Genomic DNA, 60,948 nt, shown 5'->3' on the forward strand with positions numbered 1-60,948 from the left:
TGATCTACTCCCATCATGTCCAAGCCATATGCTTCCCCATGGAGACTATCCTTGGAATCCATAACCAATTTATATTATCCACTAAGGTATATGAGAACATATACAATAGTATGCCACATGATGATGAAAGTGACCAAGATGCAAACATAAAAACCTTGACCCATTTACCATACTTACAAATGGCCAAATACCTACTTCCCCCAAGTAGAATCTCACTTTGTAAAATTCTTGTATTTTAGTCTTTTTCAACCAAGTTTGATATGTTGTAGTACCAAATTGGACAGAATTACATATGTCCAACATACCAGCTACCATTTGCACATGCTGCTTTATATTGTACCAAATTTGGTACAAACAATGTCTAAATTGGTGCACAACAGTACCAAATTTGGTGCAAAATAGTGTTCTTAAATTGTTATTGAAACTACAACCAGGGATAGAGATACAGATGCTAAGCATTGTACTACTTAGCATATATACGAGTTGTATAACACTACCAAAATTTCTACACTACAATACCAACTTTGCTATATTATAGTACCAAAATGGACAAAGATACAGATTTCCAACATAATAGCTACTATTTTCATACATAGGAGCAGGTACATCAATTCCAGCACAGTATGAGATTCATATATAGCTGTTGTTATTAACACAGTACCAAAATTAATACCACATACTACAAAAATTGGGCAAAGTAAAATAACCAGTATAGATATTAACTTGAAGGTAAACATTGCACAGATACCAATGTACACCATAGGCAAAGTAACAAAAAATGATAGGTAGAATTGCATTAATCTATATATTGCCAAGGCTATAGAACTCTAGTTACATTGATCATTGGATGGCAAGGGGGTCAAATTTGTAGGCATATCCCTCTAGCAATATGAAATGGTCAACCACAAATGAGAAGATGTCATCCTCTATATCAAACAAGGGGCTCCTTTGGGAGTAAGATATTGCGAACAAATCTTTTATCTAGCCACACAATCACAAGTAGATAACATCCATAAGGTAGAAGGGTTTAACCAGGTCATAATACATGGGATCATATGATCTTATACAAAGGCATGACTCATAGTCTTTCTTTAATGATTTGTATCTAGAATCATCAACGAGAATTGTATTGGTAGCATTGAACTGGGGACACTTTCTTTAGAAAATTCAAAAAAATAGGCTTATTACCATAGTGTACTTTATGTTTTACACATGCTGGAGACTCTTAGCCGAAACCTTGCAATCATTCTAGGAGAACATGTTTATAAATGTGAAGGAAAAGGTTCATTTATAGTAAAATACATGCACATAGTCCATTATTAAAAGCTAAGCATGATAATACCTAAAGTAGTCCTCTCATTTTCATCAGTCAAGGAAAGCACATATTCATGATCGTGCGTAGATTAGTCTTTGTGCAGCATGACCACAACATCATGCATGTCTTTTTTCTTAGCTATAGGGTAAACTCTTCCACATCAAGTTTTAGAACACAATAGGCCCACCAAGTTACTTTCACACCCTGGGGTCTGTACCCTATCTAGGAATGGCAACTCCCTAACATTTTTTGAATATTTTTTATAACCCTTTAATAACACATTGTTAATGTCAAGTATTATAAGCTAGTTAGAACTAGCTTGCACATCCTTAAAGAGAAGTGTGTCCAAGGGTCACTCCTTTAGCCACAAAGGATGCCTTGTGTTAACCTCATCATAAGAAGAAAGTAGCAAAAGTGGAAAAGCACAAGTTGGAACCTAAAAGAGGTGGCCCAGAAGGAATAAGACACAATGGAAAAAGCAAGAGGGGAAACGTTTGAAATTCCAAGGGCGGCCTCAAAAATCAAGTCAAAAGAAAAAGTGCATTTTTAAATGCAAGGCACCTCTAAAACTATTGTAAAACAGTGTTAGGCTCCCTCCTATGCAAAATTGTAAAAGGTAGGCGGGCATAGGTAAAGAGAGAAGGAAAATAGAAGAAAATGGAAAAGAGGACCTTGCCACAATGGCCGGTCATGTAAAAAAGGAATGACAGCCCGAAAGGGATTTAGGGTTATGTATAAAAGCCAAAAAGTGAATAGAGAAGCTCATTCTTTGGTGTGTGGCAAAAGTGGACTCTTCTTCTCCTCTTCTCTCTTCTCTTTTCTTGCTTGTGTGTGCTTTTGAGAGAGGGAGTGTGAGGGAGTGAGGGAGTGAGTGTGTGAGGGTGAGGGATCTTGGAGATGAAGCTCTCCACCATCTCTTCTTCTCTTCTCTCATCTCACACCATGTGGCTCTGGAGGATGGAGCTTGGAGGTGGAGGCTTGAGGATGCTTGAGCTTGCATCACAAATCATAGAGCTACCGGTGTGCTTGAGGTAGGAGGCAACTCATTTGAGCATTGAGGTAAGCTCACTACACCCCGGCAAGATCAATGGATAGGTGAGAGATAGTCTTAGGTGCTCACTTGAAACGGTTGAACAATAAGCGGTCTGTGGGTCTTGGGTGGCGGTTGAGCGGTGAGCCCACTCTACATTTTGGTTTCGTTGCCAAAACCATGGATTCAAGCTTAAGTGCTTGCATGCCTCACTTGAGCATTGAAGTAAGGGTTTATCCCCGAACCGGAGCTTGAGATAGATAGGAGGTTTTGGGCCTTTAATCCTTGAAGCAAGTAAGTATTTTTTGTTTTTGATTCATCTCAGTACTTACTTTTGATTTTTGTTGCATTTAGAGTAGGTAGGATCGAGAAATCGAATTGGAAAGCTTTAGGGTTGTTGATGTAAAACATGCCCAAACAAGGCACAGATCAAGAAAAAAAGGGAAAAAAGAGTGCTTGAATGGATTTATGTCTCTAAGAGAGTGATTGGAGAGGTCAAGCCTCTTGGGGAAGGGTTTATAACCCAAGAGGCCAAGGGAGAGCTCATTTGCAACTGTAGCATTGTGTGTGTGTGTGTGTGTGTGTGTGTGTGTGTGTGTGTGTGAGAGAGAGAGAGAGAGAGACCCGTTGCCTGCGTTGGATCGATCACTTCACCCAAGAATTTTTTGTGCATTGTAGGTACACACAACTCTTCTCCTCTATATCTATAGCTTTGATCTAGAGGTGTATGCTACATCTAGTAACCGAAATCGTGTGATTGGATCGATTTATTGTTGTATCTATCGGAAAAATCCTACCGCGTTCATCCCATCCGAGTGACGGTGATTCTAGGCCGAACCCTAGAATTGGCCCTCGGCCCTTGTGTGTTTGGCCATTTGACCCACTACCATTCGAATGTTCACCACTCATCCCAACCCCACTCAGACAAGCTGACATTCGGCCTGCGTCCGAATCAACCATTCGGACCAACTTGACATTCGATCCACCTGACTCATCCCTCAGTCGTTCAACCATTTGGCACTCAGACAACCACATTTGGACGGTCTGAATTTGGCATTGACATTCGGACCGGTTGCATTCATCCCTTTCTCATTCGGCCCTTGTCTGTTCAAAGGGGGCGAATCAGACATTCGGCCCCTATAATTCTGACCTGCTGGGTCGAATTTTGATTTTTCCAAATTTTTAACTTGAAGACCTTGACTTATCTAGACCACTGCCATGCGAACCCTCGAAGGCCATACAAACACTTAAAACACCACACGGACTTAGAAGCGACTCTAGCCGACCAACTAATAGTCCAAGCCACTAGTAGCACTAGACTAAGTCATAGATCCCCAAATAGATCTCGATCGAGCTAAACAATGTAGCACATACCCTAGGACCAGTGAGAATGGCCAGAAATAGAACTTATAGCCTATCAGGCCAAATCCATAAACGAGGGTGTGAGAGCTGCATAGTCACTTTATCTTCGCACTCGTACTGTTTTCCAACACTTGTACACCTAAGAAAAGTTGAAAACTTGATTACGCACAGTGCACGGAAGAGAGTACACACATACACACACTGAGTGACTGTAAATTGACGATTGTTTGTAAATTAACAAGGAATGCACTCAGATGTAACCCTAGAAGGAACCCACGAGTAGTAGGAGAAGACCCTGAAATATAGTCCAATGACCAAAACCCCAAGCGTAGGACGAAGTGGAAGATGCAACAAAGAAGTCAGATGCAGCAAGGACAAGCACCATTGGAGGAGTGGATCTACCTGATCTAATCAATCTCATCAACAACCTGGTGGAGAGAGACTACTGATATGGCAGAGACAAGCACTAACCACGGATGGGACAAAGAGCTTGACCTAGGCAGTTTCCTGACAGAAATCTAGTGGCTAGTTGCCAATTATGATCTACGGATCTGGACAGACCACCACGATAGGACGTCCAAGGATATCATAGTAGACCTTGAAGAGGAGAGGAGACTAGTGCGGGAAGCTTTGCAGGTATAATGAACTACAATTAGGAGTAGCAAGCCATGAACTTGCAACAGAGCATAGAAATGAGTGGGATTCAATGAATGCTAGCCCTAGAGCAAGCAAAAATAGGACTGGCCCTAATGCAGACATAGAAAGAGTGCTAGAAGGAGATCTTATGCTAAGTGAGCTTCTCATGAAGTGACTACTAGACAACACTTTCTCCGAGCGAAGCACCGTTGCAATGCCAACCTCATTGCTTGCAGGATTAGGTGTAAACTAGGGCTCCAAGAGCCAATCTAAAATCCCTATAGTTGTGAAGCAGCTAGATAAATACCAGCTAGACAATGATCCCTACAGCTTTATAGAACAATTTGAGCACGTTTGTGAAGCCAATGGCCTCACCGATCTCGCTCAGTGATGAAAAGCTTTTGGCCTATGCTTAGGCGATAAGGAAAGGACTTGGTACACCAGCCTAGATGATGTCACAAAGTGCAATGACTTCAATAACCTCAAGAATCTCTTCATTAAGAGATTCTCAGAGGCTGGATACTCAAATAACCTGATCGTACGACTCATGAACATAAAACAAAGAGATAAGAAAGACATCACGGATTATGTGACCCATTTGAGGAGTCTCTTTAAGAGAATCCCGATGAATGAATGACCCACGAAGAGAGCAGTCTCCACAGTCTTCATCAATGGGATACGAAGTGAGGAACTCTACAAGGCCTTAGTAGGCAATTCAAGCTTGGAGGGAGACGTGCTAGCTAGGGTCTTTGAAGAGGCCATCAGAGTGGATGACTAGCTCAAGGAGAGAAGCTCCAGGAGCTTAAGTCGAGAAGAGCCTAACCATAGAAACTCTGAGAGAACCTCAACATCAAGTGAAAGTTCAGGCCCAAGTACTCAAGACAAAGGAAAAGGCACTAACCCAAGTCAGGGAGCTAGCGGAGATGAAGATGGAGCTAGCCAAAATACAAGAGATGATGAGACGACCAACACGCCCACACGTTCAATGTGTGTATTGTGGTGGGAACCACTTACTAGTTGAGTGTCAAGACCCTAGGTCTCGACCTTGCACAAATTGCAAGTCCGTTGAAAGCATTGCTTCAAGACGGTGGTTCAAAGGAGTGTTCAAGCCATGGCAAAACTTGAATACTTGCTGCGCAATATCCATAGGCGGTGCGTATTTTAGTAGGGTTACAAACTTTGAGTAGTAAGCTTCCAGGGTTAATTCTAGCTACTTGACCTTGAAGAATTCATTCATCTTCAAAGTCTGGTAGGTCGACGGAAGGTATCGTCCGCATACAACACTTTCAGCTGAACCCAAGTGATAGTGGCTTCAAAAATACCTTGATCTTTGCACCATTACTTCCACCATATCCGAGTCTGGCCACCTAGCTTAAGTTGGCTATCATAGCTTGATTCATGGAGGTAGTTCCTAAAGCAAAGAAATAGTCATCCATCGACTCAATCCATATCTCCGCTTCTGCTATAACATTTATCCCTTCTCCATCAAACTCGGGTGCCTTAATTTTCTTGAGAAGGAATTTCTTCTCTTGCATGTCAGCATTCATGGGTGCAGAAGGTGCCTGGCAATCAAGCCATATGTAATGTGCCCGCCCCTCGAATTGCGGGACACGTCTTAGCAGCCCATCGAGAGATCAATCTAGAAGAAGCTGCCCAGCACTCCCAAGGAATGACACGGTGTTTTCCAACTAGGGTCTCTTGACTCTGCCTCACAACGGAACTTATCTGGCCGTTCCCACTAGGATCGACTTGAAGTCTGGGTTCCTAGCAGTTGAGTCTTCCTAACAGCCTTCTAGTGTTGGTCGACAGCCGCTCCACTTTGCGTAGATACAACTGTACCTAAATAGACTCATACCGCACTTGGTTCAAAGAGAATGGGAAATGAGAGGGAGGCATCGCTTGACCTCTCTGCCCATAGGGCATAGTCCCATTCTGGTCCCCTAAAACGATATGAATCAGGGTTTAAACTTATTAGTTCTAAGGTCCTTGTCTAACTAACGTTTGCATCAAATAAATTCCATTGAGGAAAGCTCTCGGCTAACCGAGACCACCCTGCCTTAGGATGGACCCGACGATCACATCCACCACACTTCCCTCAGGGGTTGTTTTAGTTATCTAATTACCTACCACATTATGTTCAACACATAAAAGCAGCTTCCTTAATTAATCCATTAATCACAGGTTCCTTTTTGTAATTTAGGGCACAGACACAAAGAACGATAAAACAAGATCAAACACTTTCTTAACTTATCTTCAGATTAATGTTTGTCTCCCGCCCATACAGGAGAATTAAGTGTCACTTTTTGCCTCCGCAGAAAAATCGGTATGTTGCAAAGAGGTATTTGTATGTAGAATTGGTACATTGCATTAAAAAATCTCCAAAAAAAAGTATTGATTGTAAAAAAATGAAAATGAAAGCTCGCAAAAATAAAATCCCCCTTGTTAGAACCATGGTATTCATTCATTCCCTTGTGAGCATCTTCTATTTGACAGCCTTAGCAGCACTTTCTGTAGCCACACATACACACACACAAAGGAAACATGAGCTTTGATCAAACGACACAATCAATATAAAAAACCAACTTTATGCAAAACATTATCCACATACTCTTTAAAGTAGCTTGCCTAGTGATCCATGCCTTTCCCTCTAGAGGGATAATTTGTTCAAGATTCAAAGGGAGAGATAGACAAAGACATGGAGCTATAAAAGAGAGTAGTGAGCTCTCATTGTTCTCTTCTTCTCATTATTCCATAATGATTACTTAAGTCTAGTCACACATAATTGAAAACACACTAGGTCACTAATTGACCGTACCACTATTTGTGGTTGAGTCTAACCGACTCAGTTATTACAACACACATGTAGAGTGACAGTTGAGATGACATTTGTCTAGATAAGGTCAGTCATGTTGGTGATACTGATCATGAGCTTGATTCTCAACACTCCCACTCAAGATCAAGCTAACTACTGTACTCCAAGTAACTCCCTAAAATGCACAAACTTCTCTTTACCAAGTGATTTGGTAAAGATATCTGCTACCTGATCTTCTATCTTCACATGGAGTAGATCAATATTTCCAGCAAGTACCATCTCCCTGATAAAATGATAATTAACTTCTATGTGTTTGGATCTAGCATGGTAGATGGGGTTGCTAACCAGCATCACACTACTGAGATTGTCACAATGCAAGGTGGCCTTCCTGTCTAATTGTATACCCAAGTAATAAAGCAGTTTCACAAGCCAAACTGCTTCACATGCCACTAAGGTTGCACCCCTATATTCTGCCTCTGTACTAGATAAAGCAACAGTTGGCTACTTCTTACTGCTCCAATTGATCATACTATTGCCCAAACTGAAAGCATACCACCAGTTGACCTCCTGTCATAGACACAACTAGTCCAATCAGCATCTGTATAATCCAATCTCCCCCTCACTGACATATCCGTGTTAGTGGATGTAGTAGCACGATTGCGAAGTCGTCCTGTCCAAGGACTAACAGTAGATGAACCATCACCTCCACTCATAGACGTACTAGCTAAAGGATAATTTTCAGCATTAGGGCTGGCTAGTCCATCAGAGACCACTGCATTTGGATTACCATAACATGAGGCAAGCTCATCAAAAACTACATCCCTGCTGATCAAGGTTTCCCGAATGGACAAATCATAGCATTTGTAAGCCTTTCTCTCATGTGCATAGCCAAGAAAAACACTTTTGACAGCTTTCGAGTCTAACTTCTTCCTCTTTTCATCAAGCACATGTATGTAGGCAATGCAACCAAATACTTTTAGGTGACTAATGTTGGCTTGTGCCCATACAGTTTCTCATAAGAAGTAAAATCATGAACCCCAGCTGTAGGTGTTTGTTTTAGCACATAAACTGCAGTAACCACTGCTTCAGCCCAATAGGCATTTAGAAAATTCTTTTCATTAAGCATTGCCTTGTCAGCATCCATAAGCACCCGATTTTTTCTCTCTACCCCATTGTTCTATTGAGGTGTGTAACTACATGTGAGCTACCTTTTTATGCCATATTTAGCAAGGTGTCTGTCAAACTCTCTGGATACATATTCTCTACCTCCATCAAATCTCAGACATGAGATAAAATAGCCAAGTTCACGAGCACCTCATCCTTGTGCTTCAGAATGTACAGCCATGTGTAGGCTGAAATCATCAATGAAGGATACATAATACTTGGCACCACCAAAAGATGCATTATGGGCAAGATCCCATACATCGAAATGTATTGACTACAAAGGCCAAGAATTGTTTCTAACATGTCTCATGAACAAGAATCTCGCTTGTTTCCCAAAGTGACAAGCAGAGCATACATGTCCAAGATCAGTGTACTTGAACTTTGGCAAGCCAAGTACAACCTCTTTCTACTGCATATTTTTTAGTTTCTGTACATTAACATGACCGATGCATTTGTGCCAAATTTCTACATCCCGAATTACTCTATTATCATGAGCAAACATGGCTATCTTCAATTTTGGGATAGATGCATCCAAGGTAAACATTTTGGCATCTCTCTTGCCTTTAGCAATCAATTTACAATCATTGCCATATTCTTCAATAAAGGTACGTGTAGTACATCATGTAGGCTCTTCTTTTTGCCACCATCAGCAAGCATGAGTAATGGAACCACACCTGTATATTGAATATCATGATGTGTATCATCACCAATACTACATAAAAATCCATGAGACCCTACTACTAACTCATCAAACCATTCTCCATGAGGAGTCATATGATTGGATGCTCCTGAGTCTATGTACCATTTCTCATCTTTGCCTTGCTTAGGCATATTCTTTGATAGATGTTGCATACCAAACAGTCTATCTCCCTAGTCATCCTGGGTACCACAGGAAGATGCATAATGTCCATGTTTTCTGCCTTTTGCCTTCATATTAGCTTACTTTTTACAGAAATCCTTCACAATATGACCATATCTTCCACAATAATGACAGTCTTTATCCCTGTTAGACTGCTCATGCGACTACTAGGAGCCACCTCTGCCTTGAGGTGACCTCCCCTTGCCTCTAAAGGCTCCAGATCCTTGTTTTCCTTGCATATTTGAGCTATGCCAAGCATTTTGTTGTTGCTATCCATGTGTGTTTTGAGTGTCTCCTCGACCCCAAAAAGCTCCACGAGCTCTACCACCTCTAGCTTGCTGAGTAGAGTAAAAGACAATGTCTCTGCCACCCTGAGATGTGCTTAAACATGTATAAGCCAAGCTTTACTTCTTCATGTAGCAGCAATGCAAGTAACTCATCCCAATCAAGGGGTTCTGTCCTCATATAAATGGACGTATCAAATGCCTTATACTCCTTGCCTAACCCATTCAATGTCACTGTAATTATATCATCCTCTGAAACATGAAATCCAATAGTAGCCAGCTTTCCAGCTATGGTCTTTATTTCCATCGTGTATGCTTGAATACTCCCCCCATTCCTAGGCATGTTGTTGAACTGCTGCTTCAGTTCTATCTTCCTTGCATGCATAACATTACCATACTTCTTCTTGAGTGTATCCCAAGCATCCTTCGGGGAATAGCAACTGGTAATTTGCATAGCCATTGCATCAAAAATGCACAAAGAAAACCAATGCAGTACTTTATTAACTCTTTCTGACCACTGTCGATGGACTCTCCGTTGTTCCTATGTCGAATTTCATTGAAACAATTCGGGTTCAGCTTCAGCCCCCATACACAAATCCCAATAACCTCTGCCAAGCAAAAAGTTCTGCATCTTGAACTTCCATAAAGCGAAGTTTTTGTTGTCGAGCTTCTCACCGATAATTCGAGTGATGTTATCAATGCCTTGATCATTTTCCATATTTGCAACTAAGATATTCAATGCTATATGCAATCTGTTAGTGCTTGACTCCCTGCAGTTCAGGAATGGACTTTCTGCAATTCTATAGGTACAATTTCCTGACAACCTACTTGCTATAAATTGTATTCCAGCAATGAAAAAAAACACAGTCAATTGAGCATAAACCAAGCTCAAATCAATTCAAAACATTCTATGGTAGTGGCAAAACATCCGAGCAACAAATTATGTCCACACAAGCATCAATAGATGCATAGAACTGATGCTGAGATTCACTAGACTTTCCCACAATTTATAACGAGCAAGCAGCCTGTTATGACCAACAGCATAAACTCTGCAATAATCACGGTATTATGAGCTCAAAAATATCCTTAAACTACCATAGACATGTCCCAGTACATTGGGGATTCAATATGTGGCCAAACAAGCATCAATGTTTGTACTGTATGCAAGTAGCACTGCCAAATACTCTTCCCACAAGTTGTTTACAGTCAATCCACTACTATAACCAGTAGTATTTCAGCCTAGATCTGAGAATTTAATGCTCATTTACATCCACAAAAAATATTGTATTCATGGACCAACATACAAGCATTTACAAGTATCAAATAGGTGTCAAGATACTCTAGAACTTCATGTGTAAACTGTCATATATTCAGGACAGCAACCAGTTCATTGTTTCTAGCCTGCAAACAAGCTCCAAAACTAAGATTTTAACACTCCAATCTCATGCCCAGGTATACATAAGTCTTGTTATAACACTTGCCAAGCATCCAAGATGATTGATTGCATCATTCTCAAGCATTTCTAGATCAAACAATGCCATATTTTAGTGCTAAAAATTCCAAGCCTACTATTACCATTTAAATTTAAATGTTGAACTCTTCAAAGCCATGCCAAAAATACATGAGAGTTAAGGCATATGCATTGCCAAGCATCAGTAGACATCAGTAGAGGTTACCAATGAGCTAAAACCAAGTAGATGTATGATGTCATGTGTGATTAACAATAGACTTGCTCTGTTTTCCAGCCAATATTTGATTCAAATATCCCACAAACATGTTGAGAACCAAGATACCAATGGTATGAAGCTCTCTTCAATCCCTGACAAGTTGTTTATGGCTGTTAATGTTTGTGTTGGAGTAGGAGAAGATGACCAGCAAACTGGCGCAATCTGTGTAGGTCACGTTTTTTACCTTGCTGCTATTTATGCTTGTGTAACAGAGCTCATTCAAGCGGCAGAGAAGCCCTCTAGGAAGCCTCAATAGGTTGTGAACTAATAAACCACAAGAAACATACCTTCCAAAGTGATCTAATGGCTGCCAACACATGAACTTCTTCATGTCATAGTGCAGCTCCTGAATTCAAGCTCCAGCCCTTGCAAAGCTGATGCCAATGCCACCTCCAAGCCTTCAGGCTTCAAGCTCTGATAGCATGTTCAAGATTCAGAGGGAGAGAGAGACAAATACATGGAGCTGTAATAGAGAGTAGTGAACTCTCGTTGCTCTCTTCTTCTCACTATTCCATAACACTTACTTAAGTCTAGTCACACATAATTGAAAACACACTAGGTCACTAACTGACCGTATCAATAACTGTGATTGAGTCTGACCGACTCAGTTATTACAACACACATGTATAGTGATAGCTAAGATGACACCTATCTAAATAAGTTCGATCATGTCGGTGATATTGATCACGAGCTTGATTCTCAACATAATTGTGTTACAACCAAACTTGAGACAAGTCGCACTTGTTTGTAAAAGAACAACAAAGCATAGAGGATGGTACCAATATTGACAGGAAAGTATGAATCTATTGACAACATAAGAGAACTCCAAAGCCTCCCCACAAGAAACATAAGACCCAAAGGCATGGATGGTATCCTTAGCATCCACAATATGAGGCCTTGGCAACAAGGTGAACACTGTTCCATTCTTCACATTTGCAATGAGCTTGTTGGCAAAATTTAATTGGAGCTATCCTTCTACCACTCAATTTGAAACTTTTCATAGTCTTTCTACAAAAGCGCACAAGAAAGGATTAGACCTATAGACCCTAATATCTCAAGTTCTATACCTACAAGTCAGACAGTACCATAAGAAGTAACAACAAACACCATAAGCCAAACAGTATCAAAAGTATCAAAAGTACCATCAACCAAATAACAAAAGAGAGTACCCAAAGTACCAAAAGTACCCTAAGAGAAATTTAACAAAGTGAAAGAAGCAATAATAAGTGTCAAAAAGTACCCAACTATACCAAAGGGATTATAGGACCAATTTGTACTAAATAATTACCCTAAACCAAACATAAAATGGACAGTACAAAGAAGTACACAACAATATCAAGAGCACTCAAAGTTTCATACTTGCCAATCAATACAAATGAAGTGGAAGAAGCATCAATAAATACCATAAGCCAAGAAGTACCAAAAGAACCTAGTAGAAGGAATTCCAAAATAGTACCGAAAGCACCAAAGAATATCAAAGCGCACCAAAAACTCACAAAAATCATTGGAGAGTACCGAGGAGTACAAAAAATATCAAACAGCACAAAGAGCTCTAAAATAGTACCAAAAGCACCAAAGAATATTAAGGAGTACCTAAACTAGCAAAGAGTATTAGAGAGTACCAAGGAGTACCAAAAATATTAAACAACACAAAGAGTTCCAAAACATTAGAAATTGCCAAACAACAACAAAAAACTTAGTAAAAGTACCAAAAAATAAAAAAACAACTCTAGCCAATACCACCAAAAGTACCAAAACTATCGAAAGTAATCTAAAAGTATCAAAAAAAAACTCATAACCATAAGGACTTTTATAACTAATAGAACTACCACATCAACCAAAGCCACTAATACTTTGAGAATAAACAAGGTTGCAAAATACCACCAAAACAATCAGAAGAACCCAATTTATCAAAGCTAGCAACATTGTCAAAATAACCAAAACTACAAGCAAAACCAAAACATTCCTCCATACCAAAATTGTCTACACTGCCAAACCCTCAAAAGGACCAAAATTCTCTATGAATCAGTGCTACAACCCACCAAGAAGTACCAAATGACATGTATGAAGAAGTACCCTAAACCCTAAAAACACCACCAGGATAGGCCCATTTTCAGAACCTCCATAACAATATCCTCGGATAGAATACCTCCTCCTCTTGCTTTGCTGAACCTCTACTTGAAGCCTTTGAATGAGTTTGCTAACTCCATGGCATCGCAACAATCATTAACTTGCTCTCGATTTAGCCTCCACCTCCCTTATCTCTTCATCATTGAGAGGAGTTTCATGTCACAACTAAAGAAGGCACTCTTCCAATGAAACAATATCCTCCATGACGCTCTTTCGACACAACCTATTCACCTTCATACAATAGCAAAGTGTCCTTATTTTGCTAGATAGCATCCTTCAGCTCTATCAACCTTGCCAACTCTCCCAAGTTTCATATCATCCTTTCAAGTAATGCCTCCAAATGGGGAGTATAATCAACCACCAATGGCCCTATGTACAGATGCTCTATTTCTGCATATATGTTGCTATCACTTTGCATCATGTGAGACTTCTTGTTAGAATGGGGGAGACCTCTTTGGGATGCACTATGTAGCCTCCTCCATGATTTTCTACTCCAACCCTCCAATCCTAGTCCCACATATATTCACCGCACCTTTGCCAAAGCGGGCCCATGCTACCCTATGGTCTTTAGGGTCTTTTGTGGCTACATGGCATCTTTCATAAGCATTTCATTGTGCAAACTTGCTTGTTAATTCACCACATGAAGGGGGGCCTTAATAAACTTTGTAATACAAAGTTTTGCAATCATCAACTAAATGCGGATGCAAATGATTTAGGCAAATCTTTGAACTTTTTTGGTCCTTGTCCTTGAAGACTATCAGCCCCACTAGTCTTGGGAGGCAAATCATCATTTTTGAGATCCTTTGGAAGCTTTTCTTCAAGACTCAACCCATACTCTTCATGTAGGTCCTATGCTGTAAAGCAAAATTTTGTTTGCTGAGGATTTTCTTCCATTTTATTTTTATTTGAAATTTGGAAAAATAACTAGTTGAGTCTCCAACCAATGCGACCAACAGAAATTTTCACGGTCTTTACTTTGACAAGATTCAATGTGCATGAAGAGGTCAATAAAGTCTCTGGGAGACCTTGTAAGAGCCTGTATAAGGCTATTTCGACCTCCTTTTTATACCTATTAGTGTTGCACATTCTATTTTGTCTTTTTTGGCAATTCTACACATGTTATTAAAAATTTACAAAATAGATCAAGGATTATTGTGTCCACCATAGATAATTGTATATACATTACAAGACTTTGGTAACTAGTGAGACTGATTGTTAGAAGTAAGCAGTTTTAAGTTGTAAGCTGTTTGATACAAGTTGCAAATTACAGATTTCACAAATTTGGAGGTTGTTGTTAGCTCCTACTATATGTAGCAAGTGTTATTAAAATAAAGACTTTGATTTATACTCAGTATTGGCTCGCTTTTGTTGAGAACCAATCTAGGTATAGCCTGAAATGCCTATCTGTCTGATAATGGGGGAGAGTATGTATCTAAAGCCTTTGAGCACTTTTGTGATGAGAGGGATATTAAGCATTAGTTGACCACCCCATATACCCCACCTTACATTGGTATGGTTGAGCACATGAATCCGCAATATGCTTAGACAAGCAGGCTTACTACAACACTTTTGGACTAAGGTGATTATCACTACTGTACATTTGATTAATGGATCCCCATGCACTGTTATTTATTATTGGATTGCAAAGGAGATATAGTTTGGAAAACCTCCATCATATGCTCATTTTCTATCTTTAGATATGAGGCTTTTTACCATGTTTCCAAGGATAAACATGATAAGTTGGATCCTAAGCCTGTGAAATGCATCTTTCTTGGTTATGGAGATGCAAGTGTGATGGGCTATCACCTATGGGATCCGCAAGCACTCAGAACGTCATCCACAACCATAATATTATTTTTCATGAAGAGAAAATGCATAAACAGCCTGACTAGGTCGTTGAGGTACATGGAGTGATATTTCAAGAGAAGCCTCCTATTACTGTATAGCCCACTAAACAACCTACAACATCCCATGCTCTAGTGGCCCAAGATCATGATGTTAGAAAGGAGGTACATGCTCCACAGCCTATTTTGCGGTAGTCTACTAGCGATAAACATCATCCTAATTAGTTTGCACCCTCTATGGATTATTTTATGGTGATAGATGCTAATGAGCCTCTTACCTATGATAAGGTTGTGCACAGAGATAACAGTCGCTCTTGGAAGAGGGCCATACAATCAGAGTATAACTCGTTGCAGAAAAATCATACATGGGATTTGGTTCTTTTACCCAGTGAAAAGCGTGCTTTACCATGTAAGTGGGTATATAAGTTAAAGAGAGTACCCATGGATGCCCCAAGCTAGCCTATAAGGCTAGATTGGTTGCTAAGGATTTTAAGCAAGAGCATGGTGTTAACTTCAATGATGTCTTCTCTCCTATTATCAAGATGACTACCCTACGCTTGGTTTGGCTTTTGTTGCACAGCTCAATCTAGATCTCTATCAGATGGATATCAAGATGGCTTTCTTACATGGAGACTTGCATGATGAGATTTATATGTAGCAATCTAAGGGATTTGAGAAAAAAGGCACGGAATACCTAGTATACAAGTTGAGAAAGTGCATTTATGGCCTTGTGCAGGCACCTAGGAAATGGTATCACAAGTTCAATGCTTTCATGCATTCACAAGGATATAACTATAGTGATATGGATCCGTGTTTATACAGGAAGAAGGCTCGTGTACTCTATATGGATGATATGCTAATTACTAGGAATACTTATTATGAGTTGGATACCTTGAAAGATCAACTCGAGAGGATCTTTGAGATGAAGGACATGGGATAGGCCTCGCATATTCTTGGAATATGCATCACGCATGATCAGTCTAAGGGACTCTTGAGTACATCCAAAAGGTCCTTGATTGGTTTCATATGTAAAATATTAAGCCTATTGGATATCCTTTACCTTCTCATGTGAAGCTTAACTAGGTCAATTGTTTGTAGTTTGATTAGAAAAAGACTATGATGGTCAAGATTCCTTAGCCATCCGCAATGGGCAGTTTGATGTATGCCATGATAGCCACTCGTCTTGACATAGCATTTGCAGTGGGAGTTGTGGCACACTAATTGGCTAAACCTAGCAAGCAACAAGGACACTACAGATATGTGCATATGTTATGGTGGCCAGGATACACGAGTCGTGGGCTACATTGACTTTGATTATGTAGGACATGTAGACAGTAGGAAGTCCACCTCTAGCTATGTCTTCACCTTTGTTGGAGATGTTATCTCTTAGATATCCAAGGTGCAAAAATGCACGGCCATATCTACTACAAAGGCAGAGCATGTTGCAGCCACCACCGAGGCTTGCAACGAGACTCACTGGTTAGGTCATCTAGTTTGCAGACCTCGATATTACTGATGTGGTCCCTACACTGTATTCAAATTCTATGAGTGCCATTCACTTGGTCAAGAATCTGATATTCCATGCAAAGACAAAGCATATTGAGGTGCACTATCACTTCATCAAGGAGGTTATAGAGGACAAATCTATTGTGCTTATCAAGATCTTGATTGACGAGAATCCTACAAATCTACTCACTAAAAGTCTCTCAGTAGAACATTTTACCTTCCTTAGGAAGATGATGGGTGTAGTATGAGATGGTGTCTATTCCTCATCTTGTTGTACTTTACATACAATTGTACTTTGTCACTTTTTTCTTGTCCTCTCCTCACTAGGCATGCATTCACCTTTAAGTGGGAGGTTATTGGGGGTAAAGATGCCTATGTCTAACCATCTGTGTATTCATTACACTAACAATACCCGCACACATGTACAATACATGTGGTGGGTGCCTATCATTGTCACTTTATTCTTTATTCTTTCAACAACATTTGAATAAGAAAAGGCCACTCATGCATTGTGACTATTGGAGTTCCCACATCTCTCTCTCTCTCTCTCTCTCTCTCTCTCTCTCTCTCTCTCTCTCTCTCTCTATGTGTGTGTGCATCAGCCATAGCTCTTGCTTTGCTCTTACTTTCAGTTGTGTACTTCCACTCATGCTCTACCTTTCAGAGTTTGATGGATCAAATATTTGAATAGCATTGTCAAGGTTTCCAAGAGGCATGACACAAAGATGGCTACCTATAGAAGAAGAGATTTTCCCCTTGCCACTAAGGCACATGAAGCTATTATTAGTGCGCTTAGCCTCACACCTGGAGATAATGTAATGCAAAACCTCATTGTGGAAATTGAGGAGTTCTTGCAAAAAAATGAAGAAAGGAAAGTCTATGTTGCTAAGATGCAACTCAAAGGTATGTGGGAAGTTAGGGGTAATGCTCCCACCTCTTGGTCTTTTGTTACTCTTAGATCCAAACACAAGATGTAAACTATCATTGCTATGGAAGATGAGATGGGTAATATGATCTTTGATGATCAATGAATAGCTTGAGTATTTACTCGCCACCTCTTCTCAATTGCTAGAACTAATCCCACAAAGGTGCATGACTATGAAGCTAGGGTTGATGCCTTCTTCAAGGACTCTGTTAGACATATTCCTATGCATGAAGCACTACTGCTTGAAAAACACTTATTCAAGGAAGAGATCAAGATGGTGCTTTGAGCAATGAAAAAGGAGAAGGCCCCGCGCCATGATGGCTTTTTTTTTTTAACTCTTCCTAAGTCTCTAGGACACGTGTAGAAGACCTGGTCAACTTCCTCAACATGGTCTGTGCCTCAAGCTACCTTTGTGAGATCATGAATAGGGACCTCAACAAATTAGTGCCCAAGTCCTTTGACAAAAGCAAGTTAGCTCATTGGAGGCCGTTAACAATGCTCCCCATTGCATACAAGATTCTAGCCAAAGCTTTCACTATGAGAATTAGGATATTGCTATCCAAAGTGGTCCACCATAGACAATATGGTTTCATCGATGATGGGCACTCTATACAGGATGATGTTATGAACCTAGCTCTCATGGCGGACTAGGCTTTGATACACCAAACTCACTTTGTCTTGGTCAATATGGACCTTCACAAACCTTATGATAGAGTTAGGTAGAGATTATCACCACCACACTTATTGCCTTTGGATTTGGAGCAGTCTATTAAGATGGTCTCGGTGTTGTTTAACCTCGGTGACGGTAAACAATTTATCCTACCTCCCTTTCCCCCTCAAGAGGTCGATACAACAAGGATGCCCATTAGCCCCTTTACAACTGACATGTTCACTTGAGACATGTAAATAGCATTTGCAAAATTAAGAAAATTTGATATCATAAAGAATATGTAGAGCCACAAGATCTCTTTTGGTGCTTTTAAGAAGTTTAAGAAAGGAAAATAAATGGCTATCACGCTAGGGACTAAGCATGAATAAGCAAGTAGTGAATCCATGGAAGGACCTACAAAGGCAAAGGAGATAACTCAATAAATAAAGGTAAGCCACTTAAACCTATCTATGATTTTTTGGATCTCACATAAAACACAAAGTATGCTTTGTAACTCTTCTCAAGAAATTATCTTAATGTTTACTTGTAACTACTCTATTCTCAAGGGCATATCCGCAACCATAATCATTCAAACAAGCCCCATAGTACAAAAAGTCAAACCTATGAAGAAACAAAGATAATATAGATAAAGGCAAGTTATGAGGGATGAACTCAATAAGTTACTAAAAAGTAGGGTTCATCCATGAGATCGAACACATTGACTAGGTTTTGGACAACTACAAGAAAAATAGGAAAATAGGATAGTGTCTTAGCTACAAGAAGATAAATACTACAATAAAGAGGGACAACTATTCTTTCCTTATACAAAGAACATGCTGGAGTATATTGGTAGGCATGAAACCCTACAACTTTCTAAATGGCTTCTCTAGATACAATTAACATAAGTCCACTCAAAGAATATATACATCAAAACAACCTTTTGGGATGTGTCAAAAACAATGATCAAAGTGGTACTATAGTGAGCACAACTAGGACTTTTCTATGAGCTTCACTAAATGACAACTCATCAATGTAGAGATGAACTATTTCATAACAAAAAAAAAAAAAAAAGCTTAGGAATTGTGTGTGTCATTAAAGGAGTTTCACTTTTGATTGTTGGGTACACCATTTAGCTTTCCATTGACTACCAAGTCAAGTACTATAGTATATTTTTAACAGGCCATGTGTGAGGGAAAGAATAGCATGATGATAGCTTCTACTACTTAAGTTTGATTTCTCCTTAGGAATGAGGACTCAGGAGGGGAAAACATGGTTACATTTGCTTACCAAATGCCTTGAGTGACTAGTGGAGAATTTCTAGTTGGGATTGAGAATAAGCTTCTTGAACTAGTATATCTTATTGGGCTAACAATATGTGTAGATTTCAGGAAAAGCACTACCCAAGAGGCCCATAGAAAAAGTAATATTAAGAAGATTTTCTATTAAGACAATCATATCAATTGATGGTTGGTTAGTTATATTCACTAGGTCTATAAATATGACATAAGATTTGTTGTCAACACAAGAGCAAAGATGGAGATATGGCAACCTAGATGAGAGAGAATGAATCCCTTGAGTATGAAGAACACCAAAAATATCACGTGTTCTATCAAGTCATCACCAATGTTGAGCCCATGTGCCTAAGATTTTCCTTCATTTGCTAGATTTGATGGTACTCTACACAATCATATGTGTGCTCTTGATTCTTACGCATTGGTAGAATAGGGTATGTGCTGGTTGACATATTATTGGCTTGAGATTCTCTTCAACACAATAAGCACAACACCTGAAAATGCATTGTGAAGTTCTAGGATAATGTTGCTAGCCTTCATTATACAATAGCAAAAGAAAATGATAGAAAGATAGAAAGTGAACAAATTTCACAATAGAAAAAAACTCCAAAACTTGTACAACACAACATGGGATACAATATTTTCCCATGTATGGGTGAGCACATCTCCCATGCATGCATTTATAATATTAAGTTTTTGTGCTCAAAATACATTGCAAGCATCCTTTTTGAGTTCTTGCTTTTCCTTTCCTTGCACAACTTGCTTTTGTGCAAATAAATCAAATACACCTTATCCTGATTACTTTAGGAACTAAAATTTCAATATCTTCCTCTAATAAAGAAGGATCATCAATAATAAGAGTAACTGGAGGTATTCCCTTAAACAGTTTCAATAGACTAATATGAAAAGATTTATGAATTTATCAATGAGGAGGGATACCTAATCTAAATGCATTCTCGTTAATCTAGTAAATAATATGAAATGGGCCATAATAGCTAGGTGATAATCTAATTTTTGAATGCCTTTCAATGCTCTAGTCTCCTTCTTTTAATGTGCAACCATACTAACACATCTCAAAAGCTATGTAAGATAATTGAACTTTTCTCATTATCTCCTAAACTTTGAGTAAGGGAAATGATCATATACTTCATAAGGTCTTTAGGATTAAAACTTTTAAGAAGACTAACATAGTGGCCTAAAGAGGCATAGATTATAAACAACATGGGATAAAGAATTTCTAGGTGGATTATTAAAAATGAAATAAATATAAATAATGGATATCTAATGTAAGTAGGTAAGCTTACTAATCTAATTAAAAATTGTTACAAAACTAGTAACTTTTACATTAAAAATTCTATAAGTATAAATATGTAGGTGTGCACAATTTAATAAACTAAATGTATGTATGATGAAAAGTACATATAACATAATGGTAGTTAGCTTGATAATTAAAAGTGTAATCAAGCAAATGTCTATCCAACCTTAGATCATATATTAAGGATGACTTTTTTCTTCTTTGTTTTTCATGTCCCCCCTATAGTTGAAATCTTTCTCTTCTTACAATGTTTATCATTACCCTAAGGTTTGTCTTATTGTTTGAGTAAAGAATAAAGTACTAAAATTAATTTGATGATGCAATTGATATTGTACGTGTTCGCAAGCACACTCCCAGACTCGCTATCTTAGTAAGATCTTTTAATAGTCCTAACAAACCACTTACAACTCTTTACATCTTAAAGAAGAATTTTGAATATAAAGAGTATACCGTGTGAATATAAATCGTTCGCTAAAGATAAACCTTGAATTCCTCACGCTGATTTGGGGAGGTTTAATATGCTCCTTTCATTGGAGATGAGGATCCAAAAAGCATTGATATATCTCCATACATGTTTTTTGTAGGATTAGTGAAAAGCAAGTCGCTTGAATTTTTGGAACCTAGAATTGGAGTGTATTCATATGTAGTTCATTACTTATAAGCTTCAATATAAAGCCCTTTGCATTTGGGAAGGGATGTTGCGTGGGGAACGAGTCTTGATTGTTTTACATGATGGTGTGAAGCCCCTCCAAAAAAGAAAACGTTGAGCCTCATTGGTTTCTCGACAAAAAGAAAAGACTCTTAAAGCTTGAAGATTTTGGCCTAAAAGAAAATTGGTGCATGCTCGTTATTTTTTAAAATAATAATATTATTCTAAAGAGCTTTAGAATTAAAGCTTTATAAGCTTAGTTGAACAGGAGGACGACGACAGCAACCAGAGAAGAAAAAGACGGTGTTTGAACTGAACGGCAGGACACAGCACCATCGTCGATTTAACGGCGACAAGATAACTGTCTATCAAGCTCAGCTTAGGGGTGGTTTTTAGATCGCCTTCTTGTCCTGATTTACTCGGTATAACTTCATTTGTCTCTTGTGTGCTCTGTAGCAAAACCACTTGATCTCCATAAACCACTCAAGAGATGACTTTACTTCCCCTCCTGGTTTCTTAGGTATAGAAGAGGGATAAGAGGACTCAATAGGCATCCTTTCTACCCCAAAGGTTAAAAGGTAAAACCAAATTAATGTGGAAGGAGACCCTTTGAACCATGAACTTTTGTGTAAAGCTTGGATCCAATGAATAATAGAACAAGCCTTGATAATAATGTTGTTGAATCTTTCAAGATGGATAGATATCTTCTTTTTGGTGTTGATACACATACCAATCACCTTGCTCTGATATCAATGTTGAAAACACGGTACAAAATTGGATACAATCTCCTCCTATATAGGTGAGCACTTTCCCCATGCATGTGTTATAATATTAAATTAAGCTTTTGTATTCAAAATACATTGAAAGCATCCTTTTTGAGTTCTTGCTTTTCCTTTCTTTACACGTTACTTTTGTGCAAATAAATCAAATACATAATATCCTAAATAGCTTTACAATCAAAAAATAATATGCTCTTCTACTAAATACATCAAAATAAATATATTGTGTATGTACACACGTAAAGTCCTTGTGTAATCAACGCATGCAAAATATAATGTTTCTTATAATAATTTTCCACGCTATGAAACACATAACTCCGTCTAACTTCATCTAATCATCTACTCACCACAACACAAAACACATTAGTATTCTTCCATCTATCTACCATACATAATGCAACCAATATCGCGCGCACATGTTCACATGATAAGTCATGGATTATATGGCAAATAGACAAAATCCACAATAATAAAAATCATCTAAATTCTATAAATGCATATATTCCTATAACAAGTAATGTCATAAGGTACGCATTTCAAAAGAAAATCAATTGAACTAGCGAAAGTAGAGAAGATTTTATTTTTGAATTTCATTTATATGGCATTCTCCACAACTCTCTCTTCAAAATCAGTATAAGTTTGAATATATCAAGTGTTTGAGGAAGTGGAAGCTTGCTCTTTAGAATCCATGTCAGTATGAAAACCCATATCACGTTGTACTAACACCAATGCAATATTGGTGAGTTGCCCACAATAATATCACAATGAAAATTTGAGTTTTTAAGTCAAACTCAAAAATTAAATTCCAAACCATCCTAATCAACTTGGATTCATTCGAAGGGACTAAAACACGCATTTTGGGAAGTGTCTAAGAGTCCCAATCTTTGAGTGCCCACTCTTTTAGAACATTAAATTGAAAATTTCATTGTGATATTAGATTGATTAAAACTATGACCACTCACTATAACCTTGCAATGTTAACCAATATGACCATCATTGTGATCATTTTATTTGTGAGAAAAAATATAAAATTCCCAAGACTCGATGTCCAATATTACCACCCCAAAGGCCTAACTTGAGCATCAAACATGGCCAAAACTTAAACTTGAGTGTTGTATAGGTCACTCTAGGATGCAAATCACCTTACCAAGAATATGTAAAAACTCAATCAACCTTCAACTTAATATATAACTAAAGTCTACATCAAGTAGGACTAGTACATTCGCTTAACAAGCAGTTCTAAGATGAATTCTCCTTTCCAATCTAGAGATCCTAGTCCATCATGCAACTCTTTATCACTCCAACTCCCCTCACATAAGGAATTTATTCCTAGTCCATCATGTGACTCTTTATCACTCCAACTCCCCTCACATTAGGAATTTATTGCTAACCTTGTGGATTGGAAAGAACAATCAGTTTACCAAAAGAGCCTATGGAAGGATTCCCTTGTGAAACACCTATTAGAAAGAAACCTCTCATAGAAGGAAGGGACGCCATCATGGCACTCCATGGTAGTAGAACTACAAACTAGTGGTCTCACCTAGAGATGATGATGGGTATCTATAAACTCTTAGGTGGCAAAGCTTTGAGACCTTATAGGTTAGGTAACAAAACCTCTAGCATTATGGAACAATTTGGGCAAGTAGATGAATCTAAAACCCTCGTGGCTGAAGATAAGTGGCCTTGGGTCTTCAAGTTATGATACCTAGGAAAAAAGGGTAGAGTACAATTCACCAACTTAGACATAGCAAACAAGATGTTTCCTGTACTAAAGAGACTCTTGATCAAGCAATTGTCTAAGGTTGCCTGCGGGGAAAACCTCATAATTAGACACATGGACACTAGGTAGGGAAACAAGTCAATCTCATAGTCAAACTCAAGAATCCCATGCAAGCAATGAAGAGCCATGAATCTCATGTTGGTCCAAAAGGATACCTTCGATCAATTAACCTCCCAAAACAATTGTATCCAATGCATCTAGACAAAAAACAGAAAAACAAAACCTCATGGAGGGCAATGCACATGTGCACTTGTGCACCCTTGTTCACACTCCAATAAGGGAGACCTTCTAAAGTTCACCACCTGTGATAAATCCTCTCTCTTAACCCAGAATGTTCTCAATATGAATCATGAAGGCAAGAACCATCAACAGAAGGTTGCTCGTTTTTCTCATCAACAGAGATCTTTTCCTCCTAGTACTCTTTTAACTTTGCTATCAACAACTCCAAACCCTGGAAAGTCTTTCCAGGACCCAGAATCAGGAAAGAAAATAAACATCATCTCACTACTACAATATTCAGATATTATTTAGATTTCAAGGTGTAATAGGACGTACAGAAATACAAGTAAGCTGCAGGATCTGAAACACGTGCTTGAAGTTCACATTACTACTTTCAGAAGAGTACAAGAAGAACCATTGCTGAGTAAAGTGCATAGCTTGAACACACTGATATTTTCTGTCAATAAGTATGAATGTTCATCTGGACATGCAGAGTGAAGTTCACAGATTTAATTAGACCTTTTTGAGAACACGATAGTTGGTCTTAATCTAAGCATTTATGTTCTGGCATACTGCACATGATAAGAAAAGGTTGAAGAGAGTATGCATATTATTTCAATAGTTGCACCCTTTAAAGAGTCAGAACATGCATTGTACAAAGAGCAAAGCCATCCTTCAGCAGATCCAGTGCAATCAAGCTCCAATATTCACTCAGCTTACAAGTTTATCTTAATTGTGTGGGAAACAAATGCTAAAAATGCTTGAGCAGTTTAAAAACTTGCATGCAAAAAATGCCAGCAATGGGCTGTCTGTTTATAAGTGCTTTATTAGAAGATTATGCAGAATTGAAGTTTCATGGCAAATCTGGTTGGTTCTGAAGTTTGTTAATCACAGTCGGTAAGAGCATTTTGTGATTCAGAGCAGGTAGGCTGGACTGATTTGTCAAGAGCAGGTACAAGAGCAAGTTCCTAGTTAGTGACTGCTAGTAGCTGAGACTTACAGTTTAAGAGCACAATCATCTACTTTGTACTTGGTATGAAAGACTTTAGAAATCTTCCAGAAATACAGCAAGGGATGACAAGCTGTGGGGCCCATCCGTGTCTTTTGACCCTGAGTAGGACATTCTAGCTGCCTTTTGTGAAGTGATGTATTGCTGAATTTATGATTAAGTTCTACGTGCTTCTGCAAGTGATTACTGTTCTTTACAATTGTGAACGCCGATTTTCAATCTTCCGTTTCCAGGACACCACCACCTTCTATAGGGAGGTAAGCCTGTGATTGTTGTGCAAGCACTTCAATCAGATGTCAACAATTCAGTTCAGCAAAGATGTCTTGAGAGCTATGATTATTATGAAGATCTGACATCATCCAAGCAAGGGAAATTACAACATGTTGATGATGCTTTGGATGGACAGCCATTGGATCAGTGGCTCTTGCACACTCTTAGGTAATATTTGGAGGGGAAGTGCTCTTATGGGCATTCAGGTGTCTTAACTCAAAAAGGAAAAATGAAGAGCTAGCAATTTAACACTTTTTGAAGTGGGTGCTAAGAGGAGAGTTATAGTTGTATGGGGGACATACAAAAAGGATGCAACATAAATTAGCTGCTGCGTTTGTATAGATCATGATGTTCTACTTTGTATGCTTTTAAATTGGTGCAGAGAGGTAGCCTGTAGTAAATCAGTCTTCTGATGGTAGCAATCTTTATAAGAATGGGGAGGATTTCCTATACAAGAAGCTCATTGCTTGCCTGATATGCTAACTTCTACCAATGGCATGTTAAGGAGAAGTATGTGATACATGATACATATCAATTGACATCAACTGAGATGTTAATTGATAGATTCAGATTTACACCTTTGCAATGCATGCAGAGGATAAAAGGACTCCGTCGTTTCCACTGAAGAAGAGCCACAGTTTGCTCATTTTTCACACGTATTGGCACCTCTTGTGTGTGTGACTATTTCTCAACTTTGCTCTGTACACCTAAAAATCCATCTGGGAGCAAAACCTTCCTTTTAGCCTTTTCCATGTGTTACTAATTCTCAATTCTCAACTTGCTTCAATCAAGGAGTAAAACCTTCATTTTAGCTATTAAAAACTTCTATGCTCGCAGTAAGTGGCATTCTTTGTCAAAAGCCTTTGCTGCAGCTAACAGAAACTCTAAGTTTGTTTGCTCAAACCATGAAAGAATCGCCGTTTCTTGGCACGTGAATGTCTCCCTTCCTCCTTTGATGCTATGTGCGATACAAATCTGATCTGCGAGTTAAAAAATCATTGCGATCAGAAACATCTACAAAACTAGAAAGCTGTCCAGGTAATGCTTAACCTTTGTGTATGGAAGCCTGAAGAAAATGTAAAACATGCTTGCATTATCTGATATCAAGGTCACAGGATAACATCACGCAGATAGTGTTCTGTACTGTACAGAGCCACAAAAAGTGCATGCAGCCAATCTAACAACACTCATAAATATATATTTGGAACACTAACTGAATATACAACAGTTGAACACAAGTCTATTACAGATCCTGAATGTCCTGATTCCAATTTGTGAAAACAAAAAGGATATCCCTTCAAGCACTTTTTGGCCACGATTACAAAAGTCCAACTAAGTTTTGGTCATTTTGAAGTTCCTAGTGATCTGTACTTAATTTTAACAAAGTGAAACACAAATTCAAACTTCTCTTTCTCCTATCACCTTCCCATGTGTTCATGTGAGATTGTACCCATCAACAGACACACATTACATTCATTGCTAAGACTCAAACATTCAAACTTCAACCTTTTTAACATGCTCATATTTTTACATGTTTAGGTCTGAGTGTGTTTTCTCAGAAGTGTGGGTGTTGAGGGCAGGAATAGGACCAAGCACAAGTGCACACTAAACTCGGGGTGAGAACTTAGAAGGCGATGGAGCTGGGTAGGTCATAGTCAAACTTCCCTCTTTTCACCTTCTTATGCATTCATGTGTTCAATAGGCCCAAGCAGTAATGGGCAAAGTCTACGCTAGGTAAAACCGCCCTTTGGTGAATCAAAGGAAAGCAACAAAAAAATTTAAAAAAACAAACAAACAAACAAAGTGGAGCTAGAATGCTCTGGCACTTGAACATACAGAAAGATTAGCCCCAAAACATGATGCCCCCTTGCAATATTTCTTATCATTGCCCGTCGCGTCACGTGAGCTACCCCCGCCCTGACTGTTCGCCACACCACCATCGCCTGGTCAATCATGATCGCCCACCTCTGCCCTCTCCATCGCCAACACGAGAGCTCCCCCCCCGCCCCCCCCCCCCCCCCTGCCTGCAGCCCGTTACCTTGCCCTGGCTGCCCCTGACCTCGCTATCTGCCACCGCCCTGTCGCCCCCCCTGCCTGACAACTGCCCGCCCACACCTGTCTGCAGCTGTACCCGACCTGCTTTCCCCCAGGGGCCTACGGATCGGTGGCGTGCCTGCCCTGCCAAAGGTGGACCTTTGATGTGCAGGTTTTCCCCCTGCCTGCGGATCAGTGGAGCACCTGCCCTGCCAAAGGTGGACCAAGATGCCATGGCTATGCTGATTGCAAAGCTGAGATATTGAAGGAGGCTTTAAAGAACCCCCTGCGCTGCCCCCGTCGCCTCCGTCCTGCCGCACACAGTCCCGCCTGACAGACCCACCATCCGTACTCCTCCCCCCCCCCCCCCCCCCCCAAGTTGCTCCCTTCCTCTGCAGCAACTTTCCCCCACACCAGTAGCAAAGCAACGCAGTAGGTAGGTTCTCAGCAGGGACGCGCAATGGAAACCTCTAGTCAAACGCCGGCGCATTTTGCGAGTGCCCCCCAATCAAACACCTTGTTCTGAGGAACAGCTCTTAGCCGACCGTGCCACAGAGCTGGAGTTGAAAGAAACAGCGATCTTTGGTCAAGTCATTGGACACTCCCCATCGAGGGCCCAGCTTCGGGATTAGCTCCACTCCACGCTGCGCACTGGCACAGTGCAAATCACGGAGGTAGTTCTCATGGGCCAAGGGATCTTCATGGTTCTGACTCCCCTCTACGAACGCAGCTCATGAGTTAGTGGAGAGCTCACCCTATGCCTCCACAAAGGGGGTCATTTACACGGTTCCCTGGTATAGCGGCTTCACAATGGAGACACTTGTGCTCCATAACAGATTTCTCAAACATCCAATCACTTTCCTTTTCCCCAAACTGGCGGTAGAGTACCGCCAGTTAGTGGAGGACTCTGGACGGCTCTTCGGATGCAGTGACAGCTGCAAGAGTCCCAAAGGTGCGAGTGGCCATGAAAGGCACAAAGAGTATACCAAAGTTCCTAGAGATTGAGGCAGAAGGCCACTCCTTTAAGCAGCAGGTCATTGTGACTAGGCAACCAGGGCAGTGCTTGCATTGCCACGACTTTGGGCATCAAGCAGCAAATTGCACGCGTTTCAGAGCCAAGGCGGCTCCGCCGACAAGCCCGCACGTGGATGTTGACGGCTTTACATGGGTCCAAAGACGACAAAGAGGGAGACGGCAAGGGGGGCCACAGTCAACTCCTCAGACACAGCCACGACAACAAGGAGCAGGAGGGCGAGCAATGGTCCCCCCAGCAGAGCACTCTGCAAACCCCCCCCCCTGCCCGCCCCACTCGGCAGGACCACAATCCCCCGCATCCACCACCTGCACCACAGGCTACCTCACCTGAGATCCCACAACTCCCACACCCACCTCCCATAGATCCCCCGCTGACCCTGGCCCACAGCCCCCTCCTTCCAGGACCACCAGTCTCCCCCGCACCCGCCATGTACATCCGACCACCCCACCATCCCTCGATCTTCTTTCCCCCCATCACCTCCCCTGTCGAGCACCCCCCTGATCCGCACCCGGTACAGGTGATCCCCCCCCCAAACCCACCCCCCCTCCTCCCACAGAAGGTGATGAGCCACACACGCCTACATCCTCCTCGCACCAGCAGTCTTGCCCTCCCCACACAACCACCAACTCATCTGTCCCCGCCGCCCATCACACTTTCTCGAGACAGGCGCAGCTATTACCATAGGAGTTCTTCCTCCGCAGTGGCTCGTGGTCCTACCTGAGAGTTGCGGAGCGTGAAGAGTTCCCACTACCTTTGGAAGTGAGGATATTTGTGGTACGTAAGTCGAGGAGGGGCAAGGTCCATCTACTAGCACCACCGGATGGACCAAACTACGCCTTCTTCCTTCAGTCTTCTCACTCAGGGGATTGGACGACAACATAGATAGAGGAGGAGGTGAAGAGTCAGATGGCACACCACATCTCCCAGTGGATGGGAAAAGGACTAGCACTGTTTGCACAGCAGTGGCCAGGTTGCATGATGGACATTAACTCGTGGGCTGGTGCCGAGGTCCCACACTTGAGCATTATCTTTCGAGCCCCTCCACAGTGGAGAGCTCTGATGGATGTGATCGAGTGGCCCATGGCACAAGCGGCCCATTTCTACCAGTGTACAGAGTCACGACTCATAGCCTGGCTGATAGATGCATTGGTGGTACCACCTGGAGCATCTATCACCCCTATGGTCCGCCCGAGGGCCACCATGGGGGACTGGAGTTTGCCGTGTAGGCCTGCAGCAAAGCGTACTCGCATGCCCCATAGTTCTTCCTCCTCATCAACAACTTCCACACCGAACAGATGCTTGTTCGGTCAATCACAGGTTTTCCCATGAGCTTACACCTTGCATCCTGGAATGTGAATAGTCTCCATCACAGTGGGGCACATGGTTCCAGGAAGTTGATTGTTCGGCAGGAGTTGCAATTGGCCCTTGCTGGACGCCCATCGGGTAGGGAAGGTTCTCCCAAGCAAGTCTACGTGGGAGAGTGGGGATGCTTTCGCGGAGGCCAGATAGGGCAGTTTGCTGGCACCACTTTGTTCGATCACTGCCTGCTCCTCCTGACACTTGATCCCCCAACATCTTCCCTAGGTACACGATCCTGGTGAAGAGACAGATTGAGTAGATTAGGACTAGAGTGGGGCACGAGGGACCGGATCGCAGAGAAGGTTGCAAAGGTCCTGGCCGAGTCAAGTAGTATCTGCCGCCAGGAGGCAGCCTTCAGGCCAGGCAGCAAAGCTGGGAGAAGAAGAGAGCACTCCAGCGGGACCTAGCAGCCACGTAGAGATTATTACAAGAGACACCAAGGGATCCCATCCTCCACTCACAGGAGGTGCGCGCACGAGCAACCATCGCCGGCCTAGAGAACAAGCGCTTGGAGTTCTCATTCCGCACCTCAATAGCCTTCTAGGCATGGAAGGGGGACACGATGTGTAGGGAGTTTTTTAGGCACACTAGCACCGCACCTCAAGAGAGCAAATACGCAGCCTTCGGGATCAGTATGGGAGGATCAGACGAGGTGATGGAGATTGCCACCGACTACTACAAACGCCTTTTCTAGCAGACAACTTCAGCCAGAGGACAACATTGCAGACAACTTCAGCCAGAGGACAACATTGCAGACAACAGGTCTGGGATCACATCCCGTCCCTCGTCACAGAGGAGATGGGATGCTCCCTCCTAGACCCCTTCATAGAGAAGGAATTAGAGAAGGCTTTCCACACACAAGACGGGGTAGAAATGCTCGGGAGAGGATGGCCTCTCTAAGGCCTTCTTCACCACCTACTGGGAGGTAGTGAAGGACCCCTTACTGCTGGCCTTCCAAGAGATTTTCAATTCAGGTCGGATGCCAAGGAGTCTATCAGCAGGTCTTATCAATCTCTTCCCCAAAGGGGGAGACCGGTTGGAGCTATCCCAGTGGAGACCGATCACCCTATTGCCAGTTGCCTATAAGGCATTGGCAAAGATGATTGGTCGGCGACTCCGCCCTATGCTTCCAGACATCATTCATGACACACAGACAAGCTTTGTCTAGGATAGGAGCATCCTAGACAATGTCTTTACCTTCCTTGAGGCGACAGAGTGGGCCCAGCACAGTGGCCAGGGATTGGCTGTACTACTCCTGGATTTCGAGAAAGCCTATGACAGGGTGGACTGGGACTTCTTGGAGGGCACCATGGAGAGGTTGGGCTTTCTCCAGGCTTGGATCCATGGGGTCTCCGCACTTTACAGATCGGCTACCAACAGGGTTCTCATAGGTAGCAGGAGAGGGGAGAAGTTTCGGCTGGAGAGATCGGTACAGCAAGGTTTCCCACTGGCCCCGTATCTGTTCCTACTCCAAAGGCAATGTCTCACTTCCTCAAATCACGTGTGAGCAGGTTATGCGGCCTCCAACTTCCGATGAGAGAGGAGTCGAAGCTGTTAGATTCAAAGTATACAGATGATATAGCACTTTACATAGAGGACGATGAGTTGATGCTGGAGAGAGTGAGACTAGCTCTCGAGGTGTTTTGTACTATAATGGGAGCAAAAATCAACTAGCGGAAGTCAGTTGGTTTCCTAACAGACCCAAACTCTATTACGGAGTGGAACGTCCACTTGGGATTTAGATGGGTGTGTAGAGGGCAAACGATCCATTACCTAGGGTTCCAGGTGGGACTCAACATCACCCCCCCCCCCCCCCAAACAGTTTCTTCCAGTCCTGGACTCTATTCGGAGAAAGCTGACCTATTGGAGTACTGCTCGCCTCTTCATAGCGGGCCGAGCCCTGATAGTCAACCAGGTCCTCCTAGCAACGGCTTGGTACATCGCCTCATGCTGGTGCTTCTCCTTGTCCTGTGTTGCTCAGCTTCACCGCCTATTGTCAAATTTCCTCTAGGCCGGGTCGGACAGTTCCAAGGACTCTCAAGCCTAGGTAACGTGGGCGACCATCATCCGGCATCGATCAGAGGGGGAGCTTGGGATCATTGACCTAAAGTATCAGAGTATGGCCCTTTTGGGCAAGCTTGTAGTCCGCGGTCTCACACCAAGAGGGCAAACTTGGAAGGTCCTACTACAGGAGGGTCTCCAAGAGTGCAAACCAAGGCTTGGCGGGGATTGGAGACTGTCCTTGAGATGGATCTTTATGATGGCCCAGATCACGCCCCCCAGATCCCCCTTCCTACGTAGCTTACTTCGTGTGTGGCAATGCCTCTGCAAGGCCCTAATTCAAAGCCCCCCAAGTTCCCAGGAGGAGATAGACAGCCAGCCAGTAATCTAGAATCCCCAGGTTAGAGATTAGGAGGGGGTACAGATCGGCGAGCGCCCCCACATACAATGGGCTGGTTGGGAAGCCAACCTGGCTCGCACCATCAAGACCTGGCGGGAGGTGTACAAGTTGGTGGACAAGGTGTTGTAGCGGGCATCAGGCTGCCAGAGAGGAGTCGAGTTGAGGGAGATCGACACAACAATACCTCTTGGCCCCCCGGTACGAGAGACAGTAGAGCTCAAGGAGGTATGGGCCGCTATGTTTTCACCGACAAGTATCCCCCTACAGGTGGCAGGTAGTGTGGGCCGCACCCCGCATGGGACTTTCTTCACCGTTCAGGAGAGGGGGCGTCTGGCCCTTGACAGAGGGCAACAGGATAAGGGGATAGTTGTCCTTTCGTCGAGGAGGATTCGAGTGGTGAGCCTTCAAGGGAAAACATGGCGTCTGGACCCCTATGTTTTCAGGGAGGAGCTCTAGGAGTGGCGCCTCGGCCCATAGACCACTTGATGAGCTGGAGTGGGATCTAGGAGAGTGGCTATGGCCAGCCACTGCGGTCGCCAAGAAGCCACCAAGGTTCTTGGAGTACACAACCAAGATTGGCAGACACGTGCTGATGCAAGAGGACATGGACTGAGCACCGTCACGTAGCACGTACTGGACGGAGCACAGCATCACGGATGCTTTCCGACGGACTTTCCGGCGCCGCCTGTGGGACAGCTGGAGGCCGAGGAGGGTATCGTATTTCATATGGCTGGTGGCACATGGAGGCCTGACAGTAGGGAGTTGGTTAGCCCAAATGTAGAAGGATGGAGGATGTAAACGTTGCACACAGCAGTTTCTCAAAACTCCAAAGCACTTCCTTTGGTCGTGTGAGGCGGCGCAGCTAGTGTGGAGAGGAGCACGCCGCATCCTCCGCCGCATAGCACCCAGCCTTGGATATATCTCATGGGGAGCTTTCTGCTGGCAGGCAGTTAGCCAAGGTCGTCACCTTCTGTATGAGGCTAGGATGCAGGACACAATCTTCCTTATTGAGGTTGGGTCATGCGCAATAGTCAGCTTGGAGGCTCTACCCATCCGCCAGGTACTGGAGCCCACAGCAAACCGCTCTAAGGTATGGGAGATCGTAGGGCGTCTCACTAGATGGCATATCTGGAAGGCGCGGTGTCAGGAGGTTTTTGGAGGAGAGAGACTTTCTGTACATGCGACTTTGGCAAACTCTGGACCTCCATCATCCACTCCCTTCACCGCCGATGGAACCAGGTGCAGGGCGAGTCTCGAGCTTCTTAGGAGCTCTATTTTCACTTCATGCACACTTGGGGCTGCTAGATCTTGTTTTTCATGATGCACGCAAGCAGCACCAAATGGCAATACACCCCCCCCCATGGCTTCTTGGCCCCATCCCCCCCTACACCGCCCTGAGAGGCCTATATATTTGACATATATGTGACTCTGCATCAGCTCCAGCTAGTCTCTTGAGCATGAGCACTTCTTTGTATTCAAGGTTTTTTTTGAAGTAATATAATTAGCCACACTTTATTTGCAAAATATTTCTTATCATTACTAAATTGTTTGTATAACAAATAACAATTGATTCTCAGAACCCTGTTCATTGGCTGATCCAATACAACTACTCGGAGATCTCCGACGCTCAAACACTTGTCTCTGACTATTCTCACTATGCAAGACCAAGAACACCAGATCTGAGTGAAACTACTCTGATTCCAGGAATGCACAAGCAGACCAATCGATTGACACAAGATATTGCTAGAAAATGACATCTGATAAATGGTGCAGCTCGTTAAAACCCAACTATAGAGGAAAGGTACCGCTTGAAGAAATCCACCATCCCTGCATCATCTCTAATGCATTTCCCTTGCTCATGTGATGCTCTTCCTGGAGTTTCAAAAAAGACTACATCATTATAAAATGATGCAAGAACAAATCGTCTAACACACCTTTGCATCCCTAAAAAGGGCTTCTCCAAAGCAAGAGCCCATGATGTGTTCTCTCCTTCTAATCACCGCCTAAGTCTTTCCATGCCTCTTGGCCACCTTCACAATAGCATTTGAGCATTTCAGCTGAACATAATCCGGGCTCACAATGGATCTTGAGCTCCTTGCCATGCCTTCTTGAGGGACTCAATAAAGCAAGCACCATTAAGGAAGGATGTATTAAAACCTAAAGGGAGATGATTTGTTTCATGGCCTTGCCTGTTGTTGCAATCCTGATTGAGCAAAGAAGAGGGACATGATCCGACACAGTGATATGGCTAAGCATGTGGATCCTAAAGCTTGATCCATGACTACCAAGCTTTGGTAATTCCAAGAGTGATCGAAGCTCATTATGCTTTGAAAATGCCAAGTTAAAGAAAATGAAGGATAAAGAGCATGTTTTTCCTAAACTGAGTATGAGATATTATCAGAAATTTCAAATGTTACAAAGAATCAACAAGGTGGATTACAGGTTGAAGCTACTTGATCATTGGAAGATTCATGAAGCTTTTCAAGTGAGTCTTCTTAGACGTTTCCATGGTGATATGCCTAAGGATATTAGTGATGAGATGTAGCCAAAGGTCGAGGAGCTTGATGAAATCTTGGTTCTTAAGCAAATATTAGCACGTAAGGAAAGGAAGGTCAATGGTAACATTTCTCATGCGTTTTGGTGAAGTTTCAAAACTACTTGACGGAGCAGGACGATTTGGTAGAATCACCTCATTTATTACGACTTTGCTTGATGCTTTTCAATTGGAGCTGACTTCAGTCTGGACTCAATCAAGTCCAACACAGCACAAATCTAAAGTATTACATGACGCCAAGAGGGGGGTGGGGCTTCTACTTCCTTGGTACATATATGCTCACATATCTAGAGTTGTCTAGAGATCATTCACATTCCATATATAAGTACTTCTGTGGTCAACCTACTAGACAATTGGATTTCTATAGATATTGCTTGGTTATTTACTAATGCAATGAGTACCATTTTGATAGTTGTAGTTTTGTACAATTGTGATTGGTTGTATACTAGTGAAGTAACTACATCTAGGCAACAGCCGTGTACTTGGTTACTTTGAAACATGTATGGATAATTGTGTAGTGGCAACACGTGGAGTAATAGTAGTGTGCCTAGTTACTCGGAAATATGTATGAATAATTGCACATTGAAAATACATGCAACAACGGCAGTATGATTGGTTATTGGAAAACATGCATTGGTTATTTCACATGTTGTCATCATATCGCTTATTGTTACCAAAATAAGAATTGAAGTAAATGACTTAAGAAGACTTCACCAAGATATTTAATTCAAATAAACTTCAGTTCTGGTACTTCTAGCTCTTGGCATGGTTATCATTAGAAGAGTAGTGAAGGATTTGATATTGGGCATGCAATGGCAAGTGTACATGCTATGTGGTACAAAGGCAAGGCAAGAGGAACAAGGTGCAACATGTGGAACTTTCATTCAAATTTTTGAATCTTACAATTGAGTTACATTCAACGTTTTACCCGATAAAAGCAAATAGCTTAAGTCACTTAAGTGATAATGCAACCCCTAAGCTAAAATTTGGTTCCGTGAATAGCTCACTTATAATTGATAACCCGAGCATTGATGATCCCTTAAATCAAATTCAAATTTGGAGTGGCTGGTTATGTGAGAGTGCGCAGCGGAAGAAGAACACGAACACGGAGGAGAGGAGAGAGAAAGCAGAGAATGAAGGAAGAAAATCTGCACTAACTGAAATGAATGCTGAATACAAAACTGGGGACTGATCAGCCCCTGCACGCAGCCCGAAGCGTCAGTGAGGGCACCAGATCAGGCTGATGACGATGGCAGCACCAAAGACGGAGGAGAAGGACGTCGGAGTGTGCACCTGCTGAAGAGAGATAATCAGCCAAGTGTGGGGGGCTGGCTATATATAGCCAAAAGAGCCCAAAACTGGCCGACCTGCCCCAGGGGCCCTAAAAATGGGCCGACTGCATTTAATGCAGTCCGACTGCATTAAATGCAGTCGCAAAATGCTGACGTGGCACATCTGGGGCCAAAAAATCCCGAAACAGGGGGACAATGCCTGGCAGGTGTGGGCAGCCTGGGAAATGCAGAAACTGCCCTAAAAATGCACACTGGACCCCGACAAATAAAGGGAATGCATACAAATGCTAACTGACAGCCAGTCGAGACTGTGACTAGCCTCCTCCATCATAACACATGACAGACATGTTAGAGCTCCTAATGTCCTCGTCTGACTCAGACTGAGGCTCACAGGCAGGAGATGACAAGGCATGACAAACATGACTGCTAACACCCCCTCTCAGATCCTGGATGTGGCTGAAGGCCAAGGGAGAAACGGATCCTGGAGTGGCAAGAGGAATGCCAAGGTCGATGAAGTCCGTCGATGTAGACTGCCGCTGAAGGAGCTCCTCATGATCCTGGAAAGCCCCCTCTAAAACACTAGGGGCCAGGGAATCCACAGCCGCATCACCAAGATCGTCCCCCTCTGAAAGGGATGGGAGGTACGAGGGAACCACCGGAGGAGAGGGTGGGGGATGGGAAGGAACCTGTGGAATAGAAGGTGCACAAGCGGGAACGGGTGTAGCAATAGACTGCCGCGGAGGACCCTGCATCAAAGAAGGGGAATGGAGCCTATAAAGCCCGCTCTCTTGCCAACCTGTAGATAAGACAGCTCCTGTAGAAGAATCCTCAATAACAACAGCATGCTCGGTGAAGATCACTCGTGTGCCAAGCCTCGTAAGGCCATAAACTGAGAGGAGGGGAAGGCCCAAATCCGGAACATGTAGGGCCTGTGAAAAGGAGCTCAAAGGTCGGTCGGTAAACAAAGGCAATGTGCCAACACCACTAATAGGGACCGATAAAAGGTCACCAACAGTGACTGAACCCTCTAATGGACGGAGATCCTGTAACAAATCACCTCGGGGAGTCATATGACTCGAAGCACCACTGTCCACTAACCAAGGCTGCGCAGAAGACACTGCAGCCACGGAAGAAGGATCCTCCTCCAAAGCATGGATATGAAGGAACACTGACTCATGGGTAACAACTGGTGTAGAGGTAGAAGAAGGCTCCGATGTAGATCCACCCGTCGCTCCTGGACGAAGGTGAGGGTATTTCTTCTAGCATTTCTCCTCGGGATGTGTCCCTTTCCCACAGTGTGGGCACTTCGGTCTCTCTGAATCTGAGTCAGAGCCTGAAGAACTGTCCTTCTGCTTAGCCTTTGACTTCGTCTTCTTCTTCGTCTGTCCTCCCGAACCTGCAACAAAGGCTCTAGTGGAGTCGGATCCACTAGCACTGACCTCGCTGAGTCGCTCGTCATGCTCCAAGACAAGTGGGGATAGCTCCTCCCATAGAAGCTTCTCACGGGTCCTCGATGTAAGAAGGCTGGTGTAGAAGACATCAAACCGAGGCGATGGCAGCTGAGTCAAAAGAATCATAGCCATGTCGTCAGAAGATATCGTCCGACCGAGGGATGCAAGCTCATCCCTCATATCCTGTAATCTGTTGATGTGGTCCTTCATGGAAGGACTATCATCAATAGCGAGCATCCGCAACTTCTTTTCAAGAGATATCCGGTGGGCAAACGTCTTCTGTTGATAGAGAGACGCTAGCTTCTGCCACACGTCCGCTGCAGTCTTCAACCTGTGAACATGAACAAGGACAGAATCCTGCAAACTCAGAAAGAGGAAAGATCGGGCTCTAGAATTGAGCCGATCCCATAAGGCTGCGCGATCCATAGATGTCCCATCTGCGGGATCCACCATAGGCCGGGGAGTAGGAACAGAAACAAGCTCCCAAAGATCAAAAGAGTCCAAGATACACTCCACCTTGCAGGACCATAGAGAAAAGTTGGAGCCATCCAACCGGTCCTCTTTGGGCAGCTGAGGAAGTACGGGTACCTGTACAGGGGGTACCAAAGGCTGCATCGTCGGCCCACTGGAAGGGGATCGCCGAGATACATGAATAGAAGGGGGACGGGAAAGAGGAATAGACTCCGGACGACGGTCCTCGTGATAGAAATCACGCCTCCGTTCAGATGAATGTCGAGACAAAAGCTCATCATCTGAGTCATCAAAGCCTGTAAACTGATGAGAAGACATCTTCGATATCTGCAAACACCAAAACACAACAAGGGAAGGTTGCCAGTGCCGAAACACAAACACCAGAAGCTCCTGAGCTGGCCGCCTTGCACAGAACGCAAGGATGATGTCAAACGCAAATGCTGACGATGCAATCACCACAGAAAAACAGCCGCCTGCCTGAAAATGCAGCCTGGGAATAAGTCGCCAGCAGGAAAAGAGCCGCCGGACGATGGAACAACAGCCAGAACAGCAAGGCACAGGCTGGAAAGGTGTCGCCCAGCTGGAGGAGGGCCGCCCAAGCTGAAAACGCAAGCAGGAAGAGGTTGGTGATGACGTGGCAGCCACTGGAGAAGGCGCCAGCAGCAAACGCAAATATGTTGACACCAAAACAGGCCGCCTTGATCAAGGAGATGGTGCAGAAGGTGACGCCTCAGCTGTTGGAGACGTCTTGACCAGCAAACGCAAAGTTGTGGGTGTTCTCCCGCGTAAAACTCAGCTCCGTGTACTCTCCTTCGGCTCTGATACCATGTGAGAGTGCGCAGCGGAAGAAGAACACGAACACGGAGGAGAGGAGAGAGAAAGCAGAGAATGAAGGAAGAAAATCTGCACTGACTGAAATGAATGCTGAATACAAAACTGGGGACTGATCAGCCCCTGCACGCAGCCCGAAGCGTCAGTGAGGGCACCAGATCAGGCTAATGACGATGGCAGCACCAAAGACGGAGGAGAAGGACGTCGGAGTGTGCACCTGCTGAAGAGAGATAATCAGCCAAGTGTGGGGGGCTGGCTATATATAGCCAAAAGAGCCCAAAACTGGCCGACCTGCCCCAGGGGCCCTAAAAATGGGCCGACTGCATTTAATGCAGTCAGTTGCAAAATGCTGACGTGGCACATCTGGGGCCAAAAAATCCCGAAACAGGGGGACAATGCCTGGCAGGTGTGGGCAGCCTGGGAAATGCAGAAACTGCCCTAAAAATGCACACTGGACCCCGACAAATAAAGGGAATGCATAGAAATGCTAACTGGCAGCCAGTCGAGACTGTGACTAGCCTCCTCCATCATAACACATGACAGACATGTCAGAGCTCCTAATGTCCTCGTCTGACTCAGACTGAGGCTCACAGGCAGGAGATGACAAGGCATGACAAACATGACTGCTAAGAGGTTACTCATTTAGAAACATTGCTAGTTGAAGTCTGCTCTCTCACTTGAGAGGCCAAGACAACCATCCTTCTATTCTTTGCTATAGAAATTGCAAGTTTTGGCCATAAAACATGGATAAAAGTATGTATGTAGTGAGGACAACAACCAATCCTCTCTTCTCAACATGGAAAAACAATTAGGCAACTTTGTAACTCCATTTACAAGTATGCTACTTTTTTCAATCTAAATATAGTAAAAACATGTTATTACAGTACACGACAGGCTAAGATCCTCTCTTCTCCTATAAGATCTCAAACCTTGTACACTTTCTAAACAACATTGTCATGAAGAAAGTGTTGTTATCACAATTTCATCATGTGAAATCTCTCTATCAAGGCTACTACTCTAGGAAATTGATTTCTAATGTTGGTTGTCATTTTTAGGGCTTGGCAAGCTAGAGTGTTCATATGGCTTTTTTGAATACTCTATAGTTAGTTAAAGGCCAAAATTGAAGGTGGCAAGGTCATTGTGCACCCGTGGATTAGTTGTGCCACAAGAACTTATTGACATACAGTCGTTTGTAATTAAATTCATGCATAAATTAGTAATCTGAAGAAATACCAAAACAGGTGCGAAGATTTGAATTTTTGAAGCTATAAGTATCATCAGCTCCAATTTGTGTGAGGATTTGACTTATTGAATTAAGTATTTGCTAAAATGTGGTTTCATTATAATCGTGAATATTGTACAATCCTAGAAATAAATATCTTAGAGCCAAACACATTTGTAAGTCATGTGCCATGAAGAACCACTACCCAGAAACAAGGGCCCCTTTAAAGACAAGAAAGCCTCGGGAGACTCCTCCATCTAATGGATGTGAGAAAGACTAGCTCAAACATGATGACGAGAGCAAATGTAGATGAAGTAGGCTCCTTCACTCCATCCTTGGAAGTTGGTACCAAGATGAACATGAGTTCAATTATCAAAAAATGCATAAGAGAAATGTCGAAGCAGGACTACACTGAAAATCTGAAAATTTCCAAAAATTGCAGAAAATAACTTTCTGCAATTAGTGTACAAAGGTGCACTCTGTTAAAACTGTTTGTTATGCACGTAGTCCAACGTGCAATCTGTGTTCAGCAACACTGTACCAACAAAATCCCCAAAATTTATTGCCTCGGGTTTTTCAAAACAGTCTGTAAGTGACTGTAATTGCAGTGCGTATGCCGATGTTCCCAGAAAACATAAAAACCCCAAAATTTTTATGAATGTGTCCAGAAATTGCATTTAATGTGTCCCAGACATGTTTCCTGACTTCTGTGTCTGCTTGGGTAGGAACCCCCTCTTCCAAAATTTATTCTGGAATAAAATGATTAAAAAAATTTTAAAATACTTGACATGGAGAGGGCGGACGCTGGTCAGGTCGCAGGCAGGCAGGGCAGTCGGGCTGTACTTTGCATACTATAGACAGATGGTGTCAGGTCAGAGGGCTGGTCAGTGTGGTGCTGACAAGCGGCACAGACTGACACCGGGCGGGCAGTGCTCAGTAAGTGGGTGACACTCTGACGATGGGCGGGCATTGATGGGCGATTCTCAAACGTGGAGCTGCATAGTCGACGCTGCACACAGACGGGTGGCGTTGGCCACAGGCAGGCGACGCAGCGCTCAGCAGGCGGGAGTTAGGAGGCGCTTTGGACTCGACTGGCAGGAGCTGGCACTTCAGATGGGATTGGCGGGGCAACTGGCATGGCATGCAGCTGGCGTGGGGAGAAGTACGTCGAGCTACTGAGGATAAGGTGCTGTTGTGCAAAGCAGAGAAGCAGGGTGTCTGCTTCTGAAGGTTGAGGCTAGACCTGAGCAGAGATTCCCGAATGCTGAACAGAGCTGAATTGAACAAGGCCTCAACTGAACAAAGCCAAAGCTCCAATACCAAATGTGAGGGAGGACAAGATCGAAGCTCAGCACAAAAAACCAATAGACAATAGAGAGTGTAGCACGACACCCAATGCGATAGAGTAAAAGAGTGTAAAACTGAAAGTACAAGGTACAACCCTTAAACCTTAGGCTTGTAGGAGGGTGTTCACAGCCGAACACGGTAAGTGCCCGTAAGTGTGTGTCATAAGCATATACGAAATAATACCATAAGTCTGGGGGAAAAAACCTCTCCTACTGAGAGTAAAAAGTGCCCCAGTGTCCTACTAATCACCGACACTCCTATGTGAGCGTAGGCGTAAGTGAGGCATGAGTGAAATACCCAACCACCTAGTGTACGAATGCATCGGCCAATGGGCCAAGAGTCCAAGAGTGGTGATCACACAACAAATGTGCACAATAGGGCCTTGAGTCCTATAAATAGGACTCGACTACCCTAACCCCAAAGTGCCCTTAGTACATTTGCACTAAGTCACTTCATGACCATTGTGACCAATGCTACTAGCGCCCATCCAGATGTCCAAGGATGTAGCAATAGGCTCTTGTGGATGAAGGAAACTTGTTGTATGGGGAAGACAAGTGCTCGAAAACCTGCTGCAAAAAACTTTTTGATGATGGGGTGTAAACAACTTGGTAGTTGATGAAGAAGACCTAATGATTGCTACACCCTACTATTGGGGGAGAGGCAACAGTTGCAAGGGCTCCAAAATCAAGTCACCTAGCTATAGAAGATTACAACCCAACAGTTTGCAAGGAAAAAATGCAGCAAATTTCGAGCTCTCTGTTGACTACTCTGGACTCTAGCCTTTGACACCATGTGAGAATGCGCAAGGGAAGCAAAGAACAAGCAGAAAAGAGGAGCAAATGAAATGCAAACGAAATGAAAGGAAAACACAACAATCTGAATGTAACAGGGCTACAAACAATAAGCCCTTGTACGTGTGTGATCCACATCAATGAGGGCGCCAAACAAATGGCAGAGGATGAGAATTTGATAAAGATGAGGAAGAATGATGGCTGGATGGAATGTGCTAGTGGAGTTATGTGAGTGGTAGCTAGCTGCCTATACATAGGCATCAAACATGAGACAGGCTGAGGTGACCAGCCATATGTTGGCACCATGTCAAAACTGGCTATCCATGATAGAAGTGCCGCCCCCCCACATGGCTAAAATCAGAAATGCACCCCATTGTGTGCAGTGGGCTGAAAGTGGGCATGGATGAAATGATGAAAGCCTAGAAACCCTTATCTCCACTTGATGTGCTTATAATGAAGGAAACTGACACACAAGACAAACTAACAGACTATGGAAGTGTTAGGGCTCCCAATGTCCTCGTTTGACTGAAACTAAGGCACACAAGTAAGAGATGTACATAACCCAAACATTTAGTAACATATCTACCAACATTTTCATGGTTGGTCATACATTTGCAAAGCTATATGCCTCCATTTCTGAGCATGTATTGAGCCGCTAGGCAGAGAGAGATGATCTCGAAGCACAAGGACATGTTGGATTCAGGAAAGGCTTTTCTACATTGGATCATATTCTCACACTCAAAGGAATTATCAAGGAGGGCAAAGCTCATGGAGATCAATTTATTATTGCTTTATGGACTTTCGGAAAGCTTTTGACACAATTCCAAGAGCTAGATCGATACACAAGCTCTATGACATGGCATTGCCTAGGGAGCTCACTTGGGGGATTCTAAAACATTATATAAAAGGGTTATTGATAGAGTACAAATGTCTTAGGGTCTATCAGCACCTATTCATTTTGTTTTAGTGGTGAAACAGGGATGTCCTCTCAAGAAGGGCATAGAGAAGCTCAATTCTAGGCACTTGGATATCCCTATTGTTGTATGTGGATGACATTGTGTTGCTAGTTCACTATCTGTAAGGGCTATAGACTACATCTAGATACATTAAATTCCAAGCACTAAACAATGGACTTTCAATGAGCCTTGGAAAAACCAAGGTTATGATGTTTAATAGTACATCACAATGGATCAAGAGATCAACACCAATAGTGGCAACATAGTCTAGATTCACATGGCCCACCTCTCTCTATGACAAAGACAGCATAGTCTAGATTTACAGGAGGCAGAGAACGTACTCAAACGAGCAGTTCTAGAAGCCACACACTAAGTTGTGCCTATTTGATACATTGGTTACATCCACATTATTATATGGAGTAACGGTATTGGGGCCTAGCCTTGATCACCACAATAAATCGGACGCACATATAATGGATGAAAACCCATGGAAAAACCTTTGGTACCCATGATTCCACTATAAGCAGCCATAGGATTTCTATTACACGTGAAATCATCGAAGTTGAGTTGGGGGATAATAGTTTTAGATAATAGGTGAGCCAACTTCCAAGAGCTCTTGTCGTAAAATACAAGACTTCTTTCCTCCTATTGTTTATTTCTTTTATGTATGAAGATCCATACCATGAATTAATTATAATCATTGTTCCATGTATTCATCTCATAAGTCATCTCTCTCTCTCTCTCTCTCTCTCTCTCTCTCTCTCTCTCTCTCTCTCACACACGCGCTGGCATGACGAACTCTCTAACGCTGGAGTGACGAAGGTCTCTAATGCTGGCATCCGACCTGCCCCGTCTCTCGCCCCATCACTCCAGCCTGCCCTGTCTCTCGCCCTGTCAATGCCCCGTCACCCCCCGTCACTGCCCCGTCACCCCCCGTCACTGCCAGCCTGCCCCGTATCTCTCTCTCTCGTCACTGCCGGCCAGCCCCATAACATGCACCCAGCCCCGTCACTGCCGACCAGACCCGTCACGTCAGACATGACCCAGCCCCGTCACTGCCAACCAGCCCCGTCACGTCAGACATGCGCTCAGCCCCGCCACTGCCGGCCAGCCCTGTCACGTCAGGCATACTGCCACAGCCCGTCACTATCCCGTTGACATCATTGCCCCGTCGATCACTGCGCATGCCGCCTATTACTGCCGTCACTGCCCTGTCACGGTCTCCCCACCCACCACCTCTGCAGCCCCAGTTCCCTGCTGCCATCTCCTGGTCCCACAGTCCCTCCTGTTGCAGACAGTAAACCTGTCATGAAATGGCTATTCCTCACATACACTGAAATGGTTATCCTCTATTCTGAACTCTGATTCGAGCTCCCCCACAGGCCCAACACAACAAGACGGAGTTCGCCCCGAAAATGGACGAGGTCCAAATAGAGCATATGATTACCAATGCCATCAACAAAGTCAAGGAGGAGTATGACAACGGACTGAGCATAGTGAACAGGCAGCTGAACGGTAAGATTAAAAAGCTGGAATTGAAGATAGAAGCCCAAGATGGGGAGATTCAATCACTTAGGCAGCTACTGACTAACATTCAACTCAGCCCCAAGCTAGAGGAAGGAGAAATTCAACCTAGCATGACGGAGGAGCTCACCCACATCAAAGAGGAAGTACAACAACTCCAAAAAAAAGGAGGAGACAACGAAGGAGGCTGTTTGTTGGGCAGAGATGCTCAAGAAAACCCAACAGCAAATAGAGGAGGCGGAGCAATCAAATTGCAAAGAAGGGGAAACACCTAGCACACGCACCTACAACAACCATAATCAATGACACATTGGAGGAGAAACAAAAAAGGAAAATGAGAGCACTCCATGTTCGGGTGATGGGGCTGAAGATGCATGAAAAAGTGGATGAGGACACCAAGGTGCTATACACGTTAATGAATATTAAGAAAGACACGCATGTCTCTGCTTGGAGAGTGGGCAAGAAAAGCAAAAAAGGGGAGAGCTCAAAAGAGCATGCGCTCATTCTCCGCTTCCCCACCATGGAGGCTAGAAGAGACTTCCTAGCTCAACGCCGTACATTGAAGGGGACCTGTGTGTTTTTGGGTGACAATCTCACACCAACCCAACTAGCCCACATGAGAGAGTGCATGCCAAAAATTAAGGCAGCCAGGGAGGAGGGCAAACTCGCCTTCTACAGAGGAGGGAGAGTGGTAATCATGGAGAGGCGCCACAACTGACGGTGTGAGACCTATGGGACCAGCCTTGCAGTGGCAGTTTGGAACTGTAATGGAGCCCTCTGATTGGATGTGGGAGCTTTTGAGGAGACATTCAAAGGGAGAGATATAGTGTTCTACTCCGAGACGCATTAGGGACCACATACTACACTTCCACGGGTGACAGGCTATAGGTGGGAGTTAGCTTGCAGGAAGGAGACACGCACAAACCACAGTAATCGCGGGTCGGGAGGAGTGGCAATGTTATTCAGGGAGGAGCTATAGCAGATGATCCAGGTAGTCCGCAGAGATGAGCAAGCCAGATACATGTGGGTGAGAGTGCGTGGTGAGGAACGCACTTTGTATGTTGCCATATGCTATTTCCCCCCTATGACGTCCCAATACACCCACCCAAGGGGCAACCACCATATGTGGCTTTGGATGGGGATATTTGGGAGTTCTCGAAGGAGGGAGAGGTTATCTTACTAGGAGACTTTAATGCCAGGACAGCCTCCCATCAAGTGTCTTTTTTTTATGCATCTAAGGAGATGCTACAGGAGCAGGATGTGTCAGAGCTACAGCTGGAGAGGACATCTCAGGATATGGGGGAAGTCACTGAATATGGGAGATACCTTGTGGAGATGGGCACAGCACACAAGTTGGCCACTCTCAATGGCATGGCTAGATACCCCCTATCCGGCGCCTTCATGTGTTATCCTCACCGACACAAAGCCAGCACAGTAGACTATGTTCTTGCCCCACTGATGCTGATATCTCACATCCAAGACCTCTCAGTATCCCCACGCCTTCTCGGAGTTGCAGTGGATCATGCCTACCTATCATTCACCATTGACCTCCATTTCACTGACACACAGACCCATCATGTAGCTCATCGACACCCTAGATACCTCTTTTCCAGAGAGTCAGAGGATATCTATGAGGCGGAGATCCTCAGATTGTTACATGATGCAGACCCCGACATTCCATTACAGGAGATGACTCAGCAGTTCAGTGAGGCCCTACACATCGCTGCAGGTGTAGCCTTCCCACACTCACGACCCACACAGAGAGCCTCCACCGGGGTGACTCCTCAGAACAGCTGGTATGATGATGAGTGCCGTGAGACCAGAGCAGCACGGCTACAGAGAGAGATAGCACTAGGGTCCACTACCCACAGATAGGCACAGATACTCTTTAGACACCTCACACGGTGGAAGAAGAGGACATTCTTGGCCCAGCTAGAGCGAGACCTATATCACTTATTCTTAAGCCAGGACTCTAGAGAGGCTTGGAAGCTTTTCAAAGAGCATTGCCCGACCACACCTATTATGTCCACCACTGTATGGGAAGAGTATGCAGCTAGTCTTTATACTGTGGAGGGTCATCCACCTCTTCCTGAACCATTTGAGCCTTGTCCAGAGACCACTTTCTTTACAGAAAGTAGGGTTCGAGAGGCCATTGACAGACTTAGCAGAGGAAAGGCACAAGATCATGATGGACTAGTAGCTGAGCACTTAATCCATGCTAGAGATTTGGTGGCAGGTTTCTTAACAGAGCCATGTGTGAGGGCCTACCAAAAAGCTGGAGCATGAACACTATTGTGCCTATCCTCAAGTCAGGGGACCCTACTCTACCCAGTAACTATCGAACTATCATGGTTGGGCATACATTGGCCAAGTTATATGCTTCCATCCTTGAGCATGAGTTAAGCAGGTGGGCAGAGATGTGGGGTCTTAGAGCACAGGGACAGGTTGGCTTTAGGAGAGGCTTCTCCATGTTGGATCACATCCTCACACTCCGAGCGATCATTAAGGAGGGAAGGGCCCATGGTCAACGGACCTACTGCTGCATTGTGGACTTCCGCAAAGCCTTTGACACAGTACCGAGAGACAGGCTGATACATAGATTACATGACATGGGAGTACTGAAAGAGCTCAATTGGGGTATTTTGGCACTGTATGAGAGAGTTGGGGGCAGAGTCCGGACACCTGAGGGCCTTTCAACACCTATTTACTCCACCATTGGGGTGAAGCAGGGATGCTCCCTCTCTCCGACATTATTTGGTCTGTACATTGATGGGATTGCTGATTATATTTCACAGGAAGGAGATAGAGCAACTCCACTAGCTAGCACTTGGATACCTCTCCTATTGTAAGCAAATGACATTGTATTGATAGTTGACTCTCCAAAGGGTCTACAAAGACACTTGGATGCATTACACTCCTATACTTTGGACACTGGGCTTTCAGTGAACCTTGGTAAAACCAAGGTAATGGTATTTAATACTACACCACAGTGGGTCAGGAGATCAGGGCGCACTTATGACAGATGGAGGTCAATGGAGAAACCCCTAGTGTCCATGATATCCAGGATGATCAAATGTAAGGCCTCAGTGCCACATGAGATCATCAAAGCCAAGCTAGCAGGTACACCGATTGTGGTAGAGGCACTCACCCAATCGGTCGCATACATACATAGCCTATGGGACTTACCCAGACACAGATATGCACAGTTGGTCCTTGAGTCCTCCAAGCAGCTTGCCAGAGAGGGTGATACTTCATACTGGTATGCACAGATCTCGGCCTGGTTTGAGCTGCATGCCTTTAGCATGGACAAGTTACCCCCCTTCCAATACTCCCTTGATGCACCATCTCTTGATCTGAGCAGGTTAGAGATTCGCAAGATCATCAGGATGGATCTTACCCAGTTGGATATCAGGCGAACATGGTTGATGCCAGAGCAGGAGCTAGGGACAAAGATGGCTTTCTACCGCGAGCATTTCCTTCATACCACAGATTATGGATTTATTGTTCGCCCGAGATACATGGACACCCACCTTTCCCATGGGTCAGATGTACTATTGGCCAGTTACGCACCTCCTCACATTAGCTAGAAATTGAGACTGGCAGATATAGATCCATCCCACCAGAGGAGCGCGTATGCCAGATATGCCAATTAGGGCCAGAGACAGAGGAGCATTATATCTGTCGTTGCCCAACGTATTATGAGGTCCGTGGTCGTTTCCACTGTCTCTTTAGAGACGGATTTGGACCACTATCTAGAGTCATGGATTTTACCGATCAGCGATGCCTTGGCCTCTTTCTTCTCGAGATACGACCGCTTCGTGACATGCGCCTCAGGAGTACAGCTGCTCTAGGACACCGAGGCCCTTCACAGAGGCAGCTCACAAGCTTCTTTGCAAAGAAGACTCAGAAAACTTCAATACAATTACAGCCACAGTCCACACGAGAGCCTCTCTCACCGCCACAGTCCACACACAGACAAGGAGTACTGAGTGATCGAGCCGTTTAGCTTAGCCGGATCCAAACGTCCTAGGCCTCGACACAAACACCGACAACACCTTCATAGGCGAATACAAGGGATTATTGCTCGGGCTAGAGCTAGGCCCTCCATACCCACATGAGATTGTACCATTTTGGAGCTCATTGTTACTAGATAGAGCTCTATGTTTTACACATAGCCATAGTTAGTTTCCTTTCTTATTCTGCTTGTATTACATATTTTGCCCAGACAGTTGTACCATCATACACATGATTGTAACTCATGGTCTCATAGGCCATTTTGGCCTTTTGTAGACGTTAATATATCATTTCATTTCATTTCTCTCTCTCGCGTAATCAAATGGCTACCTTAGTGGTAAGTCACTTATTTTATTAACCCATTGACCTGAGTTTAAACCTCCCTTTTTTTAACACCTATACTGGAAGCATGTGGAATGTAGAAGTTGAACCCAAGACCTTCTAGTCACCACACATTAAACATAACCAACTAAGCTACACCCATTCTCTGTGTTTGTGTGTGTGTGTGTGTGTGTTGTACTCGTTAGCTATATACTGTTCACTGCTTATTTTCCATTTAGATAGTCATAGCATTAGATGTCCGTTATTTTCAGACATGGGAAATTTCCCTAAATTTTTAGATGTGACATTTTGGTCTCATAGGCTGATTTGGCATTTTGTAGGCGTTAATGTAACTCTCTCTCTCTCTCTCTCTCTCTCTCTCTCTCTCTCTCTCTCATAAATGCCTACGGTGATCCAAGCATGTAAGGAAAAAAAAAGTAGTATACAAGGACTGCCAAAGCAAGACATTAACATGATTACAAGGACATATCAAAGCCCAAAAAGAGATCTATCTAGAGTCCAAGGATACACTTGTAGTACAAGACATCAGGCACCATGAGGATCGGTGGGAGTAGCAATACTGATTTGATAGGAGCTACAAGATTGAATGTGCATTGTGGCACGTGACCCTAAAGGTCAATATATGTGGGTGAGGGTAGAGATCTCATGAGGTCAAATGCTATACATGACCCAATGCTACTTCCCTCGAAAAGGATCAAGATGTGCTAATGGGGAAATACAATAGGAGGGAGAGGGAGAGGGAGAGGGAGAAGCAAATAGAGTCATTATTCCTAGACCTATCAAATGACATTATACACTATTCTAGATTAGGAGAGATTATGGACACTTTATTTATGTTGTGGATAGTTTGGCCGCTCTCCTCACATTTATATTTAAAAAGGCACTAGCGGAGGGCTTCCTAGACAATTGGACCATCTACACCATTGCCCCTATCCACAAATTTAAAGTCCCTTTAGATCCAAGCAACTACAGGACCATTATGACACTTGCCAAGATCTATGGAGTAGTGATGGAGGCAAAGTTGAGTACCTATGCAAAAGAGGGGGGTTGAAGATTGCAAGACACTAGATTCGGGTGGGGAGTCTCCACACTAGATCACATCTTCACCCAAAGAGGGATGATCGAGAAGGTGAAAGGTAAGAGGAAGAGAATATATTGCTGCTTTGTGGGCTTCCAGAAGGCATTTGACACAATCCCACAAGATAGATTACTACAAAGGCTGCAGACACTCGGATTCAATGAGATGAGATTTGGAGCATCTATGAGAGGGTGGTGGGGTGAGTCAACGGCCCATGAGGACTCTCAGATGTGATCTCAAGCACCATCAACATGAAGGAGGGCTGTCGTTGAGATAGAAGGACATATCATCCACAGTGGCAACGACAGGGTGGACATAGCAGGTAAATTGGTCTCTATTATGCTGTAAGATCTATCTTTGTACTCTTTAAGTTAGAAACATTTGTATTCTACAATATTTGTTCGCAAGAAGCATCACTAGATTACCTTGTATGTTGTATTTTTCTTCTACTTTAAATGACATTTTGAAAAAAGACATTTGTAAAGAAAATCACGCCATAATTAAAATTATATGAATTTGACCCTAATTTATGAACAACTGGATTTACAAGCATCACACCCATACCATGGACACATAAAGGCATATATCATAGCTTGTCTTACTTGACAGTTATTTCTGATCCCAAACTCCTGAAGAGGGGCTTGGTCATTGATGAGTTTTTGATTCAAGTAACAAAGGCAGTAGTTTTTCCAAACATGTCTCCTGCAACAGCAGATGGAAATCTAGCATAAGAGTACCTGTTTGTTTCTTCATGATTGATCTTTTAAAGAGATACTTGGTAGCTGAAAGATACCACTCAAAAACAGAGTCTTACGTGAAAAGCAAACAGGGAAAGTTGCACTTTATTATTAAAGAAAGCTAAGAATATACAGATTTGTTTACACTCCAGTGACATGATATGCTTGCGCCTTATTGATGTACGAAGATTTCAAACAGAAGGACCATACAGATGCCAATAGCCACAGGGCTTTGATATTCACATGGCCACATAAGATACAGTTGGAGTCTGGAGAGCACCGTTTGAAAAAGCTTGGAGCTTCCTAAAGGAAGAGGCTCTCCATGAAATGATCTCTTGCTTTAGAGCATGATAGCATGTCATAAGCATAAAATCCCAAATACAGTAAGACACCACAATGGAATGAAATGAACAATAGCCAACAGACTAGTGCAGCTGAAACTTAGGTTTAACTTGTGAGTTATCCATCTAACAAGCAAATAGAATATGGTTGTGAGTGCCTATGACCATAGAAACAGGGAGCAGCGATTCCAGGTCATAGGAACAGGTGAATGCATCCCCTTAACCCCCAATTGAAGAAACGGGCAGAGAACATTTTAGGTCATCCCTTATCCCATTCAATTCCCATTCCACTTGTTCCCTGGCCCGTTCATGGTTTGAAACAGGCTGTTCCAATTTTGGGAAAAAGTATGAAAATTTGCTCATTTCTATCTGCCTATTACATTCCAGCCTGGCCCATATTCTTCTTGAGAGTCCACAACCACATCCGACAATAACTATACAATGTGTACAATGCCATTGGCAAAAATAATTGTAAAGAAAATCACCAACTCTAAACCAAAAAAGTCAAGCCTCAAAAAGAATCTGCGTGTATCCTGCTCTAAGCCATCATGCCACAGCATGTATCAATTAAACATCTAAAGGAAACACCCAAGGATTTCAGCAGAACCTCCTTAGATTTGAACAAACTATCAGTAAATCCCTGGAACACATTTATAGACCAAGACTGAATGATGTTAGCAATACACCTTCTGGTCGGGCAGCAACGGGCAGCTTTCAGGCAGTTGTGCAGGAACAGCAGGCAAGGGGGCAGTTACCAGGCAACAGGCAGGTCGAGGGGCAGCACGGGCAGGATTGGAGAGTCGGACAGGACAATCGGCAGCAGTCCAACTGGATATGCCACCTGGCACAGCAGCAGTTGGCCAGTTTCAGCCTGGCAGACTTGCTCTCTTTTTCTCTCTCCTAGCGACTATTTTTAGGCCCCAGCCCCAATGGTCTTCTACTTCATCTTTTCTGTCAGTGAGAGTGAAGATTCTGAGTGCATACTCAGACACGCACCGTGTACATCTTGTAGAATTCAGCTTTGGCATTCAGTGTTCATCTCTTTCACTCAGCCTGTGCATCTGCTTCCACAGCACTGCACTCTGACAAAGTATCATAGTAGTGAGGCTGAACCAAGGTGGACAGATCTGATGAGAAGAATTCAGTGCGTCAAGCTGTATTTTCAGCATACAAGTGCAAGCAAGAGGGCTGCACATCAACCTATGACTGGAGCAAGTGGAGGTGCACATGAGCAGAGGAAGATTTGTTGTGTTTGCTAATCAGGAGGGCCGCTTGTGTTAGCCTCTATTTTTCATGCTTGTCACCTCCTAGTTGTGAGCTCCACCAAAGTGTGAGGAAGACGGAGGAGCTTTGACAGTTTCCAGCCCTGCATTAGCGTGCATTTCAGTTTTTTGTCAGTTTTAGTGTGTTCACAGTGGCAATAAATGATCCAGATTTGTGCATTTCAGATTTTAGACTGCTCAAGGCTGTGTTCACACTATAGCACCCAGTTGGGGGCTGGCAATCAGGTTTGACTAGGTCCGCCAAGAGCAATCAGTCTTATTTTTGGCATGCTTTTGGGGTAGTTGGCCAATTTGGGGGCTTCTCCCATATTTATAACAGTCCCCCCATACTTGGCAAATTATCTTGTTTTGCTAATCAGCATGGCATTTGATTGGCGCACTTCTAAGTTGGCCTTACATATGCATCAATTGCCAAACAAGAATCATTTGCTTGTGCTCACTACCCACATTTGGAACATCATGCTGCTATATTGACTCTTCCTTTAGTACATCTTGCTGTCTCGAAGCTCTTAAAGACAAGTTCCTCTTCTTGCCTTTATTGTCCTCCTTTAAGGAGTTCAAAAAGCACATGAGCTGAGGATCATTTGCCAATTGCACAAACATTTCAACTATTGTCCTCAGCTAATCTTTAAACCGGTCATCAAATTCCTCTTCCTCTTGCTAGTAGTCAACTTCAAGAAACCTAGAAGGACACACATTTTGGTCTAATCCAACATTATCAACTTGTTGTCCATACCGTAAGCCTTTTCCAAGATTAGGCATTCTAATTTTCCAACACTTTGTGAATTTTCAAATTGAGAGGCATCATCCCTAGTTGATCCCATCTCACTACTTGAAGACATTCTTGTGGTAATTCTCAGCTGAATACAATTTCAGCACCAGAGCAAAGCTTCTCACCTTCAATCAAGTGCCTCAAGCCCACCAAGTCAAGGGATTTGATGGTATCTAATACCAACCTTCCTTCTTGGAAAGAGTGGTGATTCCATAATCAAGCACTTAATTACAACAATCAATAACTAAACATAAATTGAAATGTACAATTTACCTTAATAATCTTAGACAATAGACACCCTATTGGCCCCAAAACTGGTGCCCCTTTTGGTATTTCTTTAACTTCAATTGCCAATGGATGTACTACAAGCTGAGATTTCACAATCTCCTTGGTTGATCCAACAATTAGCAAATAAATTGGGCAATTTGCTCCTCCATTTTCACCAAGGACTTACTCTAACTAGACCCCAATTGGCCAAATGCTACCCCAAATTTACAATGGATGGCTAAGCATCTGAAACCCATGACAATACAATAAGTTGCAAGTGCTGACTTTAGTGTATGATGCCTTATCTTATCCAAGGCGACCGCTAAACCTTAATTATTGCATAAATTTAGGATTTACAGGAGAGATCCCTTTGCTGTCCACCAAATTTGGCTAAGATCTACTCAAAATGGCTGAAAATACTAAGATCTCTTGAGAATGGGTTGGAGAAGGTGAGAGAAAGCCAAAATGAGAGAGAAACCTGATTTTCTTCTTGCAAGAAAACCCTAAAATCTGCCTGTTGCCTGCTCCATCTTGCATTAAATGCACTCACCTACTGCCAAGTACCGCCAAAATGTTATCACCTGATCAGCAATGTTGTTGCCAGCCCTTGGAAGGTGTCTCCCTATTGTCCCCTGCCTACTAAGGCCCCTAGATGAAACCAATTGTTGTTCTCTAATCCGAAAATGAACCAATAACTCCCTCTCTCTCTCCCCCAAGCTGTAAACTGACTAAATGGTTGAGACCCAGTCCCTAAAAACGTTTTCTCAATTTGCATGGGCATTTTTGCCAGGTGGTAGCCTTCTAAACTCATTTTTTAGCATTCTCCAACTATTTAATCAATTTTCAAAATTAAATAATCCGAAATATAATTTTAGCCCTTCTCATCCTACCCAATATTAAATGTGCCCATCCATAATTAAATTGGCTAGGCCATTTGTAACCTAGAGTGGTCCCCAATCTTTGTTGACCCTTAGACTGGCGTTAACTAATTAATTAATGCTAGTTCCTAGTGTCACCATTGACACTTATTGGCCAAAAAACTGTCCTATAATCAAAACTAACACCAACTAACCACCAAAATCTAGTTGCATAACTTTAAACCTTGACGCCCACTGCATCCTTGAGGTCCTTGGCCTGTTACCATGAAATAACTGCCATGTGCATCATGTGCTAAACCTAGCACATTTGATTTGTAACTTAAACAAATGTTATTAGTAAGATTAAAACATCTCAAAATTTCACATCCCCATGGCAATATCCTAGTAATGGAACCATAAACTAGCCTTCCTTCTTGGATAGGGTGATAATAACCTGATTTAACAATAATTACAGCAATGAATTAATTCATAAAAATTAATAATACACACTTTATCACTTTAATCTTGGACAATGGACAGTCTATTGGCCCCAAAACTAACGACCCTTGCAATATTTCTTTAGCTTTTATTGCAAATGGATGGAGTACAACTAAGATTCTATTATCTCCTCCACTAGCCCAAGTGCCTCTTACTATCAACATTGACCAGTAAGCCTTCAAACCAATTTTCCCTTTGGTTTACTTAGGGATTGGCCTTCACCCTACTCCTTGAAAGATAAATTAAGCCCCAAATCTGATATGGGTTGGCTGACCTCTTGAATCTCCCTGAAATTCTTTAATTTCAACTATTGAAATTAAGTCCTAGGCTCTCAATTTTAAGCATGCATACCACAGTGGTTATCAAACCCTAATTTCTACTAAAAATTAGGGTTTACATCAAATATTTTTCAATATCTCCATCTCTTATGACTCAAATGGTTGGATTTTACTAAGATAACTTGAGAGATAACTATAGGATAAGAGAGAAAGCTATAGAGAGAGAAATTTCAAAGTTTCACCACAAGAAAGGTTGAAAAACTATCATTGCCCTATTCAAACAACCATGGCAGCTATCCCCTACAGCTTAGGACCACTACTAGAAAAGCTATTGTCACATCTTGTATGCTATCACCTGCACCAAAAGGACCTAGGGCTGCGGTCACCTACACCTAGAGGGCTCCAAATCGCCATCAGCTACTATAGGACTAATCCCTAGTAGTTGAAAATCACATCAGCAGCATCCCCTTGCTCTCTAACAACCTCCTTCTTTCTCACAATGGTTGGAATGCACTTCCATCAGCCCCTAAGAATATTTATCCCACTTGCATGGGCAAGTTTTGCCAAGTAGCAACCTTCTAATCCCATTTTTCAACATTATCTAACTTACTAAATTAATTTTTAAAATATTAATTCTAAAAATTAATTAAATAATTATTCTAATACCGAGAAGACTAATTCCACCAATCAATAATTAAATGGGCTAGGCCAATTTATCTCCCAATAATCCCTAAGCAGTTATTAGCCCTTAGACTAGCATTCATTAATTGATTTATGTCTATTCACTAATGTCACTACTAACATTAGAGGCCAATAAACTAGTCTGGGCCAAAATCTAACACCAAGTACCACCTAGTATCTGTCAAGCACAACTTATTACAACTTTTGCCTTTGGCATCAACTAATATCTCGAGGTCTTGTGTCCCACACTATGAAATAATTGATATGTATCTCACATATGCAAGTCACATTTATATATTTGATTAACTTTTAATCAAACGCCAAGCAAAGCAATAAAATTTCACATCCTCGTGACAAATGCCATGGTTGCTTTGGGGTAGGACCTTTTAGTTATTGAAAAAAGGGTAGAAAATAATTCTCATTTTGTCTCGGGCACAATCCTTTTGGGCCTAGAGGGATGTTGAGCTATTAGGCCTTTTATTAACCCACAATTCTCTTGAAACCAGCCCCAAAAGCACGTTAAAGCTGAATTGTCAAATTACAAGGCTTATTTGTGGAGAAGCTCAAATGTGTCCCCAATCCTCTATAAATAAGAGCCTATGTGAGTGCATCCCTATCCTATATTCATTATTCCAGCCAACTATCATCATCCCTCATCTTGCCCACTACTGTCTACACCCTCCACCGATGGATATCTTAGTTGGTGGTGCTTCCCAAGTGTTGTCCAATGCCATGGCTGTTCACGAACTATGAACCAGGCGACCTGATCTAGAGTGCTTCCATTGCATCTTCATCGCCAAGTACACATGACCCAACTGTTCCAGACCTGTTTCCAACCACGCAACCTGTTTTGGATCACTTCTCAGCTGCATTTTCAGCATCCATCACAGCTGCCAGCTATGCAGGGTCAATCAGTTGCTCTCTTTCATCAAATACCTTGCATTTTGCTGCCAATTCAGGCTGCCCGGCACTGACCACCCTCCAACTGTCGCCTGCAGCCTACAGCAGCCAGCCTTGTGTTTGCTGCATGGAGGTCTCCAACACTGCTGCCATTTGCATTTGCCAGTCTAGCAGGCCACCTCTGCCGCCATCTTTCCAACATCATTAGAGACTACCTGCTGCATTTCGGGATCTGTTCAAGGTACAACACACTCTCAGAGCTGTCATTGGTGTGTCCCAACTCTTCCAACTCACCTCATCTACAGCCCACTCGAGCCACAAAAGTTTGAGGCCCATTGTATCATACCAGAATACAATTTGATTACTCATTTATCCACTTTTCACTCTGAGTTCTTTTCACCTTGAGTTCTACTTTCATTGTGTTCATCCCACACTTTGAGTTCTCTCTCTCTGATCAAGCATTTCTTTACACAAGAAAGGGGTTCAATGAGGCCCAGGAGAGGGGATGCCGATTGTGGGAAGGGCAGCATGTAGGCTAGAGAGAGTCAGGAGACAGCATGCAAGGCAGCACGAAGGCTGGGGGAACCGCATGCAAGGCAGCGAGAGGAGCTGACTGGAAGGGCAGACCTGGCAGGAGGATGAAAAGTGGAGGGAACAACAAAAACTCAGCCATCTATGCACAAGTCCTAGTCAGCTTCAGCTCTCACATGCTTTACCTTGGGTACTCTTTCTTTTGCTTATTATTTTGAATGTTCTCGATAAAATCTTCCCATCATAAGAAAAAACAATATGCAAAGAACGACCTCTTTCTTTAGTATCTGCCTATATTTATTACCTTTTAAAACTAATTACTCCTACTCAAATCAATAATAGAGGACAAAATCCTCTTTTGTCAACAAAATAGACATTGAGAGCAACAATAACTCATTATCAAGATGAAGCCAGATGGTTTTATAGTGATGCCCTTACGAAATAGCAATTATAATGTTGAGAGTCAGTGGAAGCATCATTACACTGAAACTCCTGCTATCTAACAGAGATTATACATCTTTTCTCTCTCTGTATTTCCAGCATATAGATTTTGTCCAATCAAAATGAGTTCCATACTCTAACAGCTTACCTATACGAGAAGTCATGTCCTTGATGTGGCTACACAAAAATAAAAGATATGGCCTCCATGAAAACACAATTCACTTGGCAACTTGAACCAAAAATATTAATATCATATCTTACCACTGATTATCATGAAGTGCTTTCAATAGAATTTTCTATTCTTGGAAAAAGGAAGTGAGAAATACGTAGTACGTTTGACACTTGTCCTGCTATAGCCAAATCCAAAGTAGTAAGTCTGAATTTAGTTAGCATCCAATGCAATCAAGTCTCAGTTGTTCCCTTGAACATAAGGCACCAACATAACAAGGTTTTGTAGGCCAAATCACAAGCTGATGCACAAGAAGTCAAGCACTGGCAAAATGCTGAAACTTCAAACTTGTACAGAGAAAACCATATATCTACGTGTCTTCTTCAAAAAGCACTAAATAAGATCTATCATTATAGTTCATGCATAAAAGTTACGGTCTTTTTTTAAAGCAGCAAATTCCCTGGACAATTTCAGATATATAATACACATGCTCTGTAAATAGGGATTACGATTGCTTGTTGTATAGGGTTTGTGCCTTATCTTTATGCATTTCCCCTTTTGCACAATGCATTCTGCATTTTCTTTGTGACTATTATTGTATGCACATACCCAATTGAAGATTTTTGCATCCCCTCAATTCCCTGCACAATTAGTCTTTCCTTTTATATCAAAGAACTGCTTTGATGTAAGATTTCACATGTAGCAACATTCAAGCCACCATGTAGATGGGTGTAGAAAGACCAAAATATTGAACATACCATGAAATATGGCGGTGGCCCAACTCTACTTGCTCCATTGTATTCACCTTTTTTTGTACCACTACTTTTAGGTCACGAACACGTGCATTGTTTGGAACAGCAACATCTGCAAATCAATGGTTATTACAATCTCTCTCTCGCCCTCCCTCCCTCCTCAAGAGCCAATTCCCACACATCCAGTTTGCAAGTCTCATCATTGCCACATTGGGGCTGATTTTTATTGCAGATTGGCATAGAGGAGGCAAGAATTGCCAAGCCTCATAAGATATTAGAAAGATTATAGCGTACAGGAGACACTTGCAAAACGTAGACAACTTCTCTGGTACCATTGACCCAAACATCATTAGGGGGATTCATAGATAGTAAGTCATCGGGAAAATAAAATCAACAACATCATGGGACTTTTGTTGCTCTGCTTTTTCTCATAGAAATCTATCTTGTTGGAAAAAACAACAATCTACTACACCATGGGCTCCCTCTACTAACAACCTCAATCTGACACATTATACCGTTAGATAAACCCATTATGGTTATGGTAGACCATCGGCATGGCAATACCTATATGTGCATTGCCATATATGGGCATATCCTCAATGTGCACAAACTGCAATACAAGCAGCAATAATCCCCTATATTGGCTTCACACATGATAGTGAACATGTGTTCACTGACCACATATGCACAAGGATCTTAAGCATAGACCTCACGATACCCTTGAAAATGGGTAGGCCAGCCTGATACACTCAAGATCATCCTTAAATGACCTCATTATCCGAATGTCCTTCATGAGGTCCTTCTGCTAGCCTCACTATGATAGTGATAAGAGTCGGGAAGGCAATGATCAGGAGAAAGCTCAATTGTCTTTCTGTAAATATGAACCTGACATATCAAGATTTGATCCTACTAATCCAATGGCTGAACTGATCGTGTATGGATATGAAGTCAAGGTACTGGTCATGTACAAAGGGGAAGCAGATATCCACTAATTGCAATGCTCCTAAATCGGTGGTCCTTGGATGGTTGACGTTTGAACAAATTATGTGCCCTCGTCGAGCTCAATGTTTTTTCCTGAATGTATCCAGGATGATGCTCAAGGGACCGACGTGGTCTGGTATTATAGACCTCCCGACTGGTTAGGTTATTCGTTATTCATTCAAACTTTGTAATAGACTTCCTCTCGTTACACATTTTTGGATATGGAAGTACCCTAACAAGGTTGTTTTGTATTTCACATTCTGCCTTGGGACATTTTGTTCCAAGGAGTCTTATTAATAGAATTTTTTCTCTTCTTTGAAGACGACCAAAAAGGATGGTGCTCAAGCGACCGTTTGTCTATTCTCCTCATGTGATTGGTTTCGTGGAGAAATTCACCATCAAAGATCCTAGAATCCTTGGCAAGCATTTTCCCAACCACTTAACGGGGTCATTATCGGGATTTAGAGCAAATATTCACTTTGAGCACTACTTGAGAAAGAGGAGCAATCACCAAAGCATGTGTTGTCCATCTTGAGAACGGAGAGCTTCATGGCACGGCCCAGTTCGACGCTGATGAGGGTGTCGATGTCTGAGACGCTGGCGTTTTTGGGAACATCAGCGAGAAGCGAGTCCTCTAACAGAGCTGCAAGCATCGATTTCAGCCGCGCAGCTTTGTTGTAGTCGCCCTTCGGCAACATAGCCATCCTTCCCGTCCTTCCCTGCCCCCTTCTCTCTTACTTTCTGAAAGAATAATCGTATTAATTACTCGGGCAGTAAGACGGTCACTCTCCCTCTCTATATATTTATTAGTAAGACGGTCACTCTCCCTCTCTATATATTTATTTATTTATTTATATCTCCAATTTTTCAAAGTGGAATGCAGCTTAATATTACAAGACGCCTAATTTACTCGTAAAGTGCAAGAAAGAGAGAAACTCTCATTTAGTACATCAAAATCAATCTATACTTTTTAATTATTTGAGCTACAAAGTACCAAAGAGCTCTCAAACCTAGCTCCCATAGCAAATCGTATACCAATGCAAATTTGAATTGGCTGACTCCCCCTTATTATCCTTATTAATGAAAAGAAAAGTGAGAAGGTGGTCATTGGTGATGGATTGGGAGAAGTATGTTCTCCCTCTCTCTCAACTGAGGCTAAGGCTAGGGAGAATAGTAGGGGGAGCAAAGGCAGGCAGCAACA

General features: G+C 42.8%; 1 protein-coding gene and 1 pseudogene across 2 annotated transcripts; one reads left to right on the forward strand and one right to left on the reverse strand.

Annotated features, from left to right (window-relative positions):
• Positions 1-25,185: 25,185 nt before the first annotated feature.
• On the reverse strand, positions 25,186-60,505 carry LOC148020142 (U11/U12 small nuclear ribonucleoprotein 25 kDa protein-like). 2 transcript variants are annotated; one of them, XM_087700432.1, is made up of 5 exons: positions 60,259-60,505; positions 58,773-58,878; positions 58,624-58,655; positions 50,862-50,996; positions 26,487-26,536 (listed from the first exon to the last, which is right to left on the reverse strand). In XM_087700432.1, the coding sequence occupies exons 1-4, from the start codon at positions 60,449-60,451 to the stop codon at positions 50,905-50,907; spliced, it is 423 nt and encodes a 140-aa protein (XP_087556558.1). In that variant the 5' UTR covers positions 60,452-60,505; the 3' UTR covers positions 26,487-26,536; positions 50,862-50,904. The 2 variants fall into 2 exon arrangements, with proteins under 2 accessions (XP_087556557.1, XP_087556558.1); XM_087700431.1 differs by lacking the exon at positions 58,624-58,655 and having other exon boundaries at positions 25,186-26,536; positions 50,862-50,961.
• Positions 45,607-47,781, forward strand: LOC148020143 (uncharacterized; annotated as a pseudogene).
• Positions 60,506-60,948: the final 443 nt, after the last annotated feature.

The sequence above is a fragment of the Lygodium microphyllum genome, chromosome 19 (genome assembly GCF_053477565.2).
Source record: "Lygodium microphyllum isolate KBCC chromosome 19, Lygodium_microphyllum_v1.1.10, whole genome shotgun sequence".
NCBI classification, from domain to species: domain Eukaryota; kingdom Viridiplantae; phylum Streptophyta; class Polypodiopsida; order Schizaeales; family Lygodiaceae; genus Lygodium; species Lygodium microphyllum.

Bases quoted from the DNA above. Each gene is read 5' to 3' on its own strand.
- LOC148020142 (XM_087700431.1), bottom strand. From the start codon at position 60,451: ATGGCTATGTTGCCGAAGGGCGACTACAACAAAGCTGCGCGGCTGAAA. The intron at 58,879-60,258 runs GTGATTGCTCCT...ATTGATTTGCAG, and splicing joins GATGGACAACACATGCTTTG to ATGTTGCTGTTCCAAACAAT. The intron at 50,962-58,772 runs GTATGTTCAATA...CTGCTGTTGCAG, and splicing joins GGCCACCGCCATATTTCATG to GAGACATGTTTGGAAAAACT.